The following is a 56,839-nucleotide window of genomic DNA, read 5'->3' as shown; positions in this document are numbered from 1 at the left end:
GACACGGAAGATGACAAATTCAGAGGAAGATCAGACAACAAAGAAGAAAGTGAAGTAGCAATAACACCTATTGCAGCCCAAGACTGCACCTGCTTTGAAACTGTCACACGGACATACCTTCTATTACGCTGGCCAATCCAATAACCTTTTTCTACCTAAAGCAGTCCACCAGCAAATTCCATTCCCAAGTGCGAGAAAACAAGCTTGTGAATGAAATCATACAGACACACATCCGTCAACAACATACATGGTATGGAGGTGTACTGTTAGTCAAACATTCCCAATGGCAACCAGACCACATCACATATGCAAATGCAGAAGACATTGCACTCTTCCATGTGCTCTTGGCAAAGTGAGTAGCCCCTGTTCTTTGTGATTGACTATGTGCCCATGATGTCACAGTGCGGTTGTGAATGGTGAAATGCACCAATAAAGGGCCTTGCATAAAACAAGGGTCACCCTAAAAATCCACGCACAATTCAAATTGGACTAATAAGGGGCTTTGAATTCCAAAAAATACGATGGCTAAAAGTGCGGCCTTTTCCCAAAAATGCTCCTATTTACATTTCAAATGTTAAGTTCTGCTTAAAAATCTCGTCATGCGCTGTGAGGAAATCATTCTCAAAATTTGTAACATGGACTTTGCGAAGTGAGTACATGACTGAAAAAACGCGCTGTTCAATATTGACACTACATATGCTGTAGTTTATCAATCTGCACTAATGAAATTGTGACTCGTAGTTTTTGCTCTGACAAGTACAACTCTTTCATTGCAAGGTATAACCCCTCATTGACACAACCACATAAATTTGATTTTCATGACAGGCAACTTATATCCCTTGCAAGTCTCATCAACACTCCTTCAAATATGTATGCGCTCGAACATCTACCGCTCACAGCCACCTGGGATTGTTACAACCAAAACGCAACACTTTGTAACCCAATCTGTGGACAACCTTACAATGTGGTGCTTGTCGGAGAGTTACAATTGCTGCACAAAGACGATGGCTGGTTCTATTCAATGTTATACCCATTCGGGATCAACATAATCTGGATGGCACATCGCATTTTATCAACACTGTCATCTGCACCACTACCTCGTTCAACCTCTGAAATGTTAGATACTTAGGACACAAAGAGGTAAAGTGCTCCTCAATATTCTGATGCGCTAAACTAATTTCAAGTTAAGATGAGGGTTTTTGATGCACATCATACCGTATGCCATGGTGACATCCTGGTAGCAGCATCTTTCTGTGACTTACATATTGGCGATGCAGTTGTCATCCAAGCTCAAATTCACAGATTTCCAACGGAGCAACCGACCCCTTGCGATCCTTGGCTTTTGTGGGAGTTTAATTTGATTATGTACCATATATACCTGGTTCAATCATAATTTCCGTGCTGTGTGTTGCTGCACCTTATGATCGGTTTCACTGCAATGCTGTCAACACTTCAAATTTCCTCTTTTCTTTTCTTTTCTTCCCGTCGCCCTCAAAACCCTTTGGTGCAGGTGGAAAACAGTGATTTTTGTAATCTTTTTGTTTCTTGACAACACTGTCTGAACCCTTTTTCTCCTGCCTGTTCAAATGTTGTTAAATAGCTCTCCTGCTCTCAAACAATCCCCAATTTCTCTACTTAGTTATCTACCTCTTTGTACCTCAATGGATCATGCAAATAATCAGATTCAGCATCAAGAAATCCAAGACGTGCTACAAAGTGACTGTGACTACATCCTACGTATTAACCCTTCTTGACTGATGTTGCCCTTTAGCATTCGGTTATCCTTCTTGTTGCCATTGTGTCAATCCTGCAAACACTCTACGGCCATCTCATACCACTTCTCTCTCAACAACAAAGCACCCTAGTATGTATCCCAATCCTGTACCTTTAATTAGCCACTTAATCATACAAAACCAGACTTGACATCAACTGCACAGAAATGTTTGACATACTACATAGCTAGCTACATGTCTAAAGTATAGTATGTATGATTCCGTGGGAAATATCATCAACGCAGGGACCAGGTTTGCCCAGAGGGCCATCCTATATTGATTAGCCTGGATTAGTATCACACTAGGCGAGGAAAGAATTAATCAGATGCTGCACAGAATGGAAAATGAAACTTACAGCTTTTGAGTGCAGCTACGGTGTCATCAAGTTGACAATCATGAGATCCAGCAAACTTGAACTTGAATTTCAGTGTTGCACAGCAGGCAGTTGACAAGAGTTATGTGTGACTAGTGTCACACTAGATAAGTTCTAGGTTGAGGCGCGGCCTATATTGTAAATCAAGCTTGTGATAAGATAATACAAACAGTGGAGGGAAATATTTTGGGAATTTTTCTAATCAACAGTTGCAGATAAATGAGAATGATAATCTTGGAGTATTTTAAAATATTATCACTATAAATCTGCTGGTTCAATGGTGGAGAATTTTAGAATTAATTCTCTGAGAATATTTTAAATATTTTCTCTGTAAAAATCTTCATATTTTATCGGCATTGAGGGTGATTCTTTTGACAATATATGCAGATTAATTGCAAAGATTATACTGTGAAATGACTTTAATTTTTTTCACTCTCAAAGCCGCAGAAACAGGTAGCATTAATTGGGAATTTTAGTATAAAAATCATCTATTTATTTTCCTGGGTCATTGGCAGCACCTAATAATAAAGATATCTGTATATGATGCCATTATAATCCCAGCTCATATAAGCCAATGCCTGTGGTGGGAGGCCTTCATCATAGCATCAGTGCATTCCATCCACCTGAAGGTAAAACTCCCTCTTTTAGCCAGCTTTACATTCACGACCCACAGACTGCCCTTTTTTTTTACGTAATAAGAATAAAAGGGGGCATAGCACTACACCAGCAACCATGCCGGAGATCCAGGATACCCTGGAGCAATCCAATCCATTCAATCCATTCAATCCATTCATCCTGTTGTACAAGCAAGCTTATCAGATCATCATGGAAAAGCCTGAAGCAGAAAGTACCAACATAACAGCCCATATAGCTCTTGACCAAACTCTGGACCAAAGTTGTTATAATCTTCCTACTGCAGATGACGTTGCTGCTGTTATCCCTGGAGATGGAGAACACAATGTTGATGAGGACTGTGATATTGTTTTGCAGCTGAAGCAATTTGATCATGGTGGTGGTCTCAAGCATATCAGCTATTTGTACCCCCTTTATTCACCTCTGCATTATGTCCTCCTATTTCCCTTTGGAGAACAAGGGTGGCATAGGACATTACAGTCCATTCAAAATGCTGATGGAAATATATGCAGTGAATATGTCTCCCAGCCGTGTTATTATGCATACCATCTTCATTCCCAAAGAACCAATCAATCTAATCACTTCTATGGAAAGCTACTTTGGGAGTATTGCGTTGATGCATGGGCTTCCACAGAAGAAAGTGAATTGAAGTGAGTCCATCGTTATCAAAAAGACATAAGGGCAGACCTTTACAAAAGTGTTAAAGATGCTATGGATCAAAATGATGGGGAAATAGATTTGGGTCAACAGGGCCAGAACATTATCCTACCATCTTTTCATTGAAAGTACACGGCACATGTACCAGCTCTTCTAGGACTCCATGGCTATATGTTGCCACTGCCACAAACCTAATATTCTCCTTACAATAACAGCAAACACCAACTGCTGGTGGAGTTCTTCTAGGTCACCAAGGACACATGGGAGCAGTTTTTGAGTGAGTTTGCTGCAGGTGGGGCCATAGATCGAGCAACTGATACACAATGTGAGCAAGCATGGATGAAAACTATAAACAATGATAATGAGGGAACACTGGGGACATACTGTATATCCGCCAGACAAGCACCAAGAATGACAATTGATCAGTTCAATGCAAGGCTTTGATACAAAAGAAACAATACCAGCTCATATATCAAAAATATTCTTCATTCCTTGGTGGATCAAAAACTCCTTCAGAAAAGAGCTTGTGAGAAGGGTTCCGGTGGTCATCAGAAGAAGCTGCACCTCACACAGGCATAGTATGATCAACTGGTAGCTGCAAAGAAGCACAAAAAGGACAGATGCAAACAGGCAAAAAAGGACGCAGCTGATGCCAAAGTTGCTGCCGCTGTACCTCGACTTGAAGTTGCAGCTATACCGAAGACAACTGTTGCATGGGTCATGCTGCAGTTATAATGGCACCAATATTTTGGTTCAAAGGTGCCACCAAACAGTGAAATTGGCATGCTGAAGGCTGGGAATGTGAAGGCATTGGAGGCCACCATCAAGTGTTATAATTCTGGAAAGGCTTGCCCGTGTACTCGTGTTGCTTGTGAGGTTGTTGAAGAGAGTGGCACAATAGATTTAGCTTCAGAGTCAGGGGATAGTAGTGTTCAATTGAGAACTTCTGGGAAATGTCTAGCCACTTGCTGAGAGCTAACAGGGACAGAACTAGAGTCCAGTATGAGTAACTATATTATCAGAGAGTACAGAATGTGTACAGTACCTAGAGTCCAGTATAAGTAACTAAAGAACAGGAATACTGGACTCTGCAATACTAGTCCGAAGTTTTCTAAACAAAGGTAAACAAATCAGCCACAAAGGCGAAATTATAGAATGCTCAGTGAATACTGAACAATACAGCAAAAAGAATAAAGAGGAAAGTGATTCAGAAAGAAGGGAAAATAGATAGCACAACTAGGTGCAGAATCACCAAAACTAATACTCCCCCCTGATGCTGCACCTCCCAAGCATTAGCTCCCCCCTGATCTAACAAGTCCTATCATCTGTCTGAACATTTCAACTTTAGGCTTAGCCAGAGCCTTGATCAACAAATCAGCAGGCATTTCAGCAGTGGGCACAAAGGTGGGAGCAATTTGGCCAGAGCCAACAATATCTTTCAACCAATGCCAGTGTAAATCAAGGTGCTTCATTCAACCATGGTGTTCAGGATTCTTGGACACAGAGATGGCAGATTGGTTGTCAATGTGAAGGGTGGAAGGAGAGGTAATAGGATAGCCCATTTCCTTCAGCAGATTTCGCATCCAGCAGATCCCCTTGCCAGCTTCAACAGCAGCAATATATTCTGCCTCAGTGGTGGAAAGAGCAACAATGCTTTGAAGTTTGGAACTCCAAGAGACAGCACCAGATCCAATCTTGACAAGGTAAGCACCAGTAGAGCGTCCAGAGTCCTTGTCACCACCATGATCAGCATCAGAGAAAGTGGTGAAGAGTTCAGTGGAATTAGGATCAGGGCCAAGGACAAGTGAGTGATTGAGGGTGCCTTGCAAGTAGCGGAATAAGTGCTTGACAGCACCCCAGTGGGTGGGCCCAGGATTGGAATTGAATCTGGCAAGAACTCCAACAGTATAGGTAATGTTAGGACAAATACATCAGAGCACCAACAGCAGCAAGATAGGGAATGTCCTTCATCAGTTGCACTTCTTCTGGTGTCTTGGGAGACATATCCTTGGTGAGGCGTAAACTGTTAGAATATACTCTGACATACCAATACCCCATAGGATAATACCTCTGATTTGTAAGCCAGCCCAGTATGCAGCAGCTATTCTGTGTAATACGTCCGTGGTTGCATGTCATGTTTAAGATCCTACATTGTATAACCTTGGCCATATAGCTCAATTAGTAGAGCAGCTGGCATGTATCCAGAAGGTTCCAGGTTCAATCCCTGGTCTGGTCATTTATCCAATTTTATCATAAACCAGGGTCCATTGGAGTGGACACAGGCTTGCAGTCCTTCATGCCAAAGCGCTCCAGAATGTCCAGAGTGTACTGATGTTGGGAGAGGGAGATGGTGCGATTGCTGAGGTCTCCGGTGATGGAAATGCCAAGTAGGTAGGAAGTAGGGCCAAGATCACGAAGTTTGAAGTGCTGAGCGAGTGTCAGGGTGTTGTAGAACATGGTGGCGGAGACTGGGAGGAGGAGCACAGGGATGGGGACCAAGAGGAGCATGAGGGTGGGGGCCAGAAGGAGGAGCATGGGGGCGGGGGCCAAAGGGGGGTGCACATTGTGGAATATCTGGCTGGTGATCCCCAAGAGAAGTAGTGCTTCGAGTATGGTTACGGAATGTGGCTTCTTCAACCAAATCCTGGTGTTTGATATAGTTCCTCTTCTGCTATTCCACACAGTCTCCTAGAACATGCAAGGAGTTACCTCGTATATCCTTCACCAGTGGTATGCCCACCTCCTTTTTGGGTTCTTCTTGCATCTAAAGATATGATGGAAAAATAAAATGATTAGCAAACATTCTCTTAATGTCTAAGAGATACATGCCTGCATCCCATTTCACAATAGCTGGGTATACTACTTGAGATTTTGAACCCATACAATGTCATATATATCCTGTGGTCAACCTTGCAAGTCCATGGGACCCCAAATCCCTGAAGTTGAAACCTGGCCTAGGGACCGGAAGGACACCATCTGGCCAGTTTAGAATGACTATCTCGTGTTTCCGGGCGATCCTCAACCAATGTTTCCAGTGTACCTTCTGCACGTCAATGTTGGCCAACTCTAAAAGATTTCATTTAATTGGTTGGTACACAAAATAGCAAAACTTACAAAGACCTTTGTGCATTATTGCTGTGAATGCTTGTCTATCACAATCACACGCCAACTCTCCTGGCCAAAGTTGAAAACCTTTGGAAGGGAAGACAGGTATCTCGGGCAATTTTTGATTGCCTAGATTTTTAAATCTGCAGCAAGAGGATCAGTAAAAAAAAAGCGGAACAGATCAAATATGCACTTAAAGACCGTAGTAAGATAATCAACCATTTGCCTGATGTCAATTTCACGCTCGTCAATGAAGGCCTTGACTATATGGGAGCCTCCAAAAACCCCTAACATCTGTTGGCCTGCATGTTCTGTCCCTGTATAGATAACAGCTCCAAAATTTTTTATGTCTTCTAAATTGCTGCATGCTTGTGCCTTTTAGACTGGTTAATATTAGTTTTGAGATTCAACAATGGTTCATACCAACGCTGAAAACTGATTTTTTGCTGCTAGGACTGAACTAGTAATAGCTTTCAAGGTTTGCTTGTTACCGTCTCCAGTCTTGATTTCATTTTGCCTGCTTGCACCTTTCCTTTTTGTGCTTCTTTGCGACTACCAGTTGATCATACCATGCCTGTGTGAGGCGCCGCTTCTTCTGATGACCACCAGAACTCTTCTTGCAAGCTTTTTTCCAAAGTAGTTTTTGATCCACCGAGGAATGAAGAATATTTTTGATATACAAGCCGGTATTGTTTCTTTTGTAGCAAAGCCTTGCATTGAACTGATCAATTGTCATTCTTGGTGCTCATCTGGCGGATATTTGGTATGTCCCTAGTGTTCCTTCATTATCATTGTTTGTAGTTTTCATTCACGCTTGTTCATATTGTGCATTGGTTACTCGATCTATGGCCCCACCTGCAGTAAAGTCACTCAAAAACCACTCCCATGTGTCCTTGGCACCCTGAAAGAACTCCACCAGCAGTCCTCAAATTTTTGGAAGCATCAGGATCAGCCTTTGGACAGCATAGAACACCTCCAGACGCTTGAATGGCTGGCCATTGAGGGTTGCAGTTTGATATCTTGCATCAGGTGCCGGGGCAAGGTCAGGATCAGCAACAATTGCTGTGCAATGGGCAATCATTATGATGAGAAAAGGTTCCAGGTCCAAAATATTGGTATGTTCTTGTGTCGGACCTCTCACTTGTTGCATGCAAGGAATTGTGATAATCTGGGAGTAGATTGCAAGGGGATATATCCTGAAGTCCATCTCTGGGTCAAGTAATCTGGTGAGAACATTCTTCTTGATGTTCCTGAAGGTATATTTTTCCTTTTTGTCCTTGACAACCCCTAGGAAGCTAATGAGGAGTTCATGATGAATGATCCAAACAGTAGCTGCATCGCCATAACTCTGGTATTGAGTGTTGCTCGTATCTGGCCATTGAAAGGTATAGCCAAGTTTGGCCTCCATGTAGAAGCATAATGTGTCCTGCTGACCCTTCTTATTGTCCTTGTGACAAAAAATAGCTCCAACAAGGCTCAGTACTTTGATGGCACCCCTCTTGGAGACCTCAATCCCCCGCAACCTTGCTGCTGATGGCCAAATTGATGCTGCGGCAGCATTGTCCTTGTTCAAAAGCTTTGCAGGCCCCAGTAGGTCATGTTTTTTCCAGCATCCTGACATTCTGGTGTATCCTCCTTTGACGGTGTTGAGCCCCTTGTGCATGAAGCATCCCGCCCACACAAAAAATGTTGCGGCATCTTTCTCAATGTCCAACAGCCCATCAAACTCCTTCTGGCCAATTTTGATATGTACCGTGCAAAGTGCCACTGATAAATGGACTTCCCTTTCCCCATTCAATAATCCATGCCATAATTCCAGCCCCCCTGCTGCTGAGATTATTTCCTGGGTCGCTTTGCCAACTGATTGTGCATGATGCTTTTCTTGTTCCATCAGTGTATTTGATAAAGCTGAAAGTCATTTATTGCCATCAATGAACGGGCCTCCTTTCATCATCTGATAAACACCTCCAGCTCTCTACACTTACTGCATTAAACATGGGTGCTTGGCCAGCTTGTTGAGCAAGGCTCTGTACTTCTTGTGTGCAAGGTTTGACAGTGCCTTCTCTCCTCGGGTCTCTTGGTTGGCTTGACTTTGTACATCCAGTAACAGATGCACAAACTTCTTTTGATCTCTGGCACGGTCCGTGGATATACCTTTAACTGCAAGATAGAATTCTCGGGGGTCTGCCTGGTATTCTTTTCCCCTCGAGGACTCATTGTAGGTCCTGTACATCTCCAGTACGAGTTCCCACCATCCCTTCAACTGAGTCTCACTTGTATGATTGATAGCGGAGTAGACACCAATTGCACAACTGACTTTCTCACCACTTGATGTGGTAAGCATGATATGGCGGGACTTGTAATTCACATTTTTGTGAGTTGTACTGTCTTAGCTTAGTGTAATGCCTATCAAAGCTGATTCAGTCTATTTTTAGGTAGTTGCAACATTGATATTGTACCTTTGGACCCAACAATATCATCCACCCCCTGTATATTGGCCGCTTCACCTCCTTTTAATGCAATTTGTCCTATACTGCACTTACTTGCTCTCCCCTCAACAGTCACACCCACGGCAGCTGTAACCACGGACACTACTCCTTCTGCATGGGCAACCGGCACGTTGTGGAGGGCCACAAGGTCTCTCAGCATTCCCCTAGCTGTTTTGGTGGTGTTTCCTTTCTCCCTCATCATGAATGTGCCCGGGCCTGTTGCTTTGACCTTTTCAATAGCCTTCTTTGATGCTTTTCGGACTGTATGTGCCTTTTGCTTTGGAGCTCGTGCAACCTGCATTACAGGTGCATGTTTCCGTTTTGACAACACTAAATTGTGTTCTTGTGCATGCTGTAATACTGTTTTTGTTATTGTAAGTTCCTGCTGTGTTGCTGTATGGGTTGTAGCTTCTTTGATGTACGTAGATTTGACCTGCTGCAACTGCTGCCGAAGATCATCAACAGAACTTCAAGCTTGTTTCGATTTTTGGCGCTCATTACGGTACTTCTTCTCGTAAGTAACCACCTGTACGGTCTGAAGTTGGAGATTGAGCTGATGGTTATTTTGGGAAGCGGGGCTGGGCCTTGAGAGTGCTAGAAGTATTAAAGGTATTGTTTTCCTTGTTTGAGTGATTGCAACTATGCAAGAGTGCAAGTTGATATTTCTGTCCTCTGGTTCACTTTTTAGAGGGTTTCCATCGGTTTTGATAGTGAATGAGGGCCATGCACCACAGATTCAGTGCCTTGTGACAAAACCGGATAAACCCGGTCTCTGCCAAAGCAGCCATTGTTCTCCATGGAGCATAGCCACCACTCCATGGAGTAACCATTCTTCTCCTAGGAGTCATTATACTGTAGCAAGTAGCACCTCCGACTATAAGTCGTTTCTATAGCCTCTCGGACAGCGGCTGAGGTATGTTACATTACATTTATTAGAGATCACCTTAAACTAACATCTATTGTAGTTTCACTTAGGTAAATAATAAAGTCATTTCTATAGCCTCTCGGGCAGTGGCTGAGTTTTACTTAGGTTTATTACCTTGTTGACTCGTTGACGTGGGCCAATTTGCTTATATAACAACTAATATATTTGAGTGCGTCAAAGCGTACATTTGATGAGAATTGAATGAGTAAATGTAGTGTCCATAAGAAAACTTTGAAATTATATCATCCAACCTCACTGGATAGCATGTTTTTGTGCAAGACACGAGCTTTTTAGAAAATTATTGTGAAGATTACACGCAGGTATCGAATTCCTACCAATGTCTCCATACAAAGTTGACGCTATTTGCACGTCCTACGTGGATATGCTTGGTGGCCACACATTTCAGTCACTTCCCCTACATGCTTTCTCACCAACAGAGTTCTCAATTAGCATAGCATTGCCTATCCCCATTGTGAATAAAGAAAGTTGTTCCCTCATTATGGTGGATTGACTGCATAATGATATCAAAAGCATTCTGCTGCTCTTGATTGAGCCTCTCTACATTATCTTCAACCTCCATAGTAAAATCAAATCTGTCATAATTTTGCTGCTCATGGAGAAGATTGTTTGCAATAATAGGCTCCCATTGTTGCTGAGGAAAAGGCATTGGTGGGAAGTTTGAAAGACACTTGTGGGATTAAGTGGATATGGATTCCAGCAAGAATAGCCCATAATCATAAATCTGGTCTTCTGAAGGTTGGGCAATCCCTCCTTGAAGAAGGTAATGGTGTAAATCATCACAAATCTGGTGTTTGTGCCGGTTCCAAAGGTTTACAGGCTCATTTGGGAGACATTGCAGTAAGATAACTGCAAAGAGAGCATGGAGTTCAGGGCCTGTCTGCATATCTCCTGCTTCTGCCAAACACTGATCTCATTCACCATTGTCTTCTAATAGGCCACGTGCAGCACATGCAGCTTTGTAAGTTGAATGTAAAACCCCATCAAATATGTGCAGATCTTCCCAACTCTCTGCTCCAGGGAGCACAGTGAGCACTGTACGGAGGTAGTGTTCAATTGAGAACTTCTGGGAAGTGTCTAGCCACTTGCTGAGAGCTAACAGGGACAGAACTAGAGTTCAGTATGAATATTATCAGAGAGTACAGAATGTGTACAGTACTTAGAGTCCAGTATAAGTAACTAAAGAATAGGAATACTGGACTTTGCAATACTAGTCCAAAGTTTTCTAAACAAAGGTAAACAAATCAGCCATAAAGGCGAAATTATAGAATGCTCAGTGAATACTGAACAATACAGCAAAAAGAATAAAGAGGAAAGTGATTTAGAAAGAAGGGAAAATAGATAGCACAACTAGGTGCAGAATCACCAAAACTAATAGGTAGAAGCACTCCTCTTGGCTTGGATGGACAAACATCATTCTCCCTATAGCAAACTTTTGTTTTCTTGGAGTCCATTTTTTGGCACCTTTGTTCCAGACAAAGTATTGAGGATAATTCTGATAAGGTATGTGATGACCTTCAGGGTGATCTTTGTTAGCAGTGAATCATTCTGTGAGTTGAGTCTTTGATGTACGGCTGTTATTGGGGATGGAGACGGTATGCATAATAACATTGCTGGGAGACATATTCACTGTGTATATTTCCATCAGCATTTTGAATGGACCGTATTGTCCTATGCCACCCTTTCTCTCCAAAGGGAAATAGGAGGACATAATGCAGAGGTGAAAAAAGGGGGTGCAAATAGCTGATATGCTTGGGACCACCACCATGATCAAATTGCTTCAACTGCAAAACAATATCACGGTGCTCATCAACATTTTGTTCTCCATCTCCAGGGATAACAGCAGCAACTTCATCTGCAGTAGGAATATTATAATGACTTTGGTCCAGAGTTTGATCAAGAGCTATATGGGCTGTTATGTTGGTACTTTCTGCTTCAGGCTTTTCCATGATGATCTGATAAGCTTGCTTGTACAAAGGGATGAATGGGTTGAATGGATTGAATTGCTCCAGGGTATCCTGGATCTCCAGCATGGTTGCTGGTGTAGTGCCATGCCCTCAATTATTCTCATTACGTAAATAAAATAAAAAGGGCAGTCTGTGGGTTGTGAATGTAAAGCTGGCCAAAAGAGGGAGTTTTATCTCCAGGTGGATAGAATGCACTGATGCTATAATAAAGGCCTCCATGGATACGGAAATTATAAGGTCCTGCAGCACTTGTGACAGCATGGTCTATCTTAACACCCAAAAATGTAAATGCAAAGGCATTGTTGTATGAGTGAACTTTGTCACGGGATTTACGTGCAGTAATGTCAACCCCACAAAACAGACAGTGTAGTGCAGCAGGTGCTTCCTGGAGAGGATCCAGCCTAACTTGACCTTGAAGGCAGCACACACCAAATTTTGGATGGATCCTGGAGGAACTTGTTGAGTCTCTCAGTATCCCAGTGTAAGGCTCCACAATTACGGCACTCTATGTCCATGTTGCGTAAAGTATGACAGTATAGAGGCTCTACATATGGTTGTCAGGCTTCCTGGCGTATCACCTGTGCTTGGCAGCGGTTGGCAATATTTCATTTGTTTGCAAGTCGTTGAGGCCTTGGCATCCTTGGTGTATGTCTGGCAGCTACCAGTTCATTTAAGTCCTTGCCTTGGCCTACAGCATCCCTGGCAGCCCTGTGAGCCTGATCTGCTAGCTTGTCTTCCCTCCTTTCAAGCTGTTCTTGAGCAGCTCTTTGGATTCTAATGAGTTGCTAAGCTTATAGCCCTTCATAACGCAGATCAGCATGCTGAGAATGCTGCTGTACCCATAGTCTAATTGTCTCCTGACGTTCAATTTCTCTTTCCTGGTGCATATGATTCTCAGCCAACTGCTGTTCCTGCTTTTGGAGCTGTATTGCTTCCTGGTGTTGAATCATTTGATCCTCAGCCTGCTCCTGCCTTTGTAGTCTATTACGCCGTTGATTAACCCGTTCTGCATGTCCATTTTGAAACCAATCTAATAGCCTCTTATTGTAGTCCACACCATGGGTAGCAAGCAACTGGTTACCCTGCTGCATTTGAAAAGAAGGCTGCAATTGAGGGTATGCAGGTCCAGCTAATGGCTGAGGCATGTGATTATCCTGTACACGACATCCAAAATTTGGTTGCACAATACTGATATTTCTCAAATCTCTACGGTCCAAGGGGTGCTCTCATCGCACACTTGGTGATGTCGTCTGTTGATGATGTTGTATACAATCTCTATCACAATGTTCACCACATTCTTGTTCAGGAGTCTGTGGAATATGTCTACAAATGACATCAATATATCAGTTAGTGGTTAATGACACATTGACAATACTACACATACTGCATATTTGAATTGCTCATATTCATATTTATGTATTTGCTATATACACTGATTTATTGATAATTTGGGCTTCTATAATTAATGTGTCAGTTTTAATTGAATCAGCACCATAAACTGTTATAAACTGTTACAATTGACGTACCAGTACCTACTTACACTTCACCTTTTTCATACTTTTACTTTTATTTTTCCAAGTCACATGACCAGTCATGTGACCATTTACTTTACTTTACATTTTCGAACTTTCATAGTCACATGACCAAGTCATGTGACACAACACCTGACCAGTGTCTAAACTTAGCATGTGAACAGTCACATGCTAGACATCGGACTTTAAACTTTATTTACAACTGTACAGTACCTCATGTATTTTAGTATATATACAGGAGCAATACATGGGGAAGGACTCAGTGAGTCCTCCTGTTGTCTACCAACAACTAACTTGTTGAAACCTAATGGGTAACCACTCCCACCTCTTCCTTTTCTTTTGAGTGTTGTTTTCATTGTGCTCCAGTGCCCCAAGACTGTGTCTTGTTGGTGTTGTCACATAAACTCACATTGTGTAAGCTGTGTTTTATTGTGTGTGTGGGGAAGGGTCTTTGATTCTATTTTTATGCACACCACAGTGTGGTCAATAATGCCTGTTAATTTTTGTAATGCAAAATGTGCAAATTCTCGACAACAATTTGTTTTGTGTGTAGGGCCAGACCACTTCCCCACATAGTTGGAAAAGAGGTTTGTTTGGTTGAGTTGTGTCACATTGTGCCACAGGCATGAGTTTTGGTGTCCACTATATTGTGTTTTGTAGTAAAAATGATTAAGCATGAGAATTTTCAATATGGCTATGATTTTCACCACAAATTGTTGAATGTCCTTATAAGTATGAGAGTTTTCAATATGGCTACAATTTTCACTACAATTGTTGAATGTCCTTAGAAGCGTGAGAATTCTTCAGTGTGGCTATGATTTTCACTGCATTCACTACTACTGTACTGCTGCTCCTGTGTTGCCACAAAAACCACACGAGCGAAACTAAGCGGAATAACCGACGCAATGTGGCTCACACGTGGCATTTGGGACCACTATCCCCTTTGTTATAGATTCTGTTATACCACAGCCTCTGGAATACCTGGCCCAATTGCAACCATGACCATTTGGCTTTTTTCCAATCAAGTGTCTGTCTGCAAGATCCCTTAGGAAGTGGACATTGACGTCTCAGACATTCAGAAAACATATTTACAGGACTGATCTCAAATAATGATTTTCTATATAAACACCTTTATATCACTGGAGAAGCAATACAACCATCATATTAGGTCCTATTGCACACCAGAGCTTAAATATCACCGACTACATCTTAGGCTTTATGCCTCTTCATGACATATCTTCTCTAGGTGGGACATCTCGTGCCAACCATTCAGTCGCGGTCAATTATGTGATAAGGTGTCACAATCATATTGTTCAAGATCATGTGGAGCATGCCAATGAATTGTTCAATGTAATGCGACGGTGCAAGGCGATCATCACAGGTTCTAGCGCGCTCTGGATGTTGTTACTGAAGCACGGAACACTATGGTGAGCGATGTTACAATACACAATTTTTGGACCTTTAAATTTCATTCTCCACTTTAAGTTTCTTTTATAGTTTTCATGCACTGTGCCATGCGGCACTTTCTATTTTGTTCAAACTCCACTTTCTCGTGCTGCACTGCTTTCCTTTATTCTTAGCTACAAGTCTCTCATGCAGTGGAGCTGGTCATGTGGGCTGTGCCCTATGACATCATCAGCCACTGCCTTCATCAACTGTATAGTACACATGTACAAATAGTCTGTAGATGTATATAAACCCCAATAGATCAAGGAGACTCCTCAGTGAGTCCTCCTGTTGTTTATCCACAACTTGGTCCTATCATAAGGGGTAACCACTCCCACTCACTTCACTGCAGCTTGTCTGAGTTGTGCACCAGAGTATATAAACTCTTGGTTGTTACAAGCGAAGCATATAGACATTTTCACACCACTGGACCACAATCAAGCTCTAGTCGTATATTTTCTACCTTTGCCCGGGTTACTCGGGTGCAGCGTGGGTCAGAACAGGTTGGTATTGTATGCTCTGCAACAACCAGCACAGTGACATCTATCCTTCATTTCCATCTTACAGCTGTGATGAATTATGTATCCAATGTATTCTTCTCTGCCTATCCAGTCTTGACAACACAATACAAGACTTTGTTGAATCTTATGATCATTCCGGCAACTGGTGTACAAAATAGGATGTATGTCAAAGTGTCTCGCAAAATACCGAGGACATGGCTTTGATATAATAAATGTTGATGCTTCAAATGAACAGGCCCAAGTGCTCTCTCCAAAAACACATCACTGTCACTCCTCAATTGAGTGTGCACAGACGTTGCAGTGAACAATTGATCAAAGATGCACAATTTTCATTTTCAAGATATGTAGCACAGGAAACAATAGTGAGTATGGACAAAAGGGTGAGCCTGAATGTGAAGGTGTGACTTGGAGCTTTGCGGTTGTGAATTGCAATGGCAAATTTAGAATGTTGTGGCCATTCATAATTTTGTATGAGAAGTGCGAGGCAGTGATGGGGAGTTGAGGGTCATATCTCTAGTACTAAATAGATACAATCATTACACACAAGCTCACCATAATTGCAGTCTTTGGATCAGACATTATGAGTTTGGGCGGCATTAAAGTCTTGCACATACTTGTAAAAAAAATCAAGTATCTATATGATGAACAGGTGTTACATATACAGTTACAGAGGTGCCCCAAAATAATATTATACAGAAGCCATCACAATACAGCTACATCATAAAATCAGTGATGTCATTGGATATCAAAAACAACATACCTTACCAATGTGCAACTGATTGTCCTTGCATCAACAATATCTTTGGAATTAGAGGTGATTCACTATTTGATGATGTTGGACACAATAGCGCTGAGCGTGTTAGCTGTGATGTGTTTAAGGAGACAGACTAATCACCTTATTAATACAGTAACAACTAGATTTACATCTTCAGCTCTCATTTCAAATATGAACGCTGGTGTTGTTTGTAATAGTCGAAGGACGAGGATATTACCACAAAAAGTACAATCAATACTGTGCTCGTTTCCAAGCAAGTGAAGCAGATCATTTTTGATGATGATTGGCCTAAGTGACAAGACAGCGACAAACAAACTTTCCAATAAGAGTTTGGGTAGCATAGGATGGTGACACAATGTGAATAGCTGTAGGTCAGATGAATCAACAGAGATGTTGCCTTTGAGGAATACCCATTAACATAGTGCAAGCTTCTTGATGCTGATGTTAAAATCACAATTCTTCATTAAAGGGCACATAGAACAAGGCAGGACAAGGACTTTGGGAGCTGTACAACAGTCATTTAATGTATGCCACACTTGTCTAAACAATAATTTCATGAGTTTATCACAATAAATTGAGACATAAAAAACAGATAGCATCGCGCAGCCATGCCTTTTTAAAATTTCTGCCAATATTGATGCCATGAGCATCTGCAATGCCATGCAAATCTGCAATGTAACAAAATTCAAAATGACTTAACAGTTCAGATATAGATGGAGGACTAACAAAAATGTAAGGACCTCTAGGATACAAAGACACTTCGTTCACACCACCCTTGAATACACAATAAAAATCAAAACACTGTTGTAGACATACATGCACTAGATATAAACAAAATCCCATCCTCGGACATTATTTTGTTGGACGTCACATACGGCAATATGCCTGTCACAATTATCACACACACGAGTAAACAACATAATACAGGTAAAAAGAGGCCCAAAATCAGTGAAGGTAGGAGAGTAATAAAGAAAGGACTTACTGATACTGGCGCTGCCAGCGAGCACATACTTGGCTGGAACAATATAATCCTTGCTTACACTGACTGCAAGTGCTTCAGCATATACACCCTCAAATAAACTGGGCAAAATCACCCACCTTGTTGTCTAATATTGTCACAAAAGCCTTCTTCTGTGGAAGAGCTTGCCACACTATTGGATATCATGATGGTAGGAGCAAGGAGTAAACAATAGGGAAAGGGGCAAAGCAAGTTCCAAAAAGTCAGCCATATCATCACATGATTAGAATTACATAAGATGGCGGCCCAGAGATGCCTGCAAAAAAATCTAGGACAGGATTTTCTATGGTGCTCTTCATTTAGCCACCACTTGTTTTGTGCAATATTCCCACCCCTTTAAGAAAAAATCTGATTTTAATTTCATCTTACCAAAATGATCCTTTTGACAAGAGGAACAAAACTGTAAGAGCGATCTTTTATTAGATCAAATTTGGCAGATATAAACATTTACAGAGGGGGCAATTTGGCCAGCACTGTGATTCTTGCTGCATGCAGTACAAGTGTGGGTAGAAAGTAGGGGGATTAGAACGAGTGGGTGGTGGCAGCATGGCATTGCCCTTGCAAAGGGGCTCATCAGGGGGCTTAACCACTACCCCAACCACCCGACATGAGTGTGACCAACTACCCTCTTTTGATAGAGTTGTCTACCGGAGTCCGGTCTCGATGCCATGACCGATATACCAAGGGTACACTATCTTTTTGGGTTCTGGCTGTGCATCCTACAACTAGTTGGCCAAGAATGGGGCTCTCTCCCACACCAGGACTTTCTTTGTTGGGCAGTCTGTACATAGTTCTATCACATGACGCGGTGCACATGACTAGGATCCCTTTGGTGCCGTGGGACAGTAGCTCTTCTCACTGTGGGGATCGACTTATATAAGCCTAGCTTGTATGCTGAAAATATTCAATTTTAGCTTTTTTCAGCCAATCAGAACGCAGATATCCAATATCTTCAGCATATCAGCTGAGCTCATATAAGTCGATCCCCACAGTGTCTCCTAAGATAGGAGCGACGTCCCTATTTCTGTTGCTGACAAAGTCATAGATCCAAGTCCAGCTCCATGGGCGTGTATCTGGGTTTGGCATGGTCTGCTGGTGCAAGATGCATGGCCACTGCACCAAACAAGCGGCGCCTAAGTGAAGAGCACCATAGCCATACCAGTTCCCATTCTGGGCCAGGAACATCGAGCCTATGATGTGACGTGACAACAAAATTTCCTGGAAGTTACCGAACGAATCAGTGTAATTAGTAGTTTTTACAACTGCTTTTACCAGTGTCAACAAAATCTGCAGGTGCAATGGTTCGTAGGATTGCATCCCAGGTTCACAAGGAAACTTCTCGCTTGATGCGCGCAGGTTTCATCAAACAAGAGCCCTTGTGGTATAAAGCAGTTTTGGACCATCCTCCTTTCCCTTTACCCCCGATGGCTTCATGTCTGGACAAACAATCTTACCTCCAACGGCAGAGCATACACCCCTTTGCTAGGTTGAGATCTCCAAAGAACGTCCCACTCCCAATCCGTTACTTAAAAGACGAAGTTCGGCGACAATTCTTCCGCGATCATCCACTTGAATCTTTCCGACCTACTTCCCTAGTTGAAAGCCGAGAAGCAGAAAAGGAGCATCTAGTAAGGGGTAACAAATGGACCAGGCTTAGTCAAAGAAGGAAAAACCCTACTCCTGAGGAGTACGTTCATCATGCATCTATCATCCTTTATTTTGATAAACTTATGTGGCGTTGTCACAGTGCTGTGTCCCTTGTGGTGAACCTCTACAAGCATAATAAAACCTCTCTGAGTAACGCATACACAAGAGCTATCGCACAATTCCGCTCCCTACGTTCTGAGCACGAAGTCACTTCCGCCTTCGCGGTCATGGAAGCACAAGCATACGGTGCAATAATGGGACTGTCAGAGAGTCAACGAGCATTTGAAGATGAAAAAAATCACTTGGAGACGTCCCACCGTAAGGCAGAACTTAATCGAAGCATTATGGTAGCCCGAAAGCGCTGGCAAGCTGTACTTTGCATTGCAAGCTGCATGGGAAAATTCGAGTCTTGGGACAAGGGACAGGCATATATCGGCTTGTGGAGCAGAGGCATTTGCCCTACATATGTCCCTGCGCTTACGGAGCCCGAAAGCATAGCAGGATTGCTACTCCCAAGTAGCCTTGGATCAACCAACCATGACTTCATGGGTTTAACGCAGAAGTCACTTTGTCTAGAATAATTTCTTTCATTGCGACCCGCTTCCTAATGTAGTTTCAATGATTTAGTATATTCTCGTTCCCGATGAAATGGCTAGGTTATAAAAAGTAAATCAATCAGTCTACTCCTTCACTCGTGACTGCGCAGCTTGCGCAGCATTCATGCCCATCCATGTCTTCTCCACCACACCTAACAATTTTTGCATGTCGGAACTCCAGTCATTCATCACGTCTTCCGCCCTACGTTTGCTATCGAAGTTGATTATCCCAGTCGGTCGGTCCATACGGGCCCAAATAGTGCCAGAGACAACTAGACGTGCCAATATTTCCTCGGTTTGCTGGGGAGTGAGATCAAGCAGTGCTGTAAGTCGCGGGAGCATAATTCGTGTATAATAATCAGCTATGACACGGATGTTCTTAATCTGCATTAGCAGTGGTTTCTCGAGCCAATATGAAAGGAGCCTACATGCTCAATGACACGAGTATGCAAATCTTCCCATTGCTTGGCCTCTGAGAAAATAGACGTAGTCCGTAAAAATGGACCATATAGAGCTTCAATTCCCGGCCATCGCATGAGTTCACGTGTCACAAAACACTTCACCAGGTTACTAGGTGATCATTCAGGCGGATCGAAGAGTAATTATTGATATGACTCACTAATGCAGTTCCAGCTTCGAAAGAGCCGGGTCGTTATATAAATGATGCAATATATCAGATTGCTCATTGTTATGCGGTGAAAGAACTACGTAGTAGACTATATGCTCAAGAGCCTAGACAATGTGTTAATAAGAGAAGCTAATCATGGGAAGTGAGAACCCACCGATCGCCCTTTACCGTTTGCATCCACCTTGATTGAGGGTGTCTCCCATATTTTATAATAATATTTTGCTGCATCTATATATGCACATTGATGTAGAGCATGCTGAATCATGAGGTCATAAAACTTGAGCTTGAGATCCTACAAGAAAGAGTCAGTATATTGAGTCGCAGTATACAGTGAATCAAAGAACCTCATTTGCTCCTTCTTTCAGAAAGTCTTCGTTGACCTTTCGTCCTCCCACACGAACTTTGACCCACAGCGGTTCACCACTGCTAAGCGAGTCCTTTCCGCCTTTTTCAAATTTCGAATCCAAAATCCGCGCTACAGCTATCAACAGCCGCATTTGCTCCAGGATGAATTCTGTCTTCTCTCTTCGTTCCATCGAAGAGTATGTTTCGACTTGCAGATCATTAAGTAAATCTGACGCGATCTGTAACGATTGCACCGCGGACGGTGCAGTGGGGGTGGAACTCTTCGAGAGATATTCATGGTGATATGAAAGCAGGAGGGTTATTCGTGCACGGTGTGTTTCCAGAAATATCTGATGTTCCTTCCCATCAGAAAAGAACTAGCATACGATCACGATCTTACCTTGCCTTCTGTGACTGCTCGAAGAATTTCTACGAGCTTAAGCCACCTCTCAGTGCCCTCTCGCTCCTTGATGTCAATAAGCCATCCCATTGCAATTTCTACTATTGATTGCACAACGCCTTTGAGCTGACCATGCTTCTTGCTTAACAGGCTGATGCTTGCGTTCAGCTGAGAGTAATCTCGAGCCTCATAGCATTGTTGCACTATTGTATTAGCCAGTCGCATCGTTGATGTCAAGTCCGCCGCCTGTGAACCAAAATAATAGGTAAAATCGAGAGCGTTCTCTGAAATACATACATTTCTTGTCTGTTTCTCTAGCAGAAAAAGTTTGTCGAGAGCCTCCTCTAGTTTACCGGACTATCCGAATTCATGAATTAGCACCATACTCAGGTAACAAGCCTAATGAGCTTACCTGTGCCAGGATAACAGATTGCGGAAGTAATGTATCAACCTCTGCTGTAAAATCTCTCTCTTGTCTTTTTGCTTCTGACATTATGGAATCGCAGTACGACCTCAAATATGGACTGGTCGGTTTCTGACTTTCGAACTGACGCGTCTTCCGGTTGTTTGGCTTTGTTATGCGGTGGCCCGTATTGCGATTATGACCATACTCGTTAATGAAGTCCCACACTATAATCGGATTATTTTTCTCCTCACTATTCATTAATAAATTACTTTCAACGTCAGGAATCGCGCCTCGTATAGTTATAGTATTCGATTGTGCGCGAGACAATTGTCCATGATAATAACCCTACATAAGTGCCAGCACCGTAACAATGAGTAAAAAAGTCCATTGTATTAAAGATCTCATAGACAAACAGGAGGAGTATCGTGATCGAGAAGATCAGAGGAAGGAATCGAATGGGAGGCCGATGCGTGATTATCAGGCTCCGCCTCATTCATGTACTTCTTTCTTTGGGTATGAAGCATAGACAGGGACATATCAATCATATGCATAGGGATCGATAGAGGGTAGGAGATGAAGACGCGCCATGCGAATGAAAAAAGACCTGCGATTATAGGAACATGCGTCGCTGGAAATACATAGAATGGGCGTGCATGAGTGTTTTGTAATTCCTGATAATCCAGAAGCACCATCGTGCCAACAGCTTTTGTTTCTGTCGAAAGAGAACCATCGACTTCTCTGGATACCGTGTTCGGATGAGCCCCCACCGACTCATGAGTGAGACATGGCATCGCCTCAATACTCGCATCGACAAGGGATGGTGTAGCATCGACAAGCACCGAGAAAAGATGAGGCTTAGCCTCAACTAATCGATTCATCAAAAGAGGCGAAACCTGGGTAGCCATTTCAGTTGTACGGAGTTTGGCTTGCAGACCTTTGTCTACACGTATACGGGTGGTAGTTGCATCGACGCTCCGCTCCGACTTTTGGCGAGGTGCAGATATGTATTCAGATGCTTTTTGTCTCTCTCCCAAGCGGACATCTTGCAAATGGGGCAGCCAGTCGGAGACTCTCTGCCAGCCCTGAGCGTTCACCTCTATAAACCCGGGGCGATTCTTTTCGTGGAACCACTTCAAAGTCTCCAGATACGGGGCAAGGTGGCTCAATAGGATGGTCGTCTGCAGTGGGTCGTGTACATTCGAGTGACCAACGTGTAGACGGAGCAGAGACCTGGAAGATACACCATGAGACCTCAATATCTCCTTACTGCCTGGCCGAGCGTCCAAAACCAGCGCAAGCGTGTGGAGACGACGACAGCTTCTAGTCAGGGCTGCAATACCCTCTAGACTGAGGCTAGGACGGATAGGTCCTGAGAATCGCGACACTGGGCAAAGTCTCAGAATCTCGACATTCGGGCAAGCTTCGGCTACGCGGGCCAGGTCTTCATCATAGAAGACGACAGACTCAGGAAGATCAATCTCAAGACGCAGGAGATATGTAAGTAGATTGATGTTGCCTAAGGGGAGACGGCGAGAAGGACCATCCCCTCCTCTTGACGTGGACCTAACAAGTTCATTGAAACGTGACGACCCAGTGGCGGTGACATGCAAGCCTAGGAGCGTCTTCCCGAAACGCTCGCAAATCATACTGGACAGATCCATCCAGTCTGTTTTATCCGGAGGATCTTCGATGACAATATCGAGACGAGTAAGAGTACTCGTCAAGTGTCTTAGGAAGACAGCAATATTGGCGACTTCCCCAGTCAAGTGAAGCTCTCGAAGCTGAGAGAATGCGTTTATGGTTTGTAAGTCACCAGTAAGCCGTAGAGATGACTTGCGAATCTCCGTGAAATCAATTTCATCGCCTGAGAAGACGCCGCTATCAGACGAAGCATCGCTAGGAGTGGAGGCGCCCGAATGTACTATATCATCAAAGAACCCTTCAACGGCGATGATTGATCTGCCTGTCAGGTCGAGCTCCAGGGTCGTCAAGCACGGCAAAGATGCTGACCACTGTCCAACTTGAGATGACAGAGCACCCGGCGCAACAAGGACAAGTTTCATCAGAGAGCATTGGGACCGCAGGAGATCAGTGAAGTTGTCGGGGAGATTTGTCGGGGATGAAAACGAGAACGATGTGAGCTGTGTACGGCTGCAAACATCGACAAGGAAAGAGGACAGCTGTGGTAACTTCGTCCCAACCTCCAGAACTAAACTTTGCAGCTCGGGGTTTAGGAAAAGCAAACAGCGATCCAATCCCGCCTGCGTCTCGACTTTCCAGACAAGTTGCTGCAAGTGAGGAAGAATGTAGGTTTGTGGCCTGTTCTCGCTGAAGGTTGTAAATACTGAAGATGCCATGTTACTGGGGTTTTCTGTATATGTTATACGTAATACGCGCTCTCCGTAAGCCAAAAGTTTGGTCCAGTCATATACAGTGGGTGCTTTTGCCTTCCACGACAAACGTTAGATATCATCAAATTTTCTTACTATGGCTACCACACTCACCAAGCCTAAACCAGGGCGCCGCGACCTTTTCATGAGATGGTTAGGGAATAAGGAAATAAGCGGGAGAATAGAGTCCAGCTCTCGCCAGAGAATGCTTAAGGCAGGATCACATATAGCTCTGCAGGTACGTGCGAGCCTCGAAAGCGAACGTCGTCCGTTGGAAGAATCCAGAATACTCTCCAGCAATTTCTTCGTAGCCTCAGGATCTCGAAGGATTGCCAGAAACATGATTTGTTGATAGACAGAGTAAGATACGTAGGATGATCGTTTGCTTTGTTTGCTTTGAGAGCTGAAGGAGAAGCGAGAACGACGAAGAACAAAGGATACAGGGAAGAAAAGGATGTGGAAGAAAAAGCTGGTAGACATGGATGGTTCGAGCTGATATCCACTACTTGAATGCTGCCGCGCGTATAACATGCAGTATTTGTGTGCGCATAGGGCAACAAGCAACAAATGGTTGTCCAGACAAAACGTCAGGCCTTGGCTCGGCCTTGGCATGAACATGCAGGCATACACGGGGTGGCCGTGTGTCTCGCAACCTGCTTAAAACGTGATCCATGCGGCGAAGGGACTGGTGGCATCAACCTTACAAATGAAGTGCACGTCAATTGAGGCGTAGACATGAGGAAGAGATCGTGCCGCTTCATATTTTCTACAATAACGCTATTCGAAGGGCCCTTTCCACTACCAGTGGAGATCGATATATCTGGTGAACTCAGACACACGGTTAACATGTGTTTCATGAATTGGATCGAGCTCTTGCATCGTGTAATCAGACAGCATATTAATTATGATGAAGACTTTTCAATCACCTTTATGGTGGGAATTATCGCAGTCATGCTAAAGCGTTGAAATCATAGAACTCGAAGAAGTCCATTGCAGCCTAGAGCTCTCCCATTTCCCACAATGCAGGCTCACTCTCCCAGTCTCCTTCGTCTTCATATTTAGCCATATTGTCTTCTCCTTCACCCACGTTCCAGATTTCACCCCCTTTGCAAGTGTCATAGTGACAGATATGAGCACCATATAGCAATCTATGGACAACACACTCCTCGTTTTTGTGTTGCCTTCTTGAGGGTAGTATGGCTAGCATACGGCGAAGCTTATCGGGGAGGTTGATTTCAAGTCCTTCCTGTTCATTATATCTCCCGTCATCTGTTGCCCAGATACCTGAATCGGCGTTACGAGTAGCATACGACAGGGCAGGGTCAGAATCCAAGTGGTCGTCTACATGCATCTGCAGAGCGCGCTTCAAGACCTTTACAGGAATAGTCTCATCAATGTCTTTTACCTTGCCCTCGACTTGATCATCTTCCTCTGCTAACTTGTATTTATTCCTGCCCACAGTTGCAATAGCTTTGTTCCCGTTGCAATGTGAGTGATATGAATCGATGGAGGCGGGAGGCGGCGAAGGGGGAAGTAGCACGATCCGGTGGGGGCGCGTTGATGACACTTCAGAACTTTGAGACGCTGCCTCAGACTTGATCAGGGAGCACGTCATGGGAGCTCTTTGCGGAGACGGTCCAGGTGAAGGCTTGTGGGTTGTGTATATATCCTCAGACACTTTGACAAAATCAAAATGCTCTGTTTGACTAGTGAATCTGAGAGCATGGCCCGAGTCCAATTTCTGGTCTGAAGAGGCAAAGCCTCTGTCATTGATGGTCGTCAGGCCTTGATCGACTTTTATGCTCGAGGTAATGCTTCTTCTCTTGGTGCGTTGTTCATTTGTGCCTCTGCTAAAGCGACTTTCGCCTGCAGATTGAGGCCACTTAGAGCAAGCAGATAAACCATGTGAAGGAGTTATATCTTCAAACAGTAACTTGAATGATTTTTTACCACTAGGAGGCTTGGAAGGCGAGTTGTCTATAAATGGTATGTCATGGGGATCATCATCAGTAAATCGTCCTGATTCAGCGTCGCCTTGGGAATCGCATGATGGGTACGCCGTGAGACGAAGAGTACTTTGCAAACCAAGGCGCTGGCGTTTAATCTTGCTGGGTGAAGGTGAGACGGGCTCTCCACGAAAGCGTTTCCTAGCCCGAGAAACCGCACTACTTGTTACTAAGGGAGCATGAAGGGTTGTCGAGTTATGCTCTGCCCGGATGGGTGAAGATATTTCTGGAGATCTATCCCAAAACCAAGACCTGTCCCGAGCTGGGGTGGTAAATGCATTTGGCGATTTGTGCCCTGCCCTCACTATATCTTTGAGGGGCGAAAACGGGTTGGGCTTCGGTAGAGCTGCGGTGACTTTCACAGCACGAGGACCAAACATGACTGCAACCGAATGAGAAAGGTGACTTTGAGACTTGGAAGGCGTAGAGGCTGCACTAAGCGCAGCAGCTGGCATAGTTTTGATCAAAGTCTTGTATAATTTATACTTTTCAGCTACACAGAATTTTTGATAAGCGTCGCAGGTGCACAGAAAATTGTTTTCCGTACGTACCTATTACATCCATGTCTTTGATGTCCTGTACAGAAGGGTTTCTGTTGTATTTATCCTTGAAATCGCGTTCCCAAGCCTTAATCTCCGCACGTAGAGTGGGTATTACATATGTCATGGTGGGAGAAGTAACTTGAATAGATTGACTATGTTGCTTGCAAAACTTACCCTGGTCGAATTCAAAGTGTAATCGCCTCTCAAAGCTCGGCTACAGGCACAACGTGACCGACCACCACTGGAAATCAAGAGCAGAACAAAATAAATTTTACTAATAAAAAACTTTGGGCCCGTTCGGCAGCCTCCGTTTCAGCGCAAACAATATTTCTCACGCTATGTCACACCATGTTAAGGTAGGCCTCATCCCCAGCCAAAAGCCCAGATTTATAGATTGAAATAAGGAGATATAAATCTGTAAAATTATTTAGAAGTAGATATACATTGTGAAGTTTTGTTGACAAGTTCTCAGATTCTAGACGCCATCGTGTTGAGATCACTCTATCAATCTATGATCACAATGGTCCACAATACCACAGAGCACTGCCTCAAGTGCACTTTACGTCACTGCAATATCACAATCACAGTGCTGTTGTGTGCACTTGTAGCAGTGTCTGCAAACCCGGTCTATGGACGAGTCCAATTATTCAACAGAAGGAAGGTGATGGTGTGATTGCAACCAGTACTGCAATGGAGGCTCATCAATGTCTACTTGCTCATGGTCTCGACATGCTCAATTTCGAAGTGATTCAAACTTATCAGCTGAAGTCAATCGATACCTTGAGAGTAGGATCAGAAAACAACCCATTCAAGTCAATGCAGTAGTAGGGCCTAGTGGACCAAATTCATTATATCTACAGGTATGTTTCTTATCCTTGCTATAATACACACTCGTTCTGATCTCTTAATTTAGGATCAAAGTCTTCAGCCTGATCATTCTGATCTCCAACTGCAAGAAATTAACCACAATCTCCGGTACATGACTAACCTCGCTCAACTTGAGCAACTACAAACAATAATGACATTCATCAACACAATTAGGGAGGCTTCTTTGGACAACGAGATTGCCAGTGGCATGGCAGATTTCACCTCTTGACTCCGCAACCCCCTTTAACATATACTATCTCTTGGCAATTTATACGCCCACTATGCTCTTGATTTATTCCTCATGACCACAAATGCATCCGAGGAAACCTACAACAAAGCTCAGGACACATACTACAGACTTCATCTGGAACACTGCAATAAAATCATGTCTTTCTATCAAGTGAAACAATATGTAACTGATGGAAGTGGAGGAGATAGTATCACCAATGATATGTGTCTCAACAGCTGCCTAGCATATACTGGCCCTTTTGCAAAACTTGAGGTCTGCCTCATGTGCAATGAACATTAATATGATCAGTACCAATTGACTCAAAGTCGAGGCAAGAAGAAAGTACCAAGGCAGACCTTCCATACCATTCCTATTGGCCCACAGCTTCAAGCACTCTGGTGCAATCCTATTAGTGCCAAATCTATGCAATACCAAGAACATTGCACTCAGCAAATACTCCAAGGTATCCAAGATAACGGCATCCCAGATGTCTATGATGACCTCCTAACAGGACAAGACTATCTCAATGCTGTACAGGACAGTGAAATTAAGTCTGGGGACTGGGTACTAATGTTATCACTAGATGGAGCTCAACTGTACCAAAACAAGGCTTCCAACTGTTGGATTTACATATGGGTCTTGTTTGACATCTCACCAGACAAGCAATACAAGAAGAAACATGTCTTTCCTGGTGCCATCATTCCCGGACCTAACAAACCCAAGAATATGGAGTCTTTTTCTTCCTAGGCTTGCATTATGTATCAGCAATTCAGAAAGAGGGCCTCATGTGCTAGGACAGCTCAAATGACAAAGTATTCAACAATCATCCCTATGTGATCATGGCATCTGTGGATAGACCTGGCATGGTCTATATCTCAGGTCTAGTTGGCTATCACGGAAAGAATAGTTGTTGCATATATTGTGGATTTAAAAGCTGTCACAATCCCAATGTACCACACTACTGTCTTGCCTTATTGAAACCTTTAAACTACGATATACAAGGTAGCAACCATGACAACATAAATATCAATAACCTACCAGCCCCTTCTGCACTTGAATATCAAAAACCTTCTACTCCAAGTCATGAGCTCTCAGAATGAAACTCAGTACAAGAAGATTTGTTTGGAAACTGGCATTTCAAAGCCCAGTATTCTTCTAGGCCTACAACCATTGTTGACTCAGTCCATCTTGTCTTGTTTTTGCTCAGATATTATGTACTTAATATCAATCAATTCACCTGATCTCTTGATACCTCTATGACATGGGACATTTGACTGTAACAAGGCCAATGGCAAAGATACATGGGACTGGGCAGTCTTACAAGGCAACATATGGAAAAACCATGGACAGGTTGTAACTGACACAATGTCATACCTTCCTGGCTCATCCGACAGGCCACCTCATAACCCTGCTGAGAAAATAAACACAGGTTATACAGCTTGGGAATACCTCCTGTATATATACAACCTGGGTCCTTCTCTCTTGTATGAGATATTACCAGAGATATACTGGCACAGTTTCTGCATGTTATTCCAAGGTGCACGGATAATGGGGCAATACTCCATCACACAGAAAGAGTTACACCAAGCTCATAAGGCCCTTCGTGAGTTTGAACTGTTATATTACCAAAGGCACATCAGTCAATTACATATGGTCTGCCCTTCACTCCACTCACTCCTACACCTTGCTAAGCAAACAGATAAAACCGGGCCTCTAATCTGTGCCTCACAATGAACAGTGGAGAGGACAATAGACAATCTTGGCCAGGAAATTAGGCAGCCATCAAGTCCCTATTCAAATTTTTCCCAGTGTGCTATTTGTTGAGCACAAATTAACACTCTCAAAGCAATGGTCCTGGACCTGGAGCCTGAGTCCAGCACTGTTCTTCGTGGTGCAAAAGACCTTGGCAATGGCTATATCCTCCTCAGGGCAATGGAAGCAACAACTCACTCTGTACATGCCTGTGGGTCAGAATCATTCATTAGATACATTCTGACATTACAACCTGAAAGTGCACTGCAAGCAAACTTCAAAATACACAGATGGGCTAGACTGTGACTACCTAATGGACAAATTGCCTGTCGTTAATGGAAAGAGGAAAGCAAGTACAATGTTTGTAAAGCACACAATGTAAAAGTACATATCATACTGCTTTTACCCCAGTTAATGTTTTCTATGCTATAGTTACATCTGAATGGCTCATATTATCCAATATTTGGTGAAGCCTTATATTTCACCCAGCTAGTCATTTGTGGTCACCTCAAGACTCTCACCATCATATCCCAGTACTCAGAGCCCAATTTGGACCTTCTTCAATTGTCAACACAGACATTATGGTCATTTCAGCATCTCAATGACGCATCACTTAATGTTTTTTAGGTCAGCAAAATATGTGCCATTGCTGCAATGATCCCACATCAATTCAAAGGTCACGCCAGATTCTTTTTAGTGGAGAAACCAGGATTAGACATTGCTTATTTAGGAGGGATGGACAAGGTAGAAGAACCTGATGATATTGTAGAAACTGACAAAACCGGATAAACCCGGTCCCTGCTGAAGCAGCCATTGTTTTCCATGGAGCATAGCCACCACTCCATGGAGTCACCATTGTTCTCCTAGGAGCACAATTGTACTCCTAGGAGTCATTATACTATAGTGAGTAGCACCTCCAACTATAAGTAGTAGGGGGTTTAGTATAGAAATACCTCAGTCGTTTCTATAGCCTCTTGGGCAGCGGCTGAGGTATGTTACATTACATTTATTAGAGATCACCTTAAACTAAAATCCATTGTAGTTTCACATAGGTAAATAATAAATTTATTTTTATAGCCTCTTGGGCAGCGGCTGAGTTTCACATAGTTTTATTAGGTTATGAGCCCTGGTGCGCAAAAGCTACTCACCAAATTGTCCTGGGATGGGACATCCCCTATCCAGGACCACATTGCGAGAATCCGGACAATTGATTCACACCTCTCTGGAATGAAACTAGGAGTTGATACCAAACTCATGGCCTTTGCTCTTCTCCAATCTCTCCCATGCACTCCTGAATGGCAAATATTTCAGTCATCGGTAATCAACACAATTGAAGAAAATAAACTTACCTTTGCTGCAGTTGAGATCCGGATCACTGCAGAAGTTGAATGACAGTCAGGGAAGGCCCCTGGAGGTTCCAAATCAGCACTCAAATCCGAGGAGAAGTGGTGTGACTTCCACAAATCCAAATCACACAACACCTCGGAGTGTCAAACACTTCAGTCAGCTGGAAAAGGTCAAAGGAAGAAGGGAAAGGAAAGATACAAGGATAAAGGAAAAGAGAAGGAAAAGGCAAATACGGCGGAGCAATCATCTGGATTTGACTCCGAGGAGGAACAGAGTCATATTGCATTGGAACATGTACATATTTCCAAGCCCCTTGCTAAACACATTCAAGCTTACCTTGTGTCGGAACCCGATAAGACCAAAACAACAATCATCATTGACTCCAGAGCAACATCTCACATGGTCCCTCACCGCTCCTAGTTTGAGCCAGGAACATACCATGTTCTGAATCCTCCGAGGACAATCAGTTTTGGGGATGAATCCTCTGTAAATGCCATTGGAATTGGAACTGTAATCCTACAAGCAACTGTTGGCAAAAAGGACTACAATATTGCACTGTTGAATGTCTTACTTGTGCCAAACTTCACTTTAGCACTTGTCTCTGTCCACAAATTGTCTAAAACGGGGTTATCAACACTTTTTCCAGCAGGGTCAAATGCTTGTGAAGTTCGGAAAAAGAAGGAACTTATCCTCATTGCCTTACACAAGTGAGGACCCTATCACATCCAAGCAAAACCTGAAATCAACCCAGCTTTTGCAGCAGTAGATGTAAATTTATTGCACAGGAGAATGGGACACATTGGAATGGACCGCTTGCAACGAATGGTTACAAAAGGACAGCTCCAGGACATAGACACCCTTAACTGAACCCCAGAGTTTTGTGAACCTTGTGCTTTAGGAAAGATGAAGAAATTACCTTTCAAGTCCACTAGAGGAAACCGAGCCAAGCTATTAAGAACAAAGCTTGAAGGAAGTGTCTAGCCACTTGCTGAGAGCAATCAGGGACTGGAACTAGAGTCCAATGTGAGTAACTATATTATTAGAGAGTATGACAGGTATACAGTACCTAGAGTCCAATGTGAGTAACTAGAGAATAGGAAACATTGGACTCTGCAGTACTGTCCGAAGTTTTGTAAACAAAGGTAAACAAAGGAGCCATAAAGGCGAAATAATAGAGAACACAATCAATAGTGAATGATAGAAGAATAGATAGAGAAAGGAATGAAAATATATAGGTAGCACAAAGGTGCAGAATCACCAAAACTAACAGGGCGTCAAGTGTCATACCTCTCAATTGTAGGCTCCCTCATGTATGCCATGCTAGGAACCCGCCCAGACATTGCCTACGTTGTTGGAATACTAAGCAGGCATAGCTCAGCTCCAAGGAGCCATCACTGGCAAGCTGCAAAATGTGTCCTCCGATATCTGAAAGCAACCAGGGACATGGAACTACAATATGATGGCACAGATGTCTCCATGGACATGTATTTCTATGGATATTCAGATGCAGATTGGTCTGGAGACCCAGACACATCTCGATCAACATCAGGCTTTGTTTTGATCACCATCCGAGGAGCAATCTCCTAGACAAGCAAAAGACAAAGCATGGTAGCTTTATCCTCCACGGAGTCAGAGTACATTGGATTGAGCAATGCTGGACAACACCTTGCATGGCTTTGGACATTTTTTGAAGAAATTGGACATGCTCAAAATGGACCTACAACATTGCACTGTGACAATCAAGCAGCTATCATTCTTACACGATATCCACAGTTCTGTGCTCGCACAAAACACATTCAACGGAAATATCATTTTATCCGAGATGACTTAGTATCAAAGGGAGAGGCAGTAATCAGATATGTTCCTACAGGAGATATGGTTGCCGACATTCTCACTAAACCCCTCACTCACAAAAAACACTGGAAATTCTCTAAAGCTATGGGACTACGGTTGCACTCGAGTGGGAGTGACAAAACCGGACAAACCCGGTCCCTGCTGAAGCAGCCATTGTTCTCTATGGAGCATAGCCACCACTCCATGGATAAAAAAATATACATTGTTCTCCAAGGAGCACAATTATATTCCTAGGAGTCATTATACTATAGTGAGTAGTACCTCCAACTATAAGTAGTAGGGGGTTTAGTATGGAAATACCTCAGTCGTTTCTATAGCCTCTTGGGCAGCGGCTGAGTTTCACATAGTTTTATTAGAAATATGATTCTGTAGCTCAAAATATAATACATAGCATGTTATGTGGTCAAGAACAAATGCAATGAGCCTATCAACTATACCACTACATCATCATCATCATCATCATCATCTCTGTCCTCACTTTCCTCCTTCTCAGGCCCAAACAATTTGATGCAACGAATGTTGTAACTAAAAATAGGGTAATCTCTATTTGAAGACATGCAAGTAGAGTCATAGCAACACTTAAGGCATATAGAAGGTGAAAGCGTGATATTTTGACAAAGAGATTGAGTTCGGATCATACAGGGTGTGAGAATATATGAACAGATATAAGAGATAGCACACACTGTGACCCATCTGATAAATGATCATGTTTTTAATAGTCCAATTGACTTGGTTGTCCTTAATGTTCCTGGCTTGATATTTGAGATAAATGATGAGAGTCTAACAAAAACATTGTTGTCAGATTAATTTCTAAGGAAAAACTTAGCTTGCCATTTTTCCAGGTTGTTCCGGAGTGAATCTGAGGGAGTATGTGTGCCATTCAGAAGAAATTGAGTCAATGTTAAGAACAAGGACATCATGATAAAGGGAAAAGTTTTTGGTATCAATGGTGCAATGAGATAAGATAAAAAGAATACACAGGGACAGATGCAAAAAGCGGACTTTGAATATACTTTGAGTCTCTTCACGGAAATTGAACTGAATTTGTGTGTACCTTTCTTTCTCCTCTCTACGTTGTCTTCTACATCATCCCGTGAAGCTTTTCCTATTGATGAATTTCCAAGTTCTCTCACTAGTAAGCATAGTCAGTATAGCAATCCTGTTGATAATAGTTCACAATTGCCTGGCATTGTAAGTTTTTTATAGGCTAATTTAAGAATATCTAATCAATAACCTAACCCTAATTGAGACTCTACATCAAATATTGCAAGCACTTGGTTGCCGTGATAGCATAGCACAGTCAAAACAATGTGAGATAAATGACTCAAATTACCTTAAGCTTATCAAGAGGATCATGGAGGTAGAAGCTGAAAATAAAGCCCTGAAGTGTGTTATCTATCTTATCTTCTCTTGTTTACAATCTATGCTGATGTAACTACAGAGAGAAGCTAAGCCTTGTCCCAGTGTAAGGACCATTTATATTTTCTTATTTTCTTATCTTTTCGTTCCATGTCTTGGCTCTCAGATGCTTTCCCTGTTACACTTCTGGCTCTAGGGCTAGAGGTATCCTTTGCTATCTTGCTTCTCATAGCCCTCACAGGCTTTCTCAACCATCATTACCACTTCATATCGCAGATCAGAGACTGGGTAGTACTCCCAGCCAGCCAGCACAATGGGTAAGGACTGGTGGTAGAAATCTCGCTAACCAGCTCCAAGCCCCATCAGTGCCTAGAGATATTAATAGACACTTTAGTCAGGATTGTACCTCATCATGAGGATACGGTTCCTGAACATGCGTGACAATACTTATTATTAGTACATTCTCTCACCTGATTATCAATCCCTGAAGTTATACAATAGTTATTCTTTTTCTTATTGGATAGTTTCATCCCACTTTTTTTATATTCTACTTCTGGTCTGAGAGATAGACAATTAGCTATAAAAACCCTATATACTCATGTATCGTTCTTTAGCTTTTTATTACTTGAATTACCCGCTTTACTCCTCATCAGAAACCCTTGAGTTTACTATTAGTCCTCTACCTGCTATAATCTCTAGCATCTGTTGACCTCAAACTCATTGTACCTCTTACTCCCTGCAAGTGCAGTCGGAGATAGGTATTGTTTTTGTTATAGTTTAACATTGCCTCATACCCAGGAGAAGAGTTCAAGATCATCAATTTTAAGCCTTTAGATCAAAGGGATTACCCACTTGTTAAATTCTGGACAAAAAGGGAGTTCAAAAATGATAACAAAGAGGACCTGAGTGTTACTACAATCAAAGAAGATGACAACTCAGACTTGAAAAATGAAAGTGATGGAATGCCAACGTGTGGTCCGGTTCATCTTAGCATGGGTCTGAATGTCTGTCTGCTCTCAGTACATTGAAGATAAAAAAGGTGTGGCTATTCATGGCAATTGTGTAAAATTAATCCGGATGTTTGTGCTCAGCATATTCAAGAATCTTTGGAACAAGGGATAAGCCGCTCCTACTTGGATGGAAGTTCCTTACATTGGGCAAGATCTTTACTTCAAGGCTCTAGCTACAAGATATGAAGATATGTGGCTCTGTGACTCTCACTGGAAGGCCAACCATCTTGCAACAAAGATATACCCTGGCTAGTACAGGTATCATGTGAAGGGGATCAAATCCATCAAAAAAGAGCTGGTAGCTGTAACCAAAGTTTCTCTCCTTGGCAAGTGTTCTGGCAATAAGGCTGATATTGATTCCACTGGCCCAGACCTGGAACCCCCATTCAAACAAATCAATACATCCGAGTCCATATGCAAGTCAAACTCTATCTTGGCTTTAGTTCATTCAATTGCACAGCCAGGTTCTTCAATGGACACCAGTTCAGTGGGAAAATCATACAAAAATCCTCCTGGTAGGTTACAGGTTACCAATCCATTGTAAGTTATCTATTGAATTATTGTTTATTGTCTACTGATACATTTATAGAGCCAATATCCACATTGACTTTCCCACATCCCTTGATTTTGTAGCAGCCTCAATTGCCTCAAGCACAAAATGTTCATGTTCCCATCCAGTAAAGAAGACCGTCAAGGCTAGTACAGAGCAGCAAGATGTTGAGGACCAAGGCTAAGAAGTTCTGACCTAGCAAAGCTTTGACAGCATAGTGAGTAGTATAGTTCTTGTTTATTGTATGCTACTGACCTTATATTTAGTAACCTATGTGCTAAAGATTGGTTAAAAACAAAACTCCAGATCATAAGAGGATTTCAGGTCATACTACGAAGCTCTCAATCCCTCTGTTATCTTAGTAAGTATTTTTTTTTGATTATATTGCTTATTTTTCTGACTGTTTTTATCACAGACTTTTGAAGAACAAGTTCTTGTTAAGGACAAAGCTTAAAGAAAGTGTTCAGAGACTGGAACTAGAGTCCAATGTGAGTAACTAGATTATTAGAGAGTACAGAAGGTATACAGAACCTAGAGAATAGGAAGCATTGGACTCTGCAGTACTGTCCGAAGTTTTGTAAACAAAGGTAAACAAAGGAGCCACAAAGGCAAAATAATAGAGAACACAATCAATACTGAATGATAGAGGAATAGATAGAGAAAGAAATGAAAATATGTAGGTAGCACAAAGATGCAGAATCACCAAAACTAACAGTTCTTGCCATCAAAACAGTAAGCCATTCTAAATTGTTTTGTACATATGCTAACTGTATTCTATGCACAGGCTTCCTCAATCTTTCTTCCAGCAGCTACTATGACATGAATTCCTACCTTGACTCTTTTACATACCCCATGTATGCTTTTTCCCATCAATATGTGCTTTCATAGTATTTTCTGGGCTTTTTTGTAACATTTTTTACCACTTTTTGATTTTATTTAATGTAGTATGTCTAGCTGTATATCAATTTATATCACTGTGTTCATATGGCAAAATAAAATTGTGAATAAACCATTCTATTGAGATTCATGTAAGTCTACTCAGATTGATATAGTTCAAGATTTATTTACTTTGTATACAGATGTTTATCAATAAAAATCTTGAATTTGGCCATCCATCTCAAGTAAATTGTGACCATGTTTATATTTTGATATGAGTGATATATGATGCTATGGATCTGCATTTTCAATCAGGTGACTTGAACTCAAGGCACTTTCATGAATTCAAACAAAATTTTCATTTCCTATCACTACATATTATAAATTTGGGCTTTTGGCTGGGCCTCATACACAATTGACGCCATCACATGATGTGACTTGGCCTGTGACAGTCAGCAACAAGGCAGATCATCAACATAAATTCTTGGTTATTTAAGGCTCATTTTTGCCACAAAAACCCTATATCTTCTTACACAACACTGTTTTTCAAGATTCTGCTTGCAGTCATCTACTTATATATACTGCATTTAGCCATCCTTGCAAACAAAAAATATAAATCACTTGATTTAAACGAGAAGATAGCATTTCTCTGCAATGTAACACTTTTTGTCACATCATGGTGTTGATTATGAATGAGACCTATCTTACACGCATTTCAGGATTGTAGATTAAGTAAAATATGCATTATCCACAACTGACACCATCACACAATGTGACTTGGCCTGTGACCACTGGCATGATGGGGCAAATCACCAACTTGAATTTTTGTCATCTTTGCCACAAAAAATCTATCCCGTCTTACATGGCATCATTTTTTTTAGTTCTTTTTACAGAATTATATTTATATTTACTGAGTTCAGTTTTTCTCTCAAACAGAAAATCATAAATAATTCATATCAAGTGAGAAAAGATAAAAATTTTCTGGTTTGTCACCAAGTGCAACACTTTTCAAAAACAAACTGTGTTGCCAAACATGTTAGCTTATTCCAAAATAGGCCCGTTTTGCAAGGGCACCATTTTAGAATGAAACAAGATTTTTTTTGGCTGGCAACATTTTGAAATGGTGGCTGCCGAACAGGCCCTTCATCTTTTTCCCTCGGTATAACATGGCCCTCCAGGGGACCCCTTGTTGTGGCAAGTTGCCTTAGCATTAGCATTTATCTCTATGATCACTGTGCATCCCCAACCGGGTGATAATTACCAAGTGAACCAACCAATTTTTGAGTGATTTTGGCACCAAAGTGAATATCGCCTGTTTGCTAGTTTTTTTAACCCAGTAAATAGAATGTAAAAATCAGTGAATTTCCCCTACAATTTCTGCTTGTTTTCACTTATTTTATCACCCAATAAAATAGTGATAAAAAAATAATAAACTTATTTCATAGAAATACATAAACAACAACTATATTTACTATGCAATTCTCCATGACTGCTTAGCAGCTTCAGCTGAGACTGGGTTTGTTAGGATACACAATTTTTGGATCTTCACTTTCATTCTCTGTCTCTACCTTCTTTTTCAGTTTTCACACAATTGTGCCATTTGGCACTTTTCTTTTTGTTCAAACTCCACTTCCTTGTGCTGCGCTGCCTTTCCTTATTTTTAGCTAAAAGTCTCTCATGCAGTGGAGCTGGTCACACAGGCTGCACCCTATGGCAGCATCAGCCACTGTTTTATCAACTGTATAGTACAACATGTACAAACAACCTGTAGTTGTATTATAAGTACCCCAATAAATCCAGGAGACTCCTTCGCGAGTCCTCCTGTTGTTTTAAACACCCATAACAAACTTGGTCCTACCTTAAAAGAGAATATCCTCTCCTCCACTCACCCCTCTTTGCCTGTTCTTGTTGTGCACCAGAGTATACAAAATGTGGTTGTTACTGGGTCTATCCCAGGCTCCTCCACAGCCACTGTTTCGAGAGATAAGGATGAGTGGTAGGGAGTTCAGGACAAGGCTTATTAATAGATAGTCACATGATTATGATAATTTCAAAGTCAGCACAACTTTATTCCTTGCTCTTTCTCCACAGCGGCTGCAAATTAACATTTGTAAACAATGGCTCCTCACACTTACTGTGATCACCGTCGTTGTTGGAGATCGGAAAAGGGTAATCGTTTGTTGAATTGCACTACAATTACTAATTTTGTATCTACAACTACTCAATACAGATCATCTGGCCTATGTGATGCAGTCCAGTGATGTATGTTGATGGCCAGGCAGGATTTAAACTCCTTTACTGGCATCTGTAGGATAACCCAGCAAAAGCCAGGCTCCTATCCATGTTTTTGGCAGGCCAAAGTTGGACAAGTGCTTGCTAAGGAGGGAATGATGTTATATTGATTGTAGGACAGGTTTGGGAACAACACTGGCATTTATGATACCTCTCATACTTAGGCCCAAACACATGCAAAAACGGCAGTAAACTTGGGCAGCAGAATGTGGAGACACTGGCAAAAGTAAACATGAACACTGAGATTACCAACTGCCAGTGCTTTGAACTTACTTTCCTAAATTGGCATGTGGTAAAACATTATTAATTAGTCTGCAATTGTTTTTTGGTGTCCAACATTGAGACTCGTCACTGTCACTGTGGCGAGCCATTGTTTACAAATGTTAATTTGCAGCCGCTGTGGAGAGAGAGCGAGGAATAAAGTTGTGCTGACTTTGAATTATTATCTTATCATATCTAATCATATCTAATCTCATCATTATATCTCTAGGACAACAGTAGGTTCTGGACCTTTTTTGCATAGGATATTTTGGTGCAGGGAGCTAAAATAACTTGTATCAAGCAACACAAGCAGAGGCCTTGATAGTTGTCCATTCCTAGGGTGTGATCATTGTCCCATCTTTATGCCAAATAGCATATTCTATTGCTGGTCAGGATGGGTTGAGAGCTGTTAGGCTAGTGTCCTTATTGTGTTTGTGGTCTTCAGGGTTTCACACAACTTCACTAATCTGGATACAGCTCAGCCTTCTTTGAGCTTTCTTGATATTTCAAATGGAGAGCAGATGAAAATAGTGTGGCAGAGGCAGTATGGGAGGCAGAGTCACTTGGATATATTCTTGAATTCCCTGCATTATAAAAAGTAGTAGTAGATAGTATATAATAATTGAGAAATATATACGCTGAATTTGCTTGATTTTTAAGGGCTGTTTGTAGTTTCAAGGCCTTTTCCTGAAGGACATGATTCTCTTTGCTCAATGTTGTAATTGGGTCAGTTAATTGTTGGAGATTACCCTTAACTTTTTATAGCTGCTATGGACCTGCATGGACCTGGTCTGTAGCCGATAAACCCTCAAACTAAATGACTAATTTGTTCTGGTATGCTTAGTTTTCAAGGAATTAATCAGTAGCAACTTGGTATTTTTGAATAGCCTTGCTAATGTGCCAGTTATTGAGGAGATCTTCAAAAGATAGGGACTCAATGGAGAGTAGGTTCAGACTTGACTTAAGGATCTGTCCTTTTGGAATTCTGGAAACTATGGCTTGTGGCATGGATATAACATAAGCAAAGTAAAATAACCACAGAGGTAAGGCTTGTCAACATGGCAAATAACAAGGAAATAGCCTGTGTTTGATTAATAGTTTTTTGTTCTTAAGCTTATGCTTGTTATCAATCAATTAGCATGATGCCTTGGGCCCCATATCTTTCTATAGTGCTGTGCTACGGTACTAATTTTTTTTTTTGCAAAATCCAGAACTATTAGGGCCATCCAAAATCACCTCCAGGATGACATATACAGCTATCTCCTACTTTCAAAGCTCACTTAGAGTTATGCTGAATAGTTTACCCTAATTTGCAGACTGAGCTGTAACCCAAAAAAACTGAATGTCAGAAAAAAAACATATAAAGCTGGGTAAATATTTTAGACTCATATACAGGCTGTATTTACCTAGAATAAAAATTCCTTTGTTCCAGATATGCAAATTATAAGATGGGGAAAATGCATGTGAATGAGAAAAATATCTTAAACACTCAGTTGAGTGAATTATGAGAAAATCCCCCTTTGCAATCACATTGTTATTTCTAAGGAAACAATGTGAAGCCCTTGCATTTTATGAGATTGAAGCACTTGCAGGGAATGTACAGGGATTGGTTGTATATCATCCTATGATAAATGGTTGATACACTCTAAATATATGGAGCAGAACCTGGTTCAACTGTAAGAACAAAGTTGGTAAACTCTGGCACACACAACAGACAAACAAAAGAGGATAGTGTGAAGGAGTTAATAGATTCCACTTAGTAGGAACAAATTTGTTGTGACTAAACAACAAAAGGACTCACTAAAAAGTCTCCAATCTATTAAGGTGTATTTATACTAAAACATGATGTTTGTACATGTGCACTGTACTATTGATAAGAAGTGGTGGCTGATGATATCAGGAAAAATTCTTTTGCTATATAGCACTATATAGCCACCACATGTATATATAGATGCTTTCATAGTAACCATAGCCCTATCAATGCAATTGTAGCCTTTATAGCACAAGATTTAGCTAAAAACAAAACAATAATATTTATAATTTGAATTTACCATAATGTCTGATAAGCGTATTTACTACTAAAATTGTTGAGATGAAATTTTGTACAAATGTGCAAAACATTACTGTGAGTTCAATTAAGTGGACAAGTATCTCTACTTCCCCCAAAGACTGGAATCAAATGACAAACCTGTCTAATTGCAGAAAGGGGCATAATATCACCAGGCAGGTAGCCAGAAGCATTAGGCCCAGGTTTGGTGACAGAGTACATCATATGGTTGTCTTCAGCTTTTGGCCTTAGATAATTAAACCATTCAACATAAGCCAAATGATCTTAAGGCTAGTTAGAAGGGGTGCTATGTGTGCCATATAATGTTGTAGGTAACTTGAAGATCACTCTGAGACGTCTAATTCTTGTGCCTGGTACAAATTTTAAACAGATAGTAGATAAAGCTTTATATTATAGAACTTACCTGTTAAACCTGTTCATTCACAGTTATTGGAGTTTATTACTGTAGCAGTATCAAACCTAGGAGGCTGTCCACCAACACTTGAGGGTTTTGCCTTTACAGCATCCATTTGGCCATCAAACAAGTCCACATTGTTTCCAAGAGTGGAAAACATCAAGGTTTTGAAATAAAAGAGGGTAAGATCTTGTTTGTGCTCTGGAATGGGGTTGCTCATTGAGGAAGGTGGTGAAGCCCATCTGGACCAGAACAGTGAATAGGTTAGAGCAAAATCTAAATTTTTAGAGAATAATAACATAGTGAGTACAAATTTTATTCTTTGCTCAAGGCTTGCTCACTACTTTTTTTATAAGATTGTTTAAAGTCCACAACAGTCACTCCTAACTTGTCTTTAGGATCAGCTTCACATTTGTTCCATGGTTATAGTCCTAACATCCTACATCTCAGCATGAAATCATTATCCTTCAAAGAAAAGCTCAGTTCTATCTCCTGTCCCACAATAAAGTATATTGCCAGCCTAGGTTACAAAGTGATGAGAACCTATATTGTCACCAAGAAAGGCTTTCCAAATGCTCTTAATTGACAATGTACTGGAATGTATTACTTGAGGCCCCCAATAATGACAAAGGTTACACTTGCTTGCTTGGCCAACATACTGCAGGATGACCAGGAATAGAAAGCCCAGGTTCTGGTATACTTGAGTACCTTTTATTATAGCAATCACAAATATTGACTGTTTTCTAATCAGGTATGGAAAGGCTGTACACAAGTCAAAGGAGAGCTAGTATCTGTTACAATACACAATTTTCAGACCTTTAAATTTCATTCTCCTCTTTAAGCTTTCTTCTGTAGTTTTCACACACTATGCCATGCGGCACTTTCCATTTTGTTCAAACTCCACCTTCTCGTGCTACACTGCCTTTTTCCTTATTTTAGCTACAAATCTCTCACGCAGTGGAGCTGGTCACACGGGCTGTGCCCCATGGCATCATCAGCCACTGCCTCCATCAACTGTATAGTACACATGTACAAACAACCTGCAGTAGTATATATACTCTAATAAATCAAGGAGACTCCTCAGTGAGTCCTCCTGCTGTTTACCCACAACTAACTTGGTCCTATCCTAAAGGTAACCACTCCCCTTACTACCTTTATAGCTTTGTCTGAGTTGTGCGCCAGAGTAACAAACTCTTGGTTGTTACATTAGGACTCGCTCTCTCTACTCTCTCGCACTTTGTGCAAACCTGGTCCCCAGGGTTAAGGGGTTATTGTTTTGGAATATCCTGTATAGCAGAAGGGTGCACTTCTAGCAATGGCCCTGTAGTGCTCAAGGAGAAAGGACAATTATTTACACACAGCCCCCAGTGTTAAGGGGAGTACCTTAGCTCAGCAGTTGGTGTGGAACTATTGTTGATTAGTTTTAGAATACCAAACTTCTTCTTTGAATACCTCTGACCACGCTGGGCACTTGCCTTCGCCAGTCTGGAGAAAGGTTGACAGGTTAACAAACGGACCACCCCCTGACAACCGTTCAGACCAGGGTTTATTACATTTACCTTTTATATACATTTTCAAATGCTATATATAGTGTGGGTAGTTGGAGATTGAGATCTGAAACTCAGCTGGGAAGAGGTTGATCCGCAGATAGCAAGCGGGGACCCCCAGTTACCCAACCTGACATCAACACTCTGTTGCACAATATGTGTACACAGATTTTGGTGTTAACCACGCAGCTCGCCCAAAATTTAGGCAAACCCCCCTGAACAGGTTGAGTAAAAATTTAACAAAAAAGTCAAAATTGTTGCTGACCCCGGCACTTTTGAAGGAGACCGAACTCGATTTGCCAAATGGTGGATCAAGCTCCACATTTGGATCAAGGCAAATTGGGACGTGTTTGCCGACAATTTTGAGATAGCAACTGCTGTGCTATCTTGACTAAAAAGACCTGTGGCAGGTCGATACACCCAAGTAAGACTGCAAGAGTGCTACATGGCAGGTGTGTGGCCCACCTGGGACAATCTCAAAGTCAAGATTGAAAAATACTTCAAACCGTGAGCTAAGCGTGACTGGGTGCATCAGCAAATCTGTTCCTTCAAACAAGGAAATATAAGGATAGATGACTCTGTAACCCAGTTCTTGGCTCTCTTCATCCAAGAAGGGCTTGGAAATAAACATGCAGTAGAACTGCTAGGAAACAATATGAACCCCTGCATTGCTGAGCAGGTCTTTCTGCAAGATACAAGAAACGAGAACTTGGCCCTGGCAGCTTAGAAAGTACGCCAAATTGGTAGAGCCATGGAGCTTTACACAATGCACCAAGGTGGTGGGACCACCACCAAAAACAACTATTCCCAGAGGAGCCCTGGGTCATCAAACCAACATAATCATTCTCACAGGTTCAAGCCATTTTGGGCTGCAACCAGGGCAGGGAGCCCCTATGGATATCAGTGCAGTCCAAGGCAGACAGATGCGCAGATTCAAAGGGAACTGCTACAATTGCGGCCAAAAGGGACACAGGCCGCCCAACAAAAAATAACCAAGGGCACCAGGCATGCCAATTAGAAACAGAAAAGCCGGACAATTGGCTCAATGCTCTGGCCAGTTGTTCGTACAACAAAATCCTGGCCTTCTTCTATGACCAACAGGTCAATGAGATGAAAGTGCAGGGAAAAGAGTTCAGAGCTTACGTTACTTGGGTGCCTTCGCTCCTCAAAACATCAAAGTAAACCACAACAAGGTGGCCCCTGCTCCGAGGTGTTGCACGAGCAATAACCGGAAGATGGGGGTGGCTCCCCAAATTGTAAATAGATTTTTGAATTTATTATCTGAAGTATGTACTTGCATGAAGAATTGTAACTGCAATACTTATGATACTACCGCTGCACCAGCATCTTCTCAGGAGTGTGGCCCCGGCAAGACAAACACTAGGGTGCTTGATTCTGGTAAATATAAAAATAAAAATATAGAAAATCCTAAAATAGAAGAACATGTTTCTCTTGATCTTTCTTCTTCTTCTTCTCCGGAGCATGATTCAGGTGCTAACGGAATCTTCATAGATCAGGCCTGGGTGGAGCAAATTTGACTCCCCCTTGTAAAATTAGATATATTTATTCCCGTCTATAACATTGATGGTACGCTTAATACGGGTGGCTGCATTATGCACAAATGTTTTTTTGTTGTCAAGTACCAAGGACACAGAGAACGAGTTACTGCTGAAGCTACCCAACTAGGGAAGATTAACTTAATCTTAGGCTGGACCTGGCTATTTAAACACAATCCTAAGACTGACTGGCAGACAGGGGTTGTCACATTGTTATGTTGCCCTCAGGAGTGTGATAACTTGGGTAAACCAAATCACGTCCGTCAAACCGAGCTCAATGAAAGGATAAACACTGGTCATGTTTATGCCAAGCTCAGATCTTTGGATAAAATTGATGATGATGATGATGATGATGATGAGGTAAAACAAAACCTGAGGAAGAGATTGAGAGGCTGGTAACTCCAGAGTACCATGACTTCTGGAAAGTCTTTTCAAAACAAAAATCAGAGTGCTTCCCAGAGGCTAAGCTTTGGAACCATGCTATAGATTTGAAGGACACATTCAAACCAAGAAAAGGACACATAATTCCACTCTCTTCCCCAGAAAGAGATGAGGTTTCTAGTTTCATAGATGAACAGCTTAGGAAGGGTTACATCAGACCCTCTAAAAGCCCTATGACGTCCCCGGTGTGCTTCATTCCTAAAAAGGATGGTAAAAAGTGTATGATTATGGACTATTGTTACTTAAATGAGTACACAGTTAAAAATGTGTATCCGCTGCCTTTGATTAGTCAGCTAGTAGACAAGTTGGCTGGTGCCAAGATCTTAACAAAGATGGGCCTCAGATGGTGGTACAATAATATACAAATACCAATTTGTATAGTTAGTATAATTTATTTTTTGGATTGATTAAACCTGCAAAAAGGTATGTGCTTTCATGACCAATGATATAAACCAATGACAAAGATGAAATGCTCACTATACAATTCTAAAGACCTATTTTTGGGGACTGTGCAATCATGTGTGATTAACGCTATTGGCTGGAGCTAAGTTATGGCTCATCTGCAATAGAATTTGCCATGATCACATCATAAAGTGTGCACTAATTTTGTTTATATGAGCATTGCTGAATTAAGATTACTAATGGCATCATTTTTTGTGGAGAGGATTGCAGTGAAGGAAATAATAGTCATCTCTGTCTCCATTGCAATTCCAGGATAGGTAGTGTCAACTGATGAGTCTATGGTGTTTTCTGGCATAAGGGTGTTGGCGGGAAGCTCAATTGTCCCATCTCCTGCAATTCCATGACCATCCAGCAGCACTATGAATAAAGCAAGTTGTTCCCAAGCTATGATAAATTGACTGTATGATGGTATCAAAAGCATTACACTGCCCTTGACTGAGCTGCTCTACATTATCTTTTGAGTAATAATAATACAGTCAAGTGATCAAATTTTATTTAGTCAGAAGTCAGTGAACTTGTGCTGTCCTGTCCTTATAAGCGTGAGAATTTTTAATGTGGTTACAAATTTCACTGCATTCACTACTACTGTACTGCTGCTCCTGTGTTGCCACAAAAACCATGCGAGTGAAACTAAGCAAAATAACTGATGCAATGTGGCTCGCACACGGCATTTGGGACTATTGTCCCCTTCATTATAGATAGTACTTGTTATTGCCTTTTTTGTACTTGTGGCTGATCAACACCCATCTCTATTAGGCAATCAAGTTGCACCCACCTTTGTTTTCCATTCTGTATTTTGGCATTTTGGCAATTTTTCGTATCACCACTGGCTACACATTGCACCCTCACTTTTGTCATCTTTTTTACTCCCCTTCCTTTACTTGGCCCCACCATGGGCCCTTTTCTGTCATCTCTATTCTCACCACATGGTCATTTTTGGATCCCTATTATTGTCCACTTTTTTGTCACTTTCATGCTCCTGCTCCTTGTCCTCCTTGTGTCTCCTCCACCTCTGATGTCACCTCTATTCATACACTTCTATTGCCAATCTGTTAACCACCACGTGCCACTACTACTTTCAGCAAAGCCCCAGCAGCCAGTCCAAATTAGGCAGCTGGTCCACCTTCATGACATCAATTTACCATCATACACTATCAAATTATTGGTCACTCATCTTACCTACCTAGAACACGGCTGGGTAGTTTTTGAGCTGAAAAGGGTTCATCCTCTTGTGTTGCCTGTGTACATAGTTATCCCATTCACTTGGGTACACTTATCCTTTGTCCATTATCTTTGCTACAACTACAATTATCATATGCTGCCTGGAACATACCTGTTCCAGATGGGAACTAGTCCCCTCTTTCCCTCATTTGACCAGGTGGTTCACTACAACCAGACCATTGGTAAGGTCATAGGACTGTTGGATTTGGACTAGGTGATAGACTGGTGGCTCCAATTCCTTTTCTCAGTAGGACATTCATCTGCAATGCAATTATTCTTGATTTTGAATCATTTTTTTGGACACATATTTTTTTAGAACACCTAATCAATAACAAGGGAGCTGTGTTGATACTGATCTTATTTTTGCCTTGCCTTTTCTACTACATATTCCTATGACATCATGATCTTCTTGCTCTCTTGCTATTGGACTTTATTTTATGGCTGTACAAACCTGTAACCTATATATGCAGCATTTGTTGTTTTATTCTCTTCTTTTTCTTATTTTGACAATCTTATCCTGTACTAACTATGCAGGATTTATCAGCACATATTTTTTCCTTCATGTCCTTTCTCATTTTTTTCCACAGCTATACCGTGACTAGCCTTTCTTTTGTTTACTATATAAATCGCTGTGGGCTACCTTGTAGAAGAAAAAAAAAATTGCAATCCAGACCTGTTCTCTAATGTCAAGCCCACTATTCACTGCTACTTGTGATCCAGTAAGATCACAGCAATTTTCAGTGCTACTACTGTTAACTGCTATCATTGTCACTCTTCACTGTTGAAGTCACTATCATTCCTTCCAATTAGAGTCTTTCTGAACACTACAGTTTGTGTGTCAGGAGCCTGCTATCACTGAGAGTCTTGTTGTCTTAACATCCCCAAGCCTCATGCTACAATTAGCAAGATAATGCTTGTCCATATTCATCAGCCACTGCATGGTTAGCTTGGTTAGGGTTACTGATTAGTATTCATCAGGAAATTAGTGAGAGTCCGACAAAACTATGTATACAGTTGTAAAGTGTTATCAACTCTGACATGTCCCAATAATATCATTCTGATGGATCATAATGTAATGATTTATATTTACTGGGTGAGTTGTTGGAAACCACAACATACATCACAATTATCACACCCAACAAAGTTGCAGCAGCAGTCTTTTGAGTGATCAACTCTAGCATTGCGGACAATACACCATAACCTCTGGGAGCCATGTCACAAATCACCAAGTTCAGCAGTCTGCTCCCGCTGGTCTTCAGCTTACCTCTAAGGTACACTATTGCCAGCATTATACAACTTGTATGGTAGCCCCTTTGGTGTAACTGCTGGGATACTTGAAAGTGGTGATATTTTTTCTCATGCTTATGCATATGGGTCTTGTAGTATCAGAATGGTGCTATATCTGAATATATAGAAATATAGACAGAGTTGCTTAGCAAATGCTTAGGACATAGCCTGATTTTACACCTTCTCATAATACCAAATATTCTCGTTCTGGTGGCAAGCCGACTTCAGAGTTTGATGCTACTTCTCAGCTATGTTGTCATACAGATCATACATGTCAGTAACTTGCTTTATGCAACAGACTGTGAAGTATGATAATGCAGTGTCAGTGAGATGATCTGCTGTGACAGGATTATACATTGTATCTAGTAATTATGATGCGTGCTCAGTGGCCGTACACCGGGTTCGCTGGCTGCTACCAAAATCATGATGGGGCCATTTTCAAGAGTGAAGAGCAATTGTTTCATATTAAAGTCATATTTAGATATTAACAGTACTACATGGTCCGAGTCTGACTGTGTTTACCTCCTCCCATCAAAATCAAGTGGGATGGCTCTGTAGCAGTATGTTAATTCTGCAACATGCCAAGCCTATGCCCCCACCCCTCAAAGCAGCTCACCGCTCACGAATTTTTGCAAGTGTGCTGTGTTTTGATGGTAGTGTTTCAGGAGCACAATGAACGGGAAAAACTTGGCTAACAAACAGGAAGTCAGTACTACACCAAGATGAAACAACAGCCTAGTGATGATGCTGATTGATTCCACCAATTTATCAAAGACTTGACTTCATCACACTCCTCTGGATCATCCAACAAGATCAGGATACTATTGTAGAAACACTTGGAATCAGTGGTAAGATCTGTCTGTGAAAATACCTGTGCCAAAATTAGTGCAAAACAAACCTATATTTTCAAGTCATCTTATCAATGTGTGATCTTTAGAATATTGAGGTGCCATAGCTTACATGCCACATATACGGGCATTCCCAGAGCGTGTGGCCTTGGGCTCTTGATTGACGGAGCTGGACAATGTAAAAATATGCTTGAACACCTATAAAAGAGTTCAAATCATCAGAGGGTGCAGCCCGTGTGACCAGCTCCACTGCATGAGAGACTTGGATCTAAAATAGAACGAAAGGCAGTGCAGCACGAGAAAGTGGAGTTTGAACAAAAGGGAAAGTGCCGCATGGCACGGAGTGTGAGAACTACAGACTACATGTGGCCTGGCATGGTCAAAGACGTACAGGAATACGTAAAATCCTGTTTGAGATGTGCCATGGCTAAGACTGTTAAAGAGGAGAATGAAAATTAAAGGTCCGAAAATGTGTTATTTTAACACTACCCCCCTCTAAGGCTCGACTTCCAGGCGAGACCAAGTACCGGAGGTAGTAGTTAAATTTTTGAGCATAGGTTGAAAAAGGGAATTAAAAATTTTAGAATCCATGCCTTCAAGCTTCCCAGGAGCCGATGGATTCTTAGAATAAAATTTGCCAACAGCATCGCAGGAATTGTCCAGATGGGCTTCTGGTTCCCATATTCTGTCCTTGTCTCCATAGCCCTTCCATAGGACTAGGAATTCTAATTTTCCATGCTTCAAGTGTGCATCCACCACTCGTTCAACTTTGAACTCTTCTTCACCTTCCTGGGTGACTACAACCGGTCTGAGCCGGTCTACACGCTGTCCCGGCAGCGGCCCTTTGTAGGGTTTCACACGGCTAATATTTACCGTGGGTACTACCCTCATTTGTTTTGGGAGTTCCAGCTCCACTGCATTTGGTTTGACTTCCTTAATCCAGTAAGGGCCAATCCACTTTTTGGTCAGTTTTCTAGACTGCCGATCTTTCAATTTTAAGTGGTCGGTATCTAACCAGACCATGTCACCGACCTTGTAGTCAGGGGCTTTAGAGCATCTACGCTCTGCCCTGTCTTTCAACTGCTCTGCAGTTCTAAATAGCGCTTTGCGCATTTCTTCTAAGACAGACTTCATGTCTTTTGCCATGTTCCCTGTAGCCTTGTTCTTGCTTTTTCTAGATTCTACACCCATTCTGGGAAGGTACAATCTTGTAACCTCAAATGGTGCCTTTCCTGTAGCTGATGACTGCTTAATATTATAAGAGAACTGGGCTATTTTTAGCCACTTAGCCCAATCTGTCTGTCTATTATTAATAAATATTCGGAGATATTGTTTCAACTCCTGGTTGAGCCTCTCCGTTTGTCCATCGGTGTGCGGATGGAACACCATTGACAATTTAGGTTTAATGCCCAGCATCCAGCATAGTTCTTTTGTAAATTCGCTAGCGAATTGTGGTCCCCTATCAGAGATAACCGTTTCCAGTAATCCGTGGATAGACCATACAAAATCTCTAAATAGATCCACCATACCAGCGGCGGTAATAGTTTTATTGGTGGGAATGAATACTACTTCTTTGGAGAAGCAATCCACTACTACCATTACTGAATCATACCCATTTGATGTGGGTAGATCCGTTGTAAAATCAACCAATATATCCTGCCAGGGACCAGCTGGTATCAGATTTGGCATGAGTTTACCCGCCGGCGGTTGATGTGAGTTTTTAGCCATAGCACATCTTAAACAGGATTTTACATATTCCTGTACGTCTTTGACCATGCCGGGCCACATGTAGTTTCTGGAGATCAACTCCATTGTTCATTGCCACCCAGGGTGCCCAGCCACTGGAGTGTTGTGATGTCTGTCTATTGCCTTGATCCTTGCAGACTCAGGCACATAGATTTTGTCTTTAAAATGGAAGAGCCCATCTTCCCGTAGATAGTTTTTATTGCCATCAAGGTGCACCTTTTCTTCCAAGGAGAAGTCTTTCTTGAAGACTTCCAGAAGATCAGAATACTGCCCGATTCTAACATTGGCAACCATTGATTGGTCAATCAGGGTTACACCTTTGTTGTCATCTTTTATGCCGTTGGTATGATCTTCTCTTCTGGACAAAGTGTCCGCTTTCCCCATAGAACTTCCAGGCTTATGAATTAATTTGTAATTGAACCTAGACAAGTACACCGCATAGCGGGCCTGTCTCCGGTTCAAGTCTTGGGCCGTCATAAAATACTCCAGATTCTTATGATCGGTCCAAATTTCAAATTGGTGCCTAGCACCTTCTAAGTATTGCTGCCAGTGCTCTAAAGCTTGAATGATGGCCAGCATCTCCTTATCGTAAATTTGATAGTTGCACTCTGTAGGCAACAAACTATGCAATAAATAGGCACAAGGCCTCCAAAGATTGTCAGGGCATTTGATTGATAAAACAGCCCCAGTAGCAAAATCAGAAGAGTCGGTTTCCAGCCATAACTCTTTGTCTAATTCTGGAAATGCTAATATGGGCGCTGTTGTAAATGCCTGTTTAAGCTTATCAAAAGCTTCTTGTTCCTTGGTGCCCCAATGCCAAACAATGTCCTTTTTAGTGAGATTGTTCAACAGTCTCGTTATCTTTGCAAAGTTTTCAACAAATCTTCGGTAGAAATTGCCTAAGCCAAGGAAGGCCATAACTCCTTTGACGCAAGTAGGTTTAGGCCAATCCAATATAGCTTGAACTTTTTCAGGGTCCATCCTGATTCCGTTCTGGCCAATTATCATACCAAGGAAGTCTACTTCCTTCACTTTAAAATTACATTTTTCGGGTTTGATGAATAGGTCCCGTTCTTGTAAGCGTCGAAGGACTTCTTGCACGATCTTGTCATGCTCAGCCTCATCATCCGACTTCGTAAATATTAATAAATCATCAATGTAAATGACAACACAGTTCTCCATATCTGCAAAGATCTCGTTCATCATGCTCTGGAAGGTTGCCGGTGAATTGGTCAACCCAAAAAACATGATGAGGGGTTTGAAGGATCCTTGGTGGTACGTGAATGTGGCCTTCCAAGCATCTTCTTCTTTGATGCGTACATTATTGTACCCCCATCTGAGGTCCATCTTTGTTAAGATCTTGGCACCAGCCAACTTGTCTACTAGCTGACTGATCAAAGGCAGTGGATACGCATTTTTAACCGTGTACTCATTCAAGTAACAATAGTCCATAATCATACACTTCTTACCATCCTTTTTAGGAATGAAGAACACTGGGGACGTCATAGGGCTTTTGGAGGGTCTGATGTAACCCTTCCTAAGCTGTTCATCTATGAAACTAGAAACCTCATCTCTTTCTGGAGCAGAGAGTGGTATCATATGTTCTTTTCTTGGTTTAAAAGTGTCCTTCAAATCTATAGCATGGTCCCAAGGCTTAGCCTCTGGGAAGTGCTCCGATTTATGTGTAGAAAAGCCTTTCCAGAAGTCATGGTACTCGGGAGGTACCAGCCTCTCAATCTCTTCCTCAGGTTTCACCTTGTCATTGTCATCATCAATCTTTTCTAAACATCTGAGCTCATAAATGTGACCAGCATTTATCTTTTCGAGATGCTCAGTTTGACGGACGCGACTCGGTTTACCCAAGTTCTTACACTCCTGAGGACAATGTGACAATGTGACAACCCCTGTCTGCCAGTTGATCTCAGGATTGTGTTTAAACAGCCAGGTCCAGCCCAAGGTTAAATTAATTTTCCCTAGTTAAGTAGCTTTGGCGGTGACCTGTTCTCTGTATCCTTGGTACTCAACAACAAAAGAACATTTGTGCGTGATGCAGCCACCCGCGTTAAGCATACTATCAATATTATGGACGGGAATAGATACATCTAATTTTACAAGGGGGAGTCCAACTTGCTCCGCCCAGACCTGATCTATGAAGATGCTGTTAGCGCCTGAATCAAGCAGTGCGCTGGTTGGGTGTACTATGCCTTGGGCAAGGTTTTCCACGCCAACGTCTAAACAGATTTTCTTTTGGAATAAATATGTGCGCATCAACACACACTTTGGGATTTTGGGAAAGGGTGGCTCCAAAGAAGTATTGAAAGATACATGTTTTTCTATTTTATTTTTACCAGAATCAAGCACCCTATTGTTTGTCTCGCCGGGGCCACACTCCAAGGGAGATGTTGGTACAGCGGTGGTATTGTAAGTATTTCTATCATCAACTCCTTCATCATCTTGACCCTCTGAATCAGCGCTCAAAGCAGCTATATCGTCAGGTGGGTCCAAGACAAATCCACAGTCATAGCTTCGTATACAAGTACATACTTCAGATAACAAATTTACAAATTTATTTACAAATTGGGGAGCCATCCCCTTCTTTCCATTATTGCTCGTGCAACACCCCGGAGCAGGGGCCACTTTGTGTTAGTTTTGGTGATTCTGCACCTAGTTGTGCTATCTATTTTCCCTTCTTTCTAAATCACTTTCCTCTTTATTCTTTTTGCTCTATTGTTCAGTATTTACTGAGCATTCTATAATTTCGCCTTTGTGGCTGATTTGTTTACCTTTGTTTACAAAACTTCGGACTAGTATTGCAGAGTCCAGTATTCCTATTCTTTAGTTACTCATACTGGACTCTAGGTACTGTACACATTCTGTACTCTCTGATAATATAGTTACTCATACTGGACTCTAGTTCTGTCCCTGTTAGCTCTCAGCAAGTGGCTAGACACTTCCCAGAAGTTCTCAATTGAACACTTTGTTGTGGTTTACTTCATTGTTTCAAGGAGCAAAGGCACCCAAGTTACCTAAGCTTCGAATGTTACGATAACACAATTTTCGGACCTTCCCTTTACTTTTATTCTCCGCTTCAACCTTGTACTTTAGCTTTCACACATGGTGCCACGCGGCACTTCCCCTTTTGTCCAAACTCCTCGTTCTCGTGCCACGTTGCCTTTTTTCTTATTATAGACACAACTCTCTCACATAGTGGAGCTGGCCATGCGGGCTAGGCCCCATAACATCATCAGCCACTGTTGCTATCAACTGTATAGTACATATGTACAAATAACCCTGTAGTAGTATATATACCCCAATAGATCCAGAAGACTTCTCAGTGAGTCCTCCTGTTGTTAACCAACAAACTCTCTGCAGCTCAAGGGGTAACCACTCCCTCATCATCTTCCTTATAGTGTGTGCTGTGTGCGCCAGAGTAACTAACTCTTGGTTGTTACATCAAATTCTTTTCCCTGAGCCTTCATTTTGTTGACCTGCTGGTTGTAAAAGAAGGCCCGTATTTTGTCATATGAGCGACCGGCCAGAGTATTGAGCCGATCATCCGGTTTTTCAGTTTCTAATTGGCACGCCTGGCGCCCTTGGTTATTTTTTTGGTGAGCGGCCCACACTCCGTTTGTACAATCTCGGTCCATTTGCCCCTCCTGCCCACAGCTGAAGCAGGTGAATCTGCACTTTTGTCCGCCATGTGTCACGACTTGAACCAGAAGCGCTGGTCTAAGCGCTAGTTTCCTTTTTCATTTTTCTTCGATATCTAAATCACATGACAGATAAGATATGTTAAGCTGCTGCTTTAGTGCGGATAACATAACACGTAGTTATACCAGATCACGTGACCATCACGTGACGTAAGTCTAGAACCATTACAAAGAACATCAGTCAGCGCCTCATGGCTGACTTTCAGAAACATATATATAGTAGACCATCATGTACATACTTTCCTCAGTTGTTGATTAATTCTCAATCGCTATCTTGTAACGCTACTTGTTTGATTTGAGCCTTCATCCCTCCGTTAACTCGGTATAGGGGATAAGGGTTTTACACAATCAACAACTGCCACAAGTACCGTTTATGAATATAACAGCAACAATCCTAACCACCATCATCGTCACCATCATCATCATCTTACTAATCCTAAAACTACTCAAACGTTCAAACCAAACTATCACTACCCTCCCACTCCATCACCTACCCACTCGCCCCGACACCATCTTATCATTTTTTCCTGCCAATGTCTCCCCCTCCCCATCCCAAGACTCATTTGTAACCATCCCCCTGTAAATACCTTTTATATCACTATAATCTCTTTGGTGTGGAACCATTGGGATTTCTCGGTTTACATAGTTTCCATTTCGATTTCCTCTGACCAGGCCGCGCATTTGCGTCCGCCAGTCGGGAGAAGGACTGAAAGCTTAATAAGCTGGTCACATTGGGACAACCGTTCGGACCCCAATTTATCACTATACATTTTACATAAAATTCGTAAAATACAAAAATAGTTACCATACATACATAGTCAGTAGTGGGCTGAAGAGGACCACTTTGACTCAAAGAGAACAGATAGACTACTAGGACCTTAGAAAGCGGTGTATCGATCCAGCTTGTCACTGGTGAACTCCTTTCTATGCTTAGTAGAGATTTTTACATTTGGATCGGAGAGCAACACATTTACTCTCAATACTACGTATTCAAAGGGCAATTCCCCCTACCAGAAATAGAACCCATCAGAATCCCATCCCCTTTGATCAAATCAGAAACTCCCCTCCTCCCCAACTCACATTCGATGTCAAACCTAGAATATCGCGATCTGCCCGAGCCATCCAACAGCACGGACAGCGCATTTACCAGGGAAATGATGGATTCATTACCCAGAATAGACACTCCCCCCCCGAAAGAAGCGCGATTGGAAGCATACGTAAAACAAGAAGTAGAAAAAGCAATAAGACAAACACAAATGCATTACCAATCCCAGCTAGACGAGGCGCTCGAAGAAGTGAGCGTCTTGCAAAGAAAATTAAAGAAGCAGATACCACCACCTCCAGAAAAGGTGGAAAGAAGTAGAACGGCACTGGAGAAACCCGAGAACTTCTCCGGAGATAAGAAAAAGTATAGGGCCTTTAGAGAGTCCTTATTACTACATTTCGAAGACGATGCCGCATATTTCAAAGATGACCGAAAAAAGATAAGCTTTGTGCTATCTTTTATGAAAGAAGGAGAAGCCGCGGCCTTCCGGACCGATTGGCTAGAGAACCGAGTCGACGCCCAACAGCTGGGGCTCAATATTACAAACACATACGGAAGTTGGCCGTATTTTGCGGACAAAATGGAAGAAAGGTTCAAGGACAGCTTTGAAAAAGAAACTGCCAAGAACGAAATATTGACCCTGAGACAGGGCAATGAAACCGCCCAAGCCTTCTTTGAAAGGTTTGAGGAAAAGAACAGATGGGCGGGATATACAAATAGGATAAACGAAGAGTTCCTAATATCTCTACTCAGAAGGAACATGAACAAGCCGCTAGTAGATAGGGTGATCTACGGCGGGCATATTCCCAGAGATTACCAAGAGTGGAAAAGGGAACTTATTAGAATAGACTATATTTGGAGAGAGAGAGAAAAAGAAAAGAAAGGTTCCGATACTGGGAAGAAACCCTATTCGGAACAAAAAAAAGAAGGAGAGAAGAAGAAAGACGGAACCGGATATACCTATACCGGTAGCGGAGAAAGAATGGAGGTGGACAAAGCAAAGTTCCGCACCGAGGGACGATGCTACCGATGCGGAGAAAAGGGACATAGAAGCTTCAAATGCAAAGACGCACAAAAAAGGAAGCCACAATTTAATGTCCGAGAGTTCTTAGAACAGATGACGAAAGAGGAAAGGGAAAAACTCCTTGAGGGTTTTTAAAGAGGCCAGTGGTACTGCATCGACCGACTGAGCCTAAAGACGTTTCAAATCGATTTCTTCCTTTAACTGTAGATACATATGACTCAGAATTGTTACGCTGCAGCTTTAGCGCGGATGACAATAAAACTATTTCCACTCAGACAAAGAAAAAAATCCGAAACGAAAAAGATGCAACTAGAGTAAAAGCGGCGCAGAGTGATAAGACATCCGCAGTTTCGACGGCGGGCAAATCACTAAAAAGCGCAGCATTTACGATAGAACCTAAGATTCCTACACCCAATGCGGCGAGCTCTACGGAGAAAAACGCAGCAGAGACTGTAGAAGAGAGGTCAGGAGCCCCTCTAAAAAAACCTAGAACAGAAGTCTGGACCCCAGAGTGGGTAGTAGACAGGCTAAGAGACCAAAAGGAAGAAAGATCCATTGGGATTCTAAGTGCCTGGACACATAAGAAGAGAGCGAGAGAAGTAACCCGGGAAACGATAAAAGAAATCAACCGGTTACCAAAAGTAGAAGCTATACAAGCGATCATAGAAATTGCCTCCCCAAAAAAGTACATTAGGGGCACCCAAGGCAATCAAATGAACGTAAAATGTAAGCTTACTACATTAGATACTCTCCAATCAGAAACAGTCGAAGCACTATTGGACAGTGGATGCACGGGGAGTTGCATCGACTCCCAATTTGTGAAAGACAAAAGATATGAGACAAGGAAGATACCGAGACCTATTCCAGTCTATAATGCAGATGGAACTCTTAATAAAAACGGA

The 56,839-nt window shown here is 42.1% G+C and overlaps 9 protein-coding genes across 9 annotated transcripts; 4 read left to right on the top strand and 5 right to left on the bottom strand.

Annotated features, from left to right (window-relative positions):
- Positions 1–7,465: 7,465 nt before the first annotated feature.
- SERLADRAFT_404512 (uncharacterized protein) lies at positions 7,466–9,330 on the bottom strand (the record flags this gene model as incomplete). Its single annotated transcript, XM_007312081.1, has 3 exons — positions 7,466–8,324; positions 8,526–8,928; positions 9,084–9,330. The coding sequence occupies 3 exons, from the start codon at positions 9,328–9,330 to the stop codon at positions 7,466–7,468; spliced, it is 1,509 nt and encodes a 502-aa protein (XP_007312143.1).
- Positions 9,331–12,544: 3,214 nt separating this feature from the next.
- Positions 12,545–13,084, bottom strand: SERLADRAFT_431754 (uncharacterized protein; the record flags this gene model as incomplete). Its single annotated transcript, XM_007312080.1, has 2 exons — positions 12,545–12,724; positions 12,779–13,084. The coding sequence occupies 2 exons, from the start codon at positions 13,082–13,084 to the stop codon at positions 12,545–12,547; spliced, it is 486 nt and encodes a 161-aa protein (XP_007312142.1).
- A 5,389-nt stretch (positions 13,085–18,473) lies between these two features.
- On the bottom strand, positions 18,474–21,460 carry SERLADRAFT_454599 (uncharacterized protein; the record flags this gene model as incomplete). The annotated part of the gene is made up of 9 exons (XM_007312079.1): positions 18,474–18,918; positions 18,979–19,852; positions 19,903–20,044; positions 20,094–20,206; positions 20,257–20,394; positions 20,447–20,797; positions 20,848–21,093; positions 21,145–21,204; positions 21,260–21,460. The coding sequence occupies 8 exons, from the start codon at positions 21,338–21,340 to the stop codon at positions 19,559–19,561; spliced, it is 1,425 nt and encodes a 474-aa protein (XP_007312141.1).
- Positions 21,461–21,505: 45 nt separating this feature from the next.
- SERLADRAFT_454595 (uncharacterized protein) lies at positions 21,506–22,321 on the bottom strand (the record flags this gene model as incomplete). Its single annotated transcript, XM_007312078.1, has 1 exon — positions 21,506–22,321. The coding sequence occupies one exon, from the start codon at positions 22,156–22,158 to the stop codon at positions 21,655–21,657; it is 504 nt and encodes a 167-aa protein (XP_007312140.1).
- A 2,186-nt stretch (positions 22,322–24,507) lies between these two features.
- Positions 24,508–26,441, bottom strand: SERLADRAFT_454589 (uncharacterized protein; the record flags this gene model as incomplete). The annotated part of the gene is made up of 2 exons (XM_007312077.1): positions 24,508–26,142; positions 26,201–26,441. The coding sequence occupies 2 exons, from the start codon at positions 26,313–26,315 to the stop codon at positions 24,641–24,643; spliced, it is 1,617 nt and encodes a 538-aa protein (XP_007312139.1).
- A 454-nt stretch (positions 26,442–26,895) lies between these two features.
- SERLADRAFT_431750 (uncharacterized protein) lies at positions 26,896–27,287 on the top strand (the record flags this gene model as incomplete). Its single annotated transcript, XM_007312076.1, has 2 exons — positions 26,896–27,051; positions 27,105–27,287. 2 exons carry the CDS (start codon positions 26,896–26,898, stop codon positions 27,285–27,287), a joined length of 339 nt encoding a protein of 112 aa, XP_007312138.1.
- A 7,794-nt stretch (positions 27,288–35,081) lies between these two features.
- Positions 35,082–35,343, top strand: SERLADRAFT_431747 (uncharacterized protein; the record flags this gene model as incomplete). Its single annotated transcript, XM_007312075.1, has 2 exons — positions 35,082–35,149; positions 35,199–35,343. 2 exons carry the CDS (start codon positions 35,082–35,084, stop codon positions 35,341–35,343), a joined length of 213 nt encoding a protein of 70 aa, XP_007312137.1.
- Positions 35,344–44,162: 8,819 nt separating this feature from the next.
- SERLADRAFT_343550 (uncharacterized protein) lies at positions 44,163–44,366 on the top strand (the record flags this gene model as incomplete). Its single annotated transcript, XM_007312074.1, has 1 exon — positions 44,163–44,366. A coding segment is annotated over one exon (204 nt), but the record flags the coding sequence as incomplete, so codon positions are not given.
- An 11,358-nt stretch (positions 44,367–55,724) lies between these two features.
- Positions 55,725–56,072, top strand: SERLADRAFT_375460 (uncharacterized protein; the record flags this gene model as incomplete). The annotated part of the gene is made up of 1 exon (XM_007312073.1): positions 55,725–56,072. A coding segment is annotated over one exon (348 nt), but the record flags the coding sequence as incomplete, so codon positions are not given.
- Between the last annotated feature and the right edge of the window lie 767 nt (positions 56,073–56,839).

Source organism: Serpula lacrymans (genome assembly GCF_000218685.1).
Source record: "Serpula lacrymans var. lacrymans S7.9 unplaced genomic scaffold SERLAscaffold_1, whole genome shotgun sequence".
Taxonomy (NCBI): Eukaryota; Fungi; Basidiomycota; class Agaricomycetes; order Boletales; family Serpulaceae; genus Serpula; species Serpula lacrymans.
This window is presented reverse-complemented; position numbering and strand designations above follow the sequence as displayed.